We start from the raw sequence: 72089 nt of genomic DNA on the forward strand, positions 1-72089 counted from the left end.
GGCAAATGAAACTCACCATATTGTATTTCGTAGTAAAATACATATAACATCATTGAACAAGTGCAAGATTGGCCTCGGATTCACGAACCTAAATTAAGTATATATATATATATATATATATATATATATATATATATATATATATATATATATATATATATATATATATATATATGTTGGTCAATATTTGTCTTAACAAATTAGGTCAAGTCATAGTGTATCACAATCCTAATGCTCGAGACTAATATGCAAAAGTCAACAAAAGTCAATTTAACTCAAAATGATATCCAAAATTTATACATGATTATTATATAGTTTAAATATCATCGTTTTATACTTTTAAATATTTTTAAAATATTTATTAGAGTAAATAATATAATTCATTTATTAATAAATAAAATTTTATATAAAAATATACTTTTATATATCTTAAGTAATAAAATTTATAAAGTTCATTTAGTATCATAAAAAAATATTATGGTAGGTTTTAATAAGGTAATTATTGTATTACATATTTATTTGATAAAATAACATTGATAATAATAATAAGTACAAGTTGTATTATTTTGTAATAATACTTATTATTATTCTATTAATAAAAATATCAATACTTATATTTACTAAAAATGATATTATGATAAAATGATAATTCTAATTATGATAACTTTAATATTTACGATACTTTTTAATATTAACTTTAAAATAATAATTTTTATTCAAAAAGATAATAATAATGATATTTTGTAATAACAATAACATTTCATTTAAAAATGATAATTTTTGTTATAATGATAGTTTTAATACTAACGATACTTTTAATAATAGTAATGATAAAAATAATAAGAACGAAAATTTTATCTAAATCAATATCTTACAATATTTTAATTTCATCATGATACTCATACTCATTAATTCCTAATTAATTCGTTTAATAGATTTTAATCGTCTTTTATATCGCGTTCATGTTAATGATAATAATAGTAATCATAATAATTAGGTGTTACTAATATTAGTTTTTAATTATAATAATACTAATGATAATTATGATAATAATACAAATAATTATTTTAATGATAATAATAATAATAATAATACTAATTATAATTTTAACGATAATAGCGATAGTAATAATAATAAAATAACAATTTTAATAATAATACTTTTTATTGCTAATAATAATAATAATGATAATAATAATAATAATAATAATAATAATAATAATAATAATAATAATAATAATAATAATAATAATAATAATAATAATAATAATAATAATAATAATAATAATAATAATAATAATAATAATAATAATAATAATAATAATAATGATAATGATAATAATATTAATAATAATAATAATAATGATAATTATATAAAAACTAGAACGACGATAGTAACGACGATAATAATAATCATTTTTTAATAATAATACAAAAATTCAATTGACTATAACTTCTAATCCGTTCATCGAAACTATTTGATATCTAAATGAAAAGTTCTTAATTTGTCGCTAGCTTTCCAACGACATGCATATCTTATACCATTTCTCAACCGTATATGTAACTAATTCAAGATTCAGCATATCCTATCTAATGGCAATATCAAAAGTACAAGCATGCATAATCCTATATACTCGAGCACTAGTCAGGGATACACTATCAATATGTAAAAGTTCAGTTATGAGTGCTCACGTATCAATATTGAGATTCAATATTGCAGGAAAGGTTCGTAGACGCAACGAAGACGATAAACACTAGATTGACCTCATGAGCATACCCATGAACCATACCCATCACCTCCATAGCTATAACCCATAATTTCCTTGGCCCTATCCTACTCGATAACCAGTTTTGAAAACATTTGGGCAGAACCTCATCGTAGTATTTTATGTATATTTAATACTAATAATAACACTAATACTCATAATATAAATAATAATAATATATATATATATATATATATATATATATATATATATATTGAGATTGATCGATAGAAAAATGAATGAATGAATCGAAAATACGTTCAAGCTTTATAACCCCCGACCTGGACCCCTATGCTCTGCGATTGCGGATGTTTAAAAGGGTTAAGTACCGCGATTGCAGCACTGTGGTTTCCAGCTCACATTTGAGCAACTTCTTGTGCCGACAGTTTTTATTTATTATTATATATATAATATATTTAATTTATATAATTAATTATATATTATATTATATTTACGTACATAGTTAAATTGTAATTTTTGTTCCAACGATTTGTATGATGACGCTCGACTCATGTCTCACTTCCGATTTTTCGAACGACATTTCGTACACTAAGAAAACTAGCATTTTACATTTCGCGACGTGTACCTTTATATATGACAAGACTCAAATCAATGAAAAGTAATCCAACTCAATGTGTAACTTATTCATTTGCGTGTTTTGGTCGTTTTCTCCTTTAAATCAAAGTCTCGTTGTTTACTAAAATACGTTTACTAATATCGAAACGTTTTATATTTAATTTATACATTAACGCGTTGATAAAATATATATACGTATATATATATATATATATATATATATATATATTCTTACTTAAAAATATAATTTTGTATATCTTATATATAATTGAAATATCTATCTAATTATATTTCAAAGTTCAAAACGTTTAAGTAATAGAAAATATTATGTCGTATCACGTTTTACGTTTTTGAAACAATATATATATATATATATATATATATATATATATATATAATTTATGATATAAAGCTTTAATTAGTTCCTTAAAACCTATGAACAATTTATCTTATAAGACGTTTCACTAATAAAGTTCTTTAAAAATTGTTTTTGTACGTTTGAAACAATATTAAGTAAATATGAAAACTTTGTTTTCCAAAACTGAGTATATCATTTTGCTAAAAAAGGTTATATTAGTAGAAGTTGTTATATCGTAAAACATTTTAGAGAAGTAAGATTAAATATACTTTTCATAGGTTTCAAGTTTTTAACGTTTGTTGGTGCAACGTGATATAAAGTCTAAAGGTTAGGTAAACGTATAAAATCATTTTAATATAAAACGTTAATTTACTTAACTTGTCTATATCCATCTTCTAAGTTATCTATATTCTATAATCTTACTTCCACGTTAATAAATATACAAGTTTAATAGTTTATCTTATCAAAAGTCACGAGACAATTATTGTAAAGCATAAATTGAAATTCAAACGGGAATCTCCACTAACCCTTGTCTAGTTCTCGTTAATTGACACTTTGTTCTTATTTGTAAAATCACTTTACCATTTTTCGAATATGGTTAAAAAGGAAAGGTTTCCTAAATCAAAGTGGACCTCCTAATAGGGACTCGTAGCCATAATTCAATGTATCTGATAATTCAATCATTTGATATTATCTTTTAATTCTATCAATAATTATTTTAAATATATTTTAAAACAAATAGGTTCATGTAAAGTATTATACGTCTAATACTTTGTTAATGTTTTCAAGTTATAATATATATATATATATATATATATATATATATATATATATATATATATATATATATATATATATATATATATATATATATATATATATATATATATATAATCATATCTATTTATGTATTGGTTCGTGAATCGCCGAAACTTGGTCGAGGTTAATTGAATGTATGAATACCGTTTAAAATTCTTGAGATTTAACTTAACAAACTGTGCTTATCATGTTGGAATAATATAAAGATTAAAGTTTAAATTTAGTCAGAAATTTCCGAGTTGTCACAGTACCTACCCGTTAAAGAAATTTCGTCCCGAAATTTGCTTGGGATGGTCATGGCTGACAATAAGTATGTTTTCATGACACATATAAGCTGAAGATTAGGGTTTTATCATTATTAAGTAATATGGATAAAACCATTTGATTTTGTGAAGAGTACGAGTGAAGCTATTACCAAAAGAGTGAAATGAGTAGGTATAGATTCGTCATATCTTTTGACGTAGATAGGATTGATTTCCAAGTTCAAGAGATTTGGAGAAAATCTTCGTAATAGGATTTGATTCTTCGATAACCAACGGAATTAGGATCCGCTTTAAATGCGATCATCCATTTTGATTGCTCTGTCGGAGATTTTCCTATAAATCCAACTCCTTCGTTTTCTTACAACTCACACCTTCTATTCTTTCTTCCTTAACTCATATTTTAAAGTATTCGTCAATATGCTCCTTCCAGTTCTGATTCTCGATATACTTCTAACTTTCATATCGATCATTCTTCTTTTTTATCTACCGCCGGAAGAATCTATTTACTTCTACTATACTCTTGGGTTTATAGTGTTTCTAGTTCTCCTGTGTCTTTATATTGCTATATGCATCGACATATACGGTTTATAATTTATGGGTGGTTGTTGGGTTTTATATCTTCCCTTATATTTCGATGTCTCTGCTTCTGTCTTCTATAATCATTGTCATCTCTAATTAATGCTCTCTTTTATTTGCTGCAATTTATATCCCAATTTTCTATTTCGGAGCTTTGTCCTTTCGTTTCTTCTTCTTGTGATTAAGCACCGCTTGTAATGGTACAGAATTCGCAGATATGAATTTCGGAATGAACATTGTTAATTTTTTAGGAAGGAAATTGTAATGGCACGATCTTGACTTGTCAAATTATCAGAATACCTCAGAAAAGGCCGAATCATCAAGAAATATTTTCTTCATATTTTAGAGGTTAAATAGAATACAAGAGTCGTATAACATAGCACATAATGATGTTATGATCTGTGAATCATCACGTTCTATTTAGAAACTCAGCATGACTTACTGTAATATAATCACGTTGATCAAGTGTCATTATATTATACTAACTCATGTTTTAGCTCCCAATACTACTTCAAAAATATTCCTATTTTAAACTCGAATGTTTCAGAATTTAGAAACTAAAATAGTTTCTTTTATGATGCAATACAGATAGCGCAAAAAGGTAAATTATTTCAGATAAGAATGATTATGGAAATATCTTCAGAAATATGGAGGATATTTATAATGAAAGATACGATGATATCTTATAATTTCTAATATCAGAGGATGATGAAGGGTATTGTTTGCAGGGGTTTAGAGTTAGGAGCAAGGTATTTGTTAATAACTTCAGCAGGTACTGAATCATTTGGATCCTTTAAAGTCAGGTTCAGTCTTTGTGATTTGTCCACAGCCTCCTTCATACTTTGCTCAATCCGATTTCCAGTTCCAAGACTTCTCTTTTTCTGCGCTTTTCCAGCACACTTATTCATTATCATCAAACTTTTACTGTTAAAGTCGTTTATAGTTTTTGCTGCTTCATCAGCATTTTTCCATTTTCGGAGAACCAATTCGTAGTTCGGAGTGTTTTTCAGAAACTTCACATTCAAATTAAGTCCAGAAGATAGACGTTATATATACACATATAACTGTTGGCGTAGACATGCTGTGAAATTTCAAAATAGTGATTGCTAATTCCCGATGATTCGTATGATAATTCTTGTTACAAGATGCGAATGAGTAAATGATGGGATTTCGATAAATATAATGATTCTCTGGAAGGTCAAAGATCAGTGAAGTTGTGAATAAGTTTATTGCTAATGTGGTTGAACATGAAAGGTTCTCCGATAACAAAAGGGTAATCATATATATCAAGATTATGATAAGGCTACTCCAAATGAAAAATCGAAGTTGTCTTGCTGGAGCTGTGATAGAATTTGCTACTTTGAAAAGGAATTACAAGGTTATTTTTGCTAATAAATGCCAAAGGATCTGACACAGATATGTGTTGAATTATGATTTTGGTTTTGAGAGCTTTTTAAGTACATAACCGTGGGTAATATGTGGTTGGATCATCATCTCGATTGCTCATTATTTGAAGTGTCTTCAGAAATTTTGAGGGATTTGAACACAGATTGTAATTGTTAATATACATTTGATGTTCTAACACAGTTTTGAAGTCAAAGTATAACTTTGAAAGATGTAGGAATCTAAAAGTGATGATACTGATTATATCTCGAATTGAATTCTGAGGTTTCAAAATCAGAATATGTAATTGGGTTTGAATGAGTATGGTTGTTTTAATTTCTATGAAAGAATGTATATTATTGTGAAAGTAGGAAGTATAGTTGATAATTTGCTTAATCAGATTCGAAGAATGTAACATATTAATTGTGAATATATATATATATATATATATATATATATATATATATATATATATATATATATATATATATATATATATATATATATATATATATATATATATATATATATATATATCTCGGGTATTACCTACCCGTTAAAAAAATTTCACAATTAATATTTTGTACAAAAGAATTTTATTACAGTCCTAATGAAAATATATATGTATATATTCTCTTCAGATGTAACATAGATTTTAATGAGTTAATACTAAATTAAACTCATTCGATTTACGGTTGGAACTAGAATTTAATAATCCCTTGAAGGCTATAGAGATTACATAAGTATTTCTTCAATAATATTGAAATTATGAATCAATACTTCGTTATATGTTGAGGCGCGATGTTGGTTTTCGTTAAATTCTTGTGAACTTCGCAAAGTACGAATGATGTTTCGGGTACATCGATGATGAAAGTGTAAAATCAAATATATACTTGATTTATTATGAATTGGAATTTGTTGAATTGAGACAGAGATTGTAGTTAACGATGGTTGAGTTGCGGGCTAAGGACGTACATTATTGCATATTTGTAATATGAATTAACCGAGTAGTTAAGATTCACACACAATAGCTTAGCACGAAAAAATTTATTTTTATTTCAAAAAATATATATATAAAATATACATATAATTTCTTCAGAGGGAATGAGTTAATTCTTCATAACTCGTTGATACAATATATGCGTTATTGATTCGTAATGATGTCCACAGTGATTCTTGAACTGACGGAGTTTGTGATGTTATAGGTGTTGTTGATTCTGATGCTGACTGCACTGACGATGCTGGTGACACTGACGGTACTGATGATGCTGTTGGTAAAACAAGTTTAGCTTGTTAACCACACACCATTTTTGTCAGGGTTTCTACTCTTCCTTCTATCATTTTGGTTCGCTTAACTGATTTATGGTTAGGGCTAGATTAGGTAATCTCTAAGACTTTAGAGATTACATAATCGCCGCAGAATGTTTCTCCAATGAAGTTATGAGTTAATACTTCGTCAGTTATTGTTGCTGGTACTCCTTGGTATCTATGGTGCGTATGACGTTGATGCTCGTAGGACAGATTGTGAAGTTGAGGTTTACGACGCGGTTGTGGTTGGAGGTGGTAATGGTACTGTTGGCGTTGATGATGGTGGTACTGGTTATGCTGCTGGTGCTGCTGCTGGTGTTTGTAATCTCTGCACCATATTCTCCAAAGCCACTACCCGAGCGCGAAGCTCGTTGACTTCTTCTATTACACCGAGGTGATTGTTGGTTCGGACGAGTGGATAAATAAAATCTAAAATTTGATGTAGTATATAATCGTGACGAGATACTCTGGAAATGAGAGAGAAAATGGTGTTTCAGACAGGTTCGCCGGTAAGTGCTTCAGGTTCTTCGTCAAGAGGGCAATGTGGTGGATGGAAAGGATCGCCTTCTTCTTGTCTCCAATGATTGAGGAGGCTACGAACCCATCCCTAATTCATCCAGAATAGGTGATGACTGATTGGTTGATCCATTCCGGTCACACTGCTTTCGGAGCTTGAGTGAGATTCCATTTCGGAATCCGAGTGACTTGAACTAACGACGAATTCCATTTCGTACGATTGGATAAAGGATTTTTTGATATAAAATGATTTTTTAGCTATCGGGTGGTATTCTATTTAAATAGGATATCTATATATATAGATCAAAAGATTTCGTAGATTACGGAGGAATTTGCGGGATATGTCAGGCAAAGTTTACAGTAATAGATACGATAAGATATGATTTAGCAGATACGCTAAGATATGAATTTTGTCTATACACTATCGATGCAATAAATACAGTAAGACGTGTCTAGACTTTAAAGATGATAAGTAAATAATTTTCGACACAAACTGATAAGCAAAACTTTTGACATGCAGACACGGTCGAAGTCCAGACCCACTAATGCATCTAAACAACTATCAGTTAGACACATTAATGCAAGACCTGGTTCGCTAAGATCACCGCTCTGATACCAACTGAAAGGACCCGTTTATATACATTATAAACGATTCACAATAGTTGATTACATCGCGAGGTATTTGACCTCTATATGATACATTTTACAAACATTGCATTCGTTTTTAAAAGACAAATTTTCTTTACATCGAAAATTGACAGGCATGCATACCATTTCATAATATCCACTATCCAACTATAAATTGACTTAATAATAATCTTTGATGAACTCAATGACTCGAATGCAATGTTATTCGAAATATGCCATGAAAGACTCCAAGTAATATCTTGAAAATGAGCAAACGCACAGCGGAAGATTTCTTTCAATCCTGAGAATAAACATGCTTTAAACTGTAAACTGAAAGGTTGGTGAGTTCATTAGTTTATCATAATTATCCATTTCCATCATTTTAATAGACCACAAGAATTTCATTTCTAGTTCTCATAAATATACGTCCCATGCATAGAGACAAAAATCATTCATATGGTGAATACCTGGTAACCGACCTTAACAAGATGCATATAGAATATCCCCTATCATTCCGGGACTCCCTTCGGACATGATAAATTCGAAGTACTAAAGTATCCGGTACTTTGGATGGGGCTTATTGGGCCCAATAGATCTATCTTTAGGATTCGTGTCAATTAGTGTGTATGTTCCCTAATTCTTAGATTACCAGACTAAAAAGGGGCATATTCAGTTTAATAATTCAACCATAGAATGTAGTTCCACGTACTTGTGCCTATTTTGTAAAACATTTATAAAACTTGCGCATGTATTCTCCGCCCAAAAATATAAAGGGTAAAAAGGCAAATGAAACTCACCATACTGTATTTCGTAGTAAAATACATATAACATCATTGAACAAGTGCAAGATTGGCCTCGGATTCACGAACCTAAATTAAGTATATATATATATATATATATATATATATATATATATATATATATATATATATATATATATATATATATATATATATATATATATATATATATATGTTGGTCAATATTTGTCTTAACAAATTAGGTCAAGTCATAGTGTACCACAATTCTAATGCTCGAGACTAATATGCAAAAGTCAACAAAAGTCAATTTAACTCAAAATGATATCCAAAATTTATACATGATTATTATATAGTTTAAATATCGTCGTTTTATATTTTTAAATATTTTTAAAAGATTTATTAGAGTAAATAATATAATTCATTTATTAATAAATAAAATTTTATATAAAAATATACTTTTATATATCTTAAGTAATAAAATTTATAAAGTTCATTTAGTATCATAAAAAAATATTATGATAGGTTTTAATAAGGTAATTATTGTATTACATATTTATTTGATAAAATAACATTGATAATAATAATAAGTACAAGTTGTATTATTTTGTAATATTACTTATTATTATTCTATTAATAAAAATATCAATACTTATATTTACTAAAAATGATATTATGATAAAATGATAATTCTAATTATGATAACTTTAATATTTACGATACTTTTTAATATTAACTTTAAAATAATAATTTTTATTCAAAAAGATAATAATAATGATATTTTGTAATAACAATAACATTTCATTTAAAAATGATAATTTTTGTTAAAATGATAGTTTTAATACTAATGATACTTTTAATAATAGTAATGATAAAAATAATCAGAACGAAAATTTTATCTAAATCAATATCTTACAATATTTTAATTTCATCATGATACTCATACTCATTAATTCCTAATTAATTCGTTTAATAGATTTTAATCGTCTTTTATATCGCGTTAATGATAATAATAGTAATCATAATAATTAGGTGTTACTAATATTAGTTTTTAATTATAATAATACTAATGATAATTATGATAATAATACAAATAATTATTTTAATGATAATAATAATAATAATAATACTAATTATAATTTTAACGATAATAGCGATAGTAATAATAATAAAATAACAATTTTAATGATAATAATTTTTATTGATAATGATAATAATAATAATAATAATAATGATGATAATAATAATAATAATAATAATAATAATAATAATAATAATAATAATAATAATAATAATAATAATAATAATAATAATAATAATAATAATAATAATATTAATAATAATAATAATGATAATTATATAAAAACTAGAACGATGATAGTAACGACGATAATAATAATCATTTTTTAATAATAATACAAAAATTCAATTGACTATAACTTCTAATCCGTTCATCGAAACTATTCAATATCTAAATAAAAAGTTCTTAATTTTTTGCTAGCTTTCCAACGACATGCATATCTTATACCTTATCTCAACCGTATATGTAACTAATTCAAGATTCTGCATATCCTATCTAATGGCAATATCAAAAGTACAAGCATGCATAATTCTATATACTCGAGCACTAGTCAGGGATACACTATGAATATGTAAAAGTTCAGTTATGAGTGCTCACATATCAATATTGAGATTCAATATTGCACGAAAGGTACGTAGACGCAACGGAGACGATAAACACTAGATTGACCTCACGAGCATACCCATGAACCATACCCATCACCTCCATAGCTATAACCCATAATTTCCTTGGCCCTATCCTACTCGATAACCAGTTTTGAAAACATTTGGGCAGAACCTCGTCGTAGTATTTTATGTATATTTAATACTAATAATAACACTAATACTCATAATATAAATAATAATAATAATAATAATATATAATATATATATATTGAGATTGATCGATAGATAAATGAATGAATGAATCAAAAATACGTTCGAGCTTTATAACCCCCGACCTGGACCCCTATGCTCCGCGATTGCGGATGTTTAAAAGGGTTAAGTACCGCAATTGCGGCACTGTGGTTTCCAGCTCACATTTGAGCAACTTCTTGTGCCGACAGTTTTTATTCATTATTATATATTTAATATATTTAATTTATATAATTAATTATATATTATATTATATTTACGTACATAGTTAAATTGTAATTTTTGTTCCAACGATTTGTATGATGACGCTCGACTCATGTCTCACTTCCGGTTTTTCAAACGACATTTCGTACACTAAGAAAACTAGCATTTTACGTTTCGCGACGTGTACCTTTATATATGACAAGACTCAAATCAATGAAAAATAATCCAACTCAATGTGTAACTTATTCATTTGAGTGTTTTGGTCGTTTGCTCCTTTAAATCAAAGTCTCGTTGTTTACTAAAATACGTTTAATAATATCGAAACATTTTATATTTAATTTATACATTAACGCGTTTGTAATATATATATATATATATATATATATATATATATATATATATATATATATATATATATATATATATATATTCTTACTTAAGAATATAATTTTGTATATCTTATATATAATTGAAGTATCTATCTAATTATATTTCAAAGTTCAAAACGTTTAACTAATAGAAAATATTATGTGGTATCACGTTTTTCGTTTTTGAAACTATATATATATATATATATATATATATATATATATATATATATATATATATATATATATATATATATATATATATATATATATATATATATATATATATATATATATATAAAAAATTTATGATATAAACTTTAATTAGTTCCTTAAAACCTATGAACAATTTATCTTATAAGACGTTTCACTAATAAAGTTCTTTAAAAATTGTTTTTGTACGTTTGAAACAATATTAAGTAAATATGAAAACTTTGTTTTCCAAAACTAAGTATATCATTTTGCTAAAAAAAGGTTATATTAGTAGAAGTTGTTATATCGTAAAATATTTTAGAGAAGTAAGATTAAATATACTTTTCATAGGTTTCAAGTTTTTAACGTTTGTTGGTGCAACGTGATATAAAGTCTAAAGGTTAGGTAAACGTATAAAATCATTTTAATGTAAAACGTTAATTTACTTACGTTGTCTATATCCATCTTCTAAGTTATCTATATTCTATAATCCTAATAGGTAATCGTAGCCATAATTCAATCATTTGATATTATCTTTTAATTCCGTCGATAATTATTTTAAATATATTTTAAAACAAATACGTTCATGTAAAGTATTATACGTCTAATACTTTGTTAATGTTTTTAAGTTATAATATATATATATATATATATGTATATATATATATATATATATATATGTATATATATATATATGTATATATATATATATATATATATATATATATATATATATATATATATATATATATATATATATATATATATATATATATATATATATATATATATATATATATATATATCTAATCATATCCATTTATGTATTGGTTCGTGAATCGTCAAAACTTGGTCGAGGTTAATTGAATGTATGAATACAGTTTAAAATTCTTGAGATTTAACTTAACAAACTTTTTTTATCGTGTTGGAATAATATAAAGATTAAAGTTTAAATTTGGTCAGAAATTTCCGGGTTGTCACAGATATTACCTAAACCTGATGTATATCCAAGGCAACATCTAATTAGACTGATAAATTATATAAGCTAATAAACTTAATCAGATCAACTCAAGTTACTAGCTGAAAGTTAATCTTAATCAGGTTCTCATGCAATTGACAATTAAACACACATAAACAAAGGTTCTTCGATTAGGCCTAACAATAATGAATTCTATTATATAAGTGTGCTTCAAGTTCAACTAATTGTATAACTACCAATGATGTTTACCTAAGTTGCATGCAATCTAAAAATTTTATTTGATGGACTAGATCTAAACAAGTGATATGAATCGAATATAAGATCATAGAATCAATGACTAGTTAATCCTAGATTCATAATATTTAATCATTAAGCATGGAAAACAAGTTATTTAATCATGGCAGATATAAACAGTTTAAATAATCATCACAGAAACATAAATATACAGATCTGGAAAAGAACCAGATATTGTACGAACTGAAGCATGAAGCCGGCAGCTTCCTTCCCACCAAGCCGGCGGCTTGGGAGTGAGGCCGGCGGCTTCATCTGATTCCTAGATGAAGTTCAGTTTTCGTCCAAGTAACCACTATGAACATTTAGTTCATAGCTGGAGATGAACATAAACGAATACAGTAAATAAAATAAGTAAAACAATAAAATAAGGATAGGATCATACTTTAAAAAGAATGTAGATGTAAAATAACTTGAATTAAAAACTTGAATTTTGATTACAATGAATAAATCTAACCTAAGGGTTTAGAGAAAACCCTAAAAAAAATGACCTAACCAGAATTATTGAATTCTGAAAACTAATACTACATATTTAAATTGAGACCAGAGGCCTGTATTTGTAACATTCTGGGACGGTGGCCAAGCCAGCGGCTTCAGTGGGAAGCCGGCGGCTCGCCTTGAGTCGGTGACTCCTTTCGCAAGTTAAACTTAATCCGCAAACATAATCTTTTAAACCGTCATCACTAAGCCGGTGGCTAAGAGAAGGCCGACGGCTTCAGAGATCCGCCAAATCTTTTTGATTTTGTTTCCATTTTTACTTGAACTTGGTCGACAAGTTGAGAAACCGTGTTAACTAAGCCGTCGGCTTTAGGATGAAGTCGGCGGCTTCAGGATGAAGTCGGCGGCTTCAGGATGAAGCCGGCGGCTTCCTTTGCCTTTTGCTTGATCAACAAGTTCTTTCAATTTTACGAAGATTCTGGAACATTCTGACATATGTGACTCCAAGCCGGCAGCTTCATTATACCCATGTCGACGGCTTCATGTAGCCGTTCTACAATTTCCAGTGTTTTTAATCCTGTTTGATACATAACTTTGATAAAATCATTAGAAATACTTTTTTCCCATTTTTACCCATTTTAGTGTGTTTTGGGGTTAAAATGACTCTAAAATACTAAGATAACTCCTCAAAATGTTACTAAAAAACTGTATAATTTAGGAGTTATCAATGACCTACCATACCACATCTTAAAAATCTTCTCGTTGCCTCAGAGCACTGCCCACTGTGAGAAGACTTACAACCTTTACACCATTCTCTCTTTCCAAAGCCTGAACTTGAACTACTTGGATTACCCTTACCCTTTTGTCTAAACCCAAGCAATCTCTTAGACTTTAAACCTGATTGACTAGTAGCCTGACCACCCTGCGGTGCAACACTTCCAAAGTTCATACCCCCTAGGTGCTCTTACGTCACTTTGCACCATCTTTGCCATCACAAAATCTTGAGACGACGTCGGTGCTGACCTCACAAACGTCCTGTATTCCGGCAAGATCATATTAACAAAATGCTGGATTCTTGATTGTTCATCGGGCACCCATTGTTGTACAAACCTCAACTTGTCCATGTACTTCTCAATCACCTCGTCAATTGACATATGCTGCGTCATCTACATTTCAAGGAATTTCATTTTAATTCTGTTCATGTCAAACACATTGCAGTACTGCTTACATACCTTCTGGTAAAACTGCTCCTGAGTAATCATTCTAACTTGTTCTGAAGAAACACTTGCTATCACAGAATCCCACTACAACATTGCTCTATCTTTCAACACCCTGCTTGCGTAAGTCACCTTTAATTCTGGCTCACACTAACAAAGCTTAAATGCTTTTTCAACCTCCCTTAACTAATTGAGAGTCATAGCTGGGTCTAAACTTCCCGAGAACGGAGATGGTCCACAATCTCTGAATTGTTTAAAGGTGCATCTTTTTGGTGGCTGGTATTGTTGTTGGAATTGCTGTTGTGGAAATGGTTGTTGGTATATGGGTGGTTGAACCTGGTTCATCGTCATTGGATTTGAGTACTGGTAGTTGATCTGTGGTGGCATGATGTATTAAGGGAATTGATTCTGGAATGGGTATTGATATTGGTTTTGGTTTAGTTGTGGTACGGTATGCGACACTGCAGTGGTAAAACCAGGCGGTGTATCCTCATTACCCGATTGTCTAGCTAACTCAAGCTTAGCAATCTTTTCATGAGCTTCCATAAACTTACTTTCAAGCTCATGCACATAATCAGCATCGTAAACCTCTACGTCATCCTCCACATCTGGAGCACTGAACGTTCCGGGGTGGATCGGGTTTGTAGCATTCGCATCCCTATTATCTTCCATCTGTGCTACAAAACACTCGCACAAAATCTTAGTGGATAACTGTTAGTTTACTAAACACTAACATACAGAAACATCCTATATTCACTTAGGCCCCATCCCACTGACATGTTTGACTTAACTCAGGGTTTAGGAATAAATACGTGCACGTACTTGCTGCTAAACCACGCTCTGATAACAAGTTGTAAAACAACTTGGGGACGCATCCCACTCAGTGCCGTTCCCGCGCACAGGGTGACCACTGACTGTACCTCAAAGCCTGGTTTTACATCCCGCGTCTCCGCACAGCCAACCAATCCTTTACACATAAAAGGATCGCAAGGGGTAAGAGCCAATGCTTCGTCGCAGGTCGCCACTGTGAGAACCCCCTCTACGATTAACCTGCCAGTCCGGTTAAACCAGCTCTAATACGAAGTTGTAACACCCTGATTTTTTTATCACAGCAGAAGTACATTTATTTACTAAATAACCCTAGTTAATGTTTACAAGCCATAGTTAACAAATCAACTTAGTTAACGTTATTACAATATTTCAAAACGACAGTGTTACTTAAAAACATTACAAAACCAGAAAACATCAGAGTTCAGCGTAATGCCAAACATGTCTTCAACCCGTCCGTATCACCCTTCTAACCAACAGTACCTAAACCTGCAAAGGGTGAAAATGTGGGGGAATTAGCACAACTGCTAAGTGAATGGATACTATCTAACAGACCAAGCATAAGCAACTGAACATGCAAAGGTCACAGATATGTTAACATCCTGAACTAGCATAAAACAACAACTAACAATATGAGGACCGGCGGCTTGTACGAGCACACGACTTAGCTGATCAGGCTACAGTCTACCGAAAGTCTGCTTTACTGAATCCACAGCATAACTTTCCAGACGCAACACATGCATCCTTTTATGCTATATTGAACAATCAGTAACATCAAGACCCGACCAGGCTACCACGTTTGACCTCACACCAACCCTACCTTGTTGCCTCGGTGGATTCCCAACCTTGCCACCTCAGTTGGTGTCAACTAACAGTGCACACATAAGATCACATATATACAGTCATGCAATCATCCTAACTAGCATGGCAATATCTAACTACGCATGGTAATCATACTGAACATAAACATAGTAATAAAGAGTCCGAACAAGTAGCGTGTCAGCTACTTAATACTCTATCCGGAGATAGACCCACTCACTGAATACCAGCAACTAGCTCAAATAATCAATCACTGAGCGGCTTCCTTATCCTTATCACCTGAACATAAGGCAAATCAAGTTAGTTTCTGTCTGTTAACACAAAATAGCACAGTACAGTAAATCTCGGACAGCATAACGGCTAAGAAACAGCTAAATTAAACAATTCTGTAGTTCTGATCTACACCCATATGGTTGCACATGCATCCGTACGATTGCAAGTCCATTCGTATGGTTGCATCGTGCACCCGTACGGTTGCACACCCACTGCCCGGTTGCTGCATCCGTACGATTGCACATGCACTCGTACGGTTGCATCATGTACCCGTGCGGTTGCAGGCTGTAACCATACAGTTGTGTTCATCTAGCAGCAGCAGCAGAAATGACGGGTTTTCGAACCAAAATCGCTCAATCTCGTTTTCAGACATGATTTTGACCCAAAATCCACACACAACATGTTAGGAAAACATATAGGGACTTAAACCCTCTAGTTTTATGCACTAACAACACCAATTTGGCTAAATTTGACTCAAAATCCTCTTTTGACAAAACCTAACTAAAAACCACACAAATCTAACAATTTGGAACTGAAAATCACGAATTGTTACCTTGAAACAAACACAAGATCAGTAGGAACAAGCTTTGTAACACAATTTCAAATCCAAAAGACAAGATTGAGGATTAGGGTTTTCAAATGGTGAGAATTTTAGGTACGGGTAAAATAGAAGCTTCAAGAAAATGAAGGAAATGAATGGCTTCTTGCTTTTATATTTAAGCTAAATACAATACCCCATCACACACAGGTATTTACCAGTTATCTAAAATCTTTCTTACTTAATTTGACTACCCTAATGGAGTCCAAATTAAATAAACGAACCTATCTGTGACCCTAGTCACAAACTGGTCTTAACCACATAATAAAATAATATAAACTATTCAACTAAAATAAAAGCATAATTAACCACACAATTATGCCTAAGGTTAAAAAGGTCATCTTACATCTATTCCCGATCTGAGGATGTTACATATATTCTGGTAACCCGTGTACACAGCTTGCCGCTTAGGTAACCCATGTGCATGGTTGTTCTTGGTTTCGGCCTGTTGGGCCTATTAGGCCGTGATGGGTATGATAACTCAATAGGTTGGTCTTTTTGACCCTTCTCCTATTTTTTCAGTTTAATAATGGTTTATTTATATTTATAGCATAATTTAATAATGATGAAAATAAATTTATTCTTTATTTATAGAAACGACTACACAGGACGTATTCGTTTTTCAAATCCTAAAATGACGAGTAAAGAAAGATAGACATAGGCCATCATATACTATCCTGACTATGTCGGGTTCCTATCGAATCATTCAAAGTTATTTAAAAGCCTTCACTCAATTTCTTTAACTCTCAGACATTATCCATAAGGTGGATAAGATCCCTTCTCACCTTTTTGATATTTGATATTCCATCCCTTGGTCCACATCGTGATATATAAGTTCTAGTAAAGTTTAGAAACTACGTCCTGTAAGGCTTCATCTACTGTAGCATCAGGATCTCCAATAGTGAGGGTTTCGATTTTAGATATTTCATGGATGATTTCTTTTTGTGAAAAAGTGAAAGGGAATTTTGACGTAGTGAAGATTCTGACGAGTTCAAGATAGATTTCTTTTCCTTACGAAGAAAAGCTCATTTATCTCGTCTTCGATCGAATCGGGAAATACGTTTACTATTTTTCGGATAAGAAAAGATGCTGGATCAATATAGAAATAATCTTGATAATGAGGTTGTGAGATGGGGTTTGTCTCTTCGTCTTCAGTCCAGAATTTGAATTATGAGATCATTGCTGCGACATATCGGTTAATGAGGATAGAGGAGACATCCTTGTCACCAATGTGAGGTAAATCAGATGCAAATATCTTTAAGTCAGATTTCATTTCGATTTCCTCGTCATGATATTTATAGAATATCTCTTCTCCATTTTCCTTAGAGAGATTGTGTAGTGTTTAAACACTTCTTCTTAGCTCACGTTTCGAATTTAGATGATCTTTTGAAAAAGGAAAATCGGAAGATTCCAGATGTCGAACGAATGCTCTATAGTCGTCCAATCTCTTATTGGGATTAAGCAAATTTCCAGGGTAGGGAGCGTTTGGATCACTGCTTACTAATTGGTAGGAAGAATTTTCTTGAGGAATAAGCGTGCTTAACGTCAAATATTTGAAGATAGTTAGATATTCTTCCCTCGTTTCTTCTTCCATGATTAAGATTCATAAGGGTTGAACCCTCTTAGAGTATGAAAAGGGTAGAATATTGGTTCATTTATAAAGTACTTTTCTAATAGTAATGAAGTCTACCAGTAAGATGAAGTTATCATGTCTTTTGGACTGGAAAGATCATTTTGCTGATGATTTTCTTTTGGAATTGACTCTCTTGATTCGTTGCCTTTGAAAAGGAAAACTTCTCTGAATTCCGAAGTTGTGGGAGAGCTGACGTTCTCCACACCGTCATCGCGGCCGGTCAAGCTTGACAAAGAATCTACAGAGTTTAAAACCATTTTATTATTTATATATTTTTGGAATAAAGTAGGGTTTCCTAAAGGCAACTTAAAATCCTATACTGATAAACTTTCTGCTTAAAAGCATGTGTGTTCCTTTCAATTATCTTTTGAATCAAGTGGCCAGTCAGACTACGGAGAGGCAGGATCCTTTTGGTCTCAATATAATTGGTGACTGTTCGAAAAATCTAACAACCAAGTTCGTGTATATTTTCTTCCTAGACACCACTTTAAGACTCTCAGATGTCTTGACAGAATCAATTACCTGAATAAACCGAAAATTCGATTCCCCGACAGCGGTGCCAAAAAATTAGTTTTGTCTTGATATGGCTAAAATGGACGCTTTATTTTGATGCGGTATCGTTAGCCTCGCTAAAAGTCTATCTAGGATATCAAAAGGGTCTAACGGCTTTAAATTTATATGTAGCTGAGGATCTAGCTATATTTCACCTTGCTTTCTTATTCTTATAACGAGTAAGTGGAAAGTATAACTTGAGGTCGATTTTTTATGTATGCTGATAATGTAGGACCTAAGTGGGTCTAAAATTAACCCTAAAGAAAGTAGGTGGATCTTTGGATGTTCTATTGTAAAATAATAGATAAATAATAGATAAGCATACAAAGTATCACAGTGTATGCAATATTTAGAGTTGGTGGATGACCATTGATTAAGTTTTACTATCTAAGATTAACTCTAAACCTCAATCGGAATGGCTTTGAGACCTATCTGATTTGTCACTAAGAGTCTAGGATTTGAAGATTCTATCCAGAACTAATATGCTCACTCTCAACGTTAATCCTTAAAGATTGAAATGACCGTTCGGATTGAATCCTAGGCTCATGAATAAAGTAGCATACCTAAGAAAGTTTCCGGCTTTTCTTAACCATAGATGGTTCAACTTTAATCAAGATCTCCTATTAATACCTAACCATACCTCAAAGTCAATAGATGTGAAATCTTAGATTTCCTCAGGACTATTAACATGACTAGGGGTTTCTCCTTTTCAATGCAGTTACAAAACCCCAGATCATTCACAGTATCTCTGATACCTTGCTTTTGAAGCGAACCACGCTTTTTCTATGAAAGTAGTCAATGAGTTTGCTAATTCTTAAGCTAACCACAATCTTAATTTGCACAGCTCTTCTAGATATAAAGCCTACTATACAATCTACAAGTGCAACCTAATCATAGGTACTGAATCCTTATTGTGATGTTAAGCACAGATAACTACTTACCTTATATTTAGAAGTGATCCGGTCGTAATACTAGGTTGTAGCCACGTGGGTGGGTAACTGGAAAGGGTGGTCCATAAATTAGAATCCTAAGTGGAACATAGCTTCGGTATAATAATAGTACAAAGATTCAGGTAAATATTCATCATACCTAAACAAATATAATAGGCATGCGAAAACAAGTATGAGATGAAGGTAATTCAAAATAACCATAACATTAAGTTAAAGATATCGTTCACCGTGTAAGGACAAATTCTTAATTATTACAAATGTTGACATTCCCTAGATTGCTCCTGGTGTAATCTCCGATGTTCGCCTCTAAAAGTGTTTTCCGCTAGAAGTGAGAAGGTCTCGAAAGTGTCTAGCTTTCTAGTGTCAGAAATCTATAGAGAGATTGATTGTAGTGAGAGAAAGTGTGTAGTAGGAAGTGTGTTGGAATGGACAACATTTGGCTCTTTAAATAGGCTCATCAGTACATGGCAGGCCGGGTGGCTTACCCAGATAGAAGTGGCAGCCCGGGTAGAAGTGGCAGCAGGGGTGGAGTGCCTGGGAGAGACAACCGGGTGGAATGGCAAGCCGAGAGAAACAGCCGGGTGCTTGAGATCTTGGCAGCCCGGGTGGCTTGGAGTTGCAGCCCGTGTGACTCTAAAGTCGCAGCGCGGGTGGAGTGCTCGGGTGGCTTGTTTCTGGTTTGTTGACTTGGTCTCTGGGTCGTATCTTGTTTTTCACCGTTTTCGTTCTAAATTCTTCTTTTATTGTCATAATTACTTTATTGATTTAGGACTTGATATCAGGAATAAAAATATACATTTTAGCTTATATCAGCCTTTCAATTGCTAGATATGATTCTTCAGGTATATGATAACCAAATGGTCATTCTAACCCAAATGGTCAATGTACAATTGTAAATGTCGATTGGGTAAAACCAATCAACATTTTATAATGTTAACTAAAATGTCGATTTATAATGATAACTAACAAATTTAAATTAAAAAATATAACAAATTTAATAATTTGTAACTTGATCTTCTTATAAGTGTGAGTTTTGATAATATCAAAACTTTTTTTAAATACTATTAAATGATAATTGATACTTGATTATCAATTTCACATCTCGTTAAAATAATTTGATTTATATTAGTACATAAAGGATTATTAAATAATTATCCTTTATTCAAATCTTTTATTAAAAGCGTCCTTTTAAATAAAACGAGATAACATCAAAATCTACTCCTAAACATAAGCTTTTCAAAATAATCATTTTCCATTTTATGTGTATTTATCAAATATTTACCTTAAATAACTCTAATTGGTTTTCCTTTCTTTCGGGTTTCCTTTCTTTCAATATAGATATAGATATAGACACTCCATTATTCTAATAATGTATTCTAACTCAAATACATTCATACTTGCATCAATTTTACTAATGGCTTCGAATCTTTTACTCCGTGTTTGTTAGACAAAAACACCAAGAAAGGTTAACATCAATATACGAGTTAAGGTGCTCAAGATGGAGACACTAACCCGGAGAGGTTTTGATTTTGGATTGCCTTTTTTGAATCTCATAGTTTTCTAGATAAGGAGGTACCCACCATACATTACTTATGTTTTCTAGAAGAATATTAATTGGAATTCATAAATTAAGTTGAGAACCAGGGGACTAATGATAGCGCGACATGTGGCGTGAAAATTACATGTGATTGAAAAAAAAATTCAAGAAATTTTTTTCCGAATTTTTTTTTTAAATTTTCTTTTTATTTTTGATTTTTTCGAAATTTTTTTTCAAATTTGTTTTTTTACAATCACATGTGATTTACCTGTACAATCACATGTGATTGGATTTGACATGCATAATCAAATGTGATTGTGTTTACAATCACATGTGATTGACATGTAGAATCACATGCGATTGTAAAATAAAAAATTTTAAAATTTTTTTTTTTTTAAATTTTGAAAAAAAATATTTCGGGAAAACAAATTTCATTTTATTTTTTTTTTCCAATCACATATGATTTTCGTGCCACATATCGCGCTCTTATTAGTCCCTTAGATTTTAAGCAAATTAGTGGATACAAGTGAATACAACTCATGTTTTCTATATATTTGTCACCACCTCATCAATTTTGTACTTTCTATAGCATATTTAAGGGGCAAATGACTCGAAAAGGTAACGTAAGTTATCAAATTTGACAATCAAGTTAATTATCAATTTGCCTAAGCCAAAAAGGACTCACATTTAATTTTTGAGCAAGAAAAGGATTGCGTGTTCAAATATTTTAAAATTGAGGTAATCTTCGTCAAATTCACTAACAATCATTAGTCAAAAATACAAAATTAATCCCTGAAATTTCTTAAAAATTTCACCCGTAATTCTCTTCATCATCTTCATTAAAATAATAACAATTCAGGTTCATGTTCACCTTTAATAACAAGTCACGAGATATATTCAAATCACAAAACAACACTTCTAAGATTTATTCGTTATCATTTCAAAACCGAATCATAAACGGATCTCAATTATTTTTGATACTACCACATTACATATCTATTATCCATTTTATGAACATAAAATCTCATCTCTCTAATTGATGTTTATAAATTCAATTCAAGCTTAACAATGTGATTCCTATACAACATCTAATCTTCGAATTCAGATTATATCAGTTAATTAACATCAACAGCCTTGAAGGAATTTTATCCGAGATCATCAATGTTGCTGAAATCTTCTAATGACGAGGTCCTTGGTCAATGATTCATCACTTTAAAGATGTTTTGGGGATAATTCTCTCACAATTGTTCTTCATCGCTACCTATGCAAGCTATCTGAATCAAATTCGAGATTTAATTTCATCAAATTTTGATTTGGTGATTTTGTGTTCTTACAATGAAGTTGAAGCAGTTATGGGTGAATGAACTCAAGGGACTGACCGACCGAGTGACCTCAACGGATCAATTTTGTATTTTTGAAGAAGATTATGGGTGAAATTTTTAAGAAACTTCAGGGACTAATTTTGTATTTTTGACTACCGATAGTTAATAATTTAACGAACATTACCTCAAAATTAAAAATTTTTGACGAATATTACCTCAATTTTAAAAAATTTCAACAAGCAATCATTTTCTTGCGTAACACTAAAACCACATGCCACATATAGTACACAATATTAATTTTCAACAGTCTCCCCCTTAGCATGGAGTTTTCAAAACACTGTTGATTGTCAATAATTTTTCCTTTGTGTCAACCATTATGTAGTGACCCGAATTTTTCCATGTTTATATATATTAATTGAGATTGATATTTACATGATTAAATGTTTCCAACATGTTAAGCAATCAAAATTGTTAAGACTTGATTAATTGAAATATGTTTCATATAGACAATTGACCACCCAAGTTGACCGGTGATTCACGAACGTTAAAACTTGTAAAAACTATATGATGACATATATATGGATATATATATATAGTTAACATGATACTATGATAAGTAAACATATCATTAAGTATATTAACAATGAACTACATATGTAAAAACAAGACTACTAACTTAATGATTTTTAAACGAGACATATATGTAACGATTATCGTTGTAAAGACATTTAATGTATATATATCATATTAAGAGATTCGTACATGATAATATCATGATAATATAATAATTTAAAATCTCATTTGATATTATAAACATTGGGTTAACAACATTTAACAAGATCGTTAACCTAAAGGTTTCAAAACAACACTTACATGTAACGACTAACGATGACTTAACGACTCAGTTAAAATGTATATACATGTAGTGTTTTAATATGTATTTATACACTTTTGAAAGACTTCAATACACTTATCAAAATACTTCTACTTAACAAAAATGCTTACAATTACATCCTCGTTCAGTTTCATCAACAATTCTACTCGTATGCAACCGTATTCGTACTCGTACAATACACAGCTCTTAGATGTATGTACTATTGGTATATACACTCCAATGATCAGCTCTTAGCAGTCCATGTGAGTCACCTAACACATGTGGAAACCATCATTTGGCAACTAGCATGAAATATCTCATAAAATTACAAAAATATGAGTAATCATTCATGACTTATTTACATGAAAACAAAATTACATATCCTTTATATCTAATCCATACACCAACGACCAAAAACACCTACAAACACTTTCATTCTTCAATTTTCTTCATCTAATTGATCTCTCTCAAGTTCTATCTTCAAGTTCTAAGTGTTCTTCATAAATTCCAAAAGTTCTAGTTTCATAAAATCAAGAATACTTTCAAGTTTGCTAGCTCACTTCCAATCTTGTAAGGTGATCATCCAACCTCAAGAAATCTTTGTTTCTTACAGTAGGTTATCATTCTAATACAAGGTAATAATCATATTCAAACTTTGGTTCAATTTCTATAACTATAACAATCTTATTTCAAGTGATGATCTTACTTGAACTTGTTTTCGTGTCATGATTCTGCTTCAAGAACTTCGAGCCATCCAAGGATCCATTGAAGCTACATCCATTTTTTTCTTTTCCAGTAGGTTTATCCAAGGAACTTAAGGTAGTAATGATGTTCATAACATCATTCGATTCATACATATAAAGCTATCTTATTCGAAGGTTTAAACTTGTAATCACTAGAACATAGTTTAGTTAATTCTAAACTTGTTCGCAAACAAAAGTTAATCCTTCTAACTTGACTTTTAAAATTAACTAAACACATGTTCTATATCTATATGATATGCTAACTTAATGATTTAAAACCTGGAAACACGAAAAACACCGTAAAACTGGATTTACGCCGTCGTAGTAACACCGCGGGCTGTTTTGGGTTAGTTAATTAAAAACTATGATAAACTTTGATTTAAAAGTTGTTATTTTGAGAAAATGATTTTTATTATGAACATGAAACTATATCCAAAAATTATGGTTAAACTCAAAGTGGAAGTATGTTTTCTAAAATGGTCATCTAGACGTCGTTCTTTCGACTGAAATGACTACCTTTACAAAAATGACTTGTAACTTATTTTTCCGACTATAAACCTATACTTTTTCTGTTTAGATTCATAAAATAGAGTTCAATATGAAACCATAGCAATTTAATTCACTCAAAACGGATTTAAAATGAAGAAGTTATGGGTAAAACAAGATTGGATAATTTTTCTCATTTTAGCTACGTGAAAATTGGTAACAAATCTATTCCAACCATAACTTAATCAACTTGTATTGTATATTATGTAATCTTGAGATACCATAGACACGTATACAATGTTTCGACCTATCATGTCGACACATCTATATATATTTCGGAACAACCATAGACACTCTATATGTGAATGTTGGAGTTAGCTATACAGGGTTGAGGTTGATTCCAAAATATATGTAGTTTGAGTTGTGATCAATACTGAGATACGTATACACTGGGTCGTGGATTGATTCAAGATAATATTTATCAATTTATTTCTGTACATCTAACTGTGGATAACTAGTTGTAGGTTACTAACGAGGACAGCTGACTTAATAAACTTAAAACATCAAAATATATTAAAAGTGTTGTAAATATATTTTGAACATACTTTGATATATATGTATATATTGTTATAGGTTCGTGAATCAACCAGTGGCCAAGTCTTACTTCCCGACGAAGTAAAAAATCTGTGAAAGTGAGTTATAGTCCCACTTTTAAAATCTAATATTTTTGGGATGAGAATACATGCAGGTTTTATAAATGATTTACAAAATAGACACAAGTACGTGAAACTACATTCTATGGTTGAATTATCGAAATCGAATATGCCCCTTTTTATTAAGTCTGGTAATCTAAGAATTAGGGAACAGACACCCTAATTGACGCGAATCCTAAAGATAGATCTATTGGGCCTAACAAACCCCATCCAAAGTACCGGATGCTTTAGTACTTCGAAATTTATATCATATCCGAAGGGTGTCCCGGAATGATGGGGATATTCTTATATATGCATCTTGTTAATGTCGGTTACCAGGTGTTCACCATATGAATGACTTTTATCTCTATGTATGGGATGTGTGTTGAAATATGAAATCTTGTGGTCTATTATTATGATTTGATATATATATATAGGTTAAACCTATAACTCACCAACATTTTTATTGACGTTTTAAGCATGTTTATTCTCAGGTGATTATTAAGAGCTTCCGCTGTCGCATACTTAAATAAGGACGAGATTTGGAGTCCATGCTTGTATGATATTGTGTAAAAACTGCATTCAAGAAACTTATTTTGTTGTAACATATTTGTATTGTAAACCATTATGTAATGGTCGTGTGTAAACAGGATATTTTAGATTATCATTATATGATAATCTACGTAAAGCTTTTTAAACCTTTATTGATGAAATAAAGGTTATGGTTTGTTTTAAAATGAATGCAGTCTTTGAAAAACGTCTCATATAGAGGTCAAAACCTCGCAACGAAATCAATTAATATGGAACGTTTTTAATCAATAAGAACGGGACATTTCAGTTGGTATCCGAGCGTTGGTCTTAGAGAACCAGAATTTTGCATTAGTGTGTCTTATCGAGTTTTTTAGGATGCATTAGTGAGTCTGGACTTCGACCTTGTTTACTTGAAAAATGATTGCTTAACAAATTTTGTTGGAAACTATATATTTTTCACATGTGAATATTATGTGATATATTAATCTCTTAACGCGTTTGATATTATGTGATAGATGTCTACCTCTAGAACAAGTCCCATTGACTCACCTAATAATAATGAAGAGTCAAATGTAAATTGGAATGATTCGTGGACTGATTCACAAGTTCCCGAAGAGGAACCGGAAGAAGAGTCGGAACCGGAAGAAGAATCGGAACCGGAAGAAGAATCGGAACCGGATGAAGAAATAGAACCGGTGGGGGAAATAATAAAACGGTTAAGTAAAAGAAAATCCTCAACCAACCGACCAAGGTTAATTATGGTCAATGGTGTTTCCGCCAAGGAAGCAAAATATTGGGAGGATTACCAATTCTCCGATGAATCGGATTCCGACGAGAATTCCGATGATGTTATAGAAATTACCCCAACTGAATTTAAAAAGGCAAAAGAAAATAATAAGGGAAAGGGCATAAAAACAGAGAAATCTAATTCCAACCCCGATGAACTTTATATGTATCGTCAACCCCCGAAGTCCTTAAGTTGTAACAATGACCCGGGAACCTCTAAACCACCAGGTTTTTCTAAACCAATGTGGAAAATTACGGCTCGTATTAGGGGAACATCATATATCCCTAGAAACTTGGCAAAACGAACCAAAACCGAAGAAGAAGAAACAAGCGAGTCGGAATAAGATAGTTGTATTCGTGTGGTGTAATATATGTAATATAGTGTGCTTATGCTTTATGATATATGTAAAAATTGCTTGTATGAATAAGTATTTTTTTTTTATGAATCTAACTCTTTTCTATTTTACAGTATAAAAACACAAAATGGATAGACAACCCAATATTTTAAGAGACCTAACCGGAGACATGATTGATGAAATCTTGTCTAGAGTCGGTCAGCATTCTTCGGTACAACTATTTAAGGCGAGATCAGTTTGTAAGACATTCGAAGAACGTTCCAAGAATGCCTTGGTTTATAAAAGGCTTTCGTTCGAAAGATGGGGGATATCACATTGGGAAATCCATAAGTTACGATGTGTTTACTTTGACGCATATATTGCGGGGAACCCAAATGCTATTTTACGCAATGGGTTAAGAAATTATTTTGACTCAATATATCCGAATATTGGACTTCGTGATTTAGAAAAAGTGGCTAACATGCAACATAAAGAAGCATGTTATGCTTACGGATTAGTAATGTTCGCTTCTCAAAAAAGTGAGAACAAGAACATCGGGCTACAACTAGTAAACAAAATTTTCCCACAAGTGACGGAGTCGGTAATTGGGGTAAGAAATGAGGTTTTTAGATTGTTACGGGACTGTTGGACATTACGTAACCCTCGTCCCTTTGACGACGTTACAACACGCTGTCTTATCAACGACCATAACGGTTATGTTCCACAAGACCAAGGATGGGAAGTAGTCTGATAAGGCTAAAAAGGAACATATATTTCATAGCAAAATCCCCCAAGAAAGACAAGATTTTAGTTGCAATTGTTCCATTTTCAAGTAATATTCGTTTATTTTAAATAAGTGCGAAGACAAAAGGCGAAAACGACGATTTGAAGACAAAAAGGTCCAAAAAGCTAAAAAGTACAAGATACAATTAAAAAGGTTCAAATTATTGATGAAGAACGTCTAAAAATGACAAGAGTACAAGTTACAAAACGCAAAGTACAAGATATTAAATTGTACGCAAGGACGTTCGAAAATCCGGAACCGGGACATGAACCAACTCTCAACGCTCGACGCAACGGTGTAAAAATTATGAGTCAACTATGCACAAGAATAAAATATAATATTTAAATAATTCATAATAAGAATAATATTAAATAATAAAAAGTTGTTAATTGAGCATAGTTCAGGGGTCATAAGTGAAAATTCAATTTATAAATTCGCCTATAAAAGGCTATGTAAACGTAATTGAAGGATACCTATTTTTTTCGACCTTTTTTCTATCATTTTTCTATCGATCCATCTATCTATTATCAATATCAATTATCAATATCTATATATTCTATATCTCTATCATAATGTTAACTTAATAAGATATAACAATAATCTTAATTTTAATTTTAAATTATGATAATAATAAGATTTATGATAGAGATCGTTTGAGTGTGTAAGTCGAAATTCTGTCCGTGTAACGCTACGCTATTTTTAATCATTGTAAGTTATGTTCAACCTTTTTACATTAATGTCTCGTAACTAAGTTATTATTATGCTTATTTGAGCCGAAGTAATCGTGATGTTGGGCTAAAATATTAAGACGGGGTTATTGAACTTTGTATCATAATTAAGGTTTGGGCAAAAGACCGACACTTGTGGAAATTGGACTATTGACTATTAATAGATGGGGGGTATTGTCTAATTGAGTGACAACTCATTGGAGTCTGTCGAACCTATCTTCAAATTAATTAACCTAATAATTAATAATGATTATGGTTGTCCTATTTAGTGATGTTCATATGGAATCTGTTATAATCATTTAATTAATCAATTGGGTTGGGTAATTGATTATTCATTCTGATCAAGTGGATGAATTAATATTCATAAACTAATTAAAACAGGGGTGGATTACATACAGTGATAACTGGTGTAATTGTTGACAGAAGTGATAACTGCGTCACAGTTTAAATCCTTAATCAGTTGGAATATTTGACTTCGGGTATAAGGGTAATTTGACGAGGATACTCGCACTTTATATTTATGACCGATGGACTATTATGGACAAAAACCAGATAGACGTATCAAATAAACCAGGACAAAGGACAATTAACCCATGGTAATAAATTAAAATCAACACGTCAAACATCATGATTACGGAAGTTTAAATAAGCATAATTTTTTTATTGTATTTCTCATCGTATCTTTATTTACTGTCATTTTATTACTCGCAATTTTATTTACTGTCATTTTATTTATTGTCATTATTTTACGCACTTTAATTATCGTCATTTATCTTTGCGCTTAAAATATAGAATCGACAAACCGGTCATTAAACGGTAAAACCCCCCTTTTATAATAATATTACTACTTATATAATTATATATATTTTGTATAAATATAGTTTTTAAAAATATAGTAAGTATCACCAGCTCCCTGTGGAACGAACCGGACTTACTAAAAACTACACTACTCTACGATTAGTTACACTGCCTATAGTGTTGTAGCAAGGTTTAGGTATATCACATCCGTAAATTAATAAAACTTGTGTCATATTTTGTAGTATTTTGTATTAAAAATAATACTATTTCGTACCCTCACGCTACATCATCAAGTTTTTGGCGCCGCTGCCGGGGAGCACTAAAACGCTATATTTTTAATTTATATTTGCAAAAAAAAAAAAAAAAAAAAAAACGCAAAAAAAAAAAAAAAAAAAAACGTAAAAAAAAAAATTATTTTAAATTTTATTACCTTTAGATTTTTAGACTCAGTCACAACTTTTAGTATTAAGTTTAGTTTTGCCATAGTTATTTTCATTTTTAGATTTTTAGGCTTTGCCGTAAAATCCCTTAAGTGCTTATTCCTTAGACTAAGTTTTAGGTGCTTTAGAATTTTGCGACGCCATTTTTCGCGCTGTTTTCTTATTTTTATTTTTCGATGCGTTTACCTATGTATCAATTACAATTCCAATTAGTGATCTCCATTTGTAGCTTTAATTTTAAGATAGTGATCGTTATAAGGTTGGATTAACCGCGTGTTTACAAACCACTCTTCGTCTTTTTCATTTTTCGACACTTTTCGACGCGCACTCTTTTTCTCTCTTATTTCTCGCCATTCTAGTTTTTAGGACTTAGATTTTTTTCTACTTCTTCTCTAAATTTCTTAAAATTACGAAAATTTATTTTAAGTGGTTAAATTGATAGACATCAAAATTTTCTGGTTCGTAGTAATAGTTGGATTTGTACGTGGACCGGGTTATTGGAGCCAAACAGTACTCAATTATATTGAGACCAAACGAATCCTGCCCCTCTGCTGCATCTTTTGGCTATTCGAAACGTGGGCAAAATCAGAAAAGTCTATTAATTGGACAACTTATATAAGTTTTTCTTATTTTTATAACTAATAGGATATTCTGTGAATGCACCGAGCAAAACGTTCACCACCTTTCATACGTTCACCACCTGTAACTCGATCAAGACATCGTTTAACAAATATCGCCGCCGTTGATTTTTCTTTAGAATCGTCATCTAGTCGACCAAGTACTCCAATTCAAATTTCCGATAATCCAATTTTTGAACCCGACTTCACAACTAAGAACTCGGAGGATATTCAAGGACAATTCCAAGACCCTGATCCACTAATTATTCCTCCAGAACCACCAATCATTCAAACAGAGATTGTTGAGGAAGAAACCATTAAATTAGAAACCTCTAGTGATTCGGATACAACACTTCCAATCATGGAAAATCTAGAACCTCTAAGTATGGAAGACCGAATGAGGGCTAAACGCACTGGCCAAGGTCATGCAATTACTCAACCAAACGTTAATGCTCCAGATTATGAAATTAAAGGACAAATTCTACATATGGTGACTAATCAATGCCAATTCAGTGGTGCGCCGAATGAAGATCCGAATGAACACCTTCGTACGTTCAATAGAATTTGTACACTATTCAAAATCCGAGAAGTGGAAGACGAACAAATCTATCTCATGTTATTTCCCTGGACTTTAAAGGGAGAAGCCAAAGATTGGTTAGAATCGTTACCTGAAGGGGCGATTACTACATGGGATGATTTAGTTGAAAAATTTCTTAAACAATTCTTTCCGGCATCCAAAGCCGTGAGACTTCAAGGAGAAATTGTTACGTTCGCACAAAAGCCAAATGAAACATTATATGAGGCGTGGACAAGATTCGGAAGGATGTTGAGAGGATGTCCTCAACACGGTTTAGACACTTACCAAATAGTACAAATATTCTACCAAGGTGTCAACGTTGCTACACGAAAAGACATCGACATAACAGCCGGTGGTTCCATTATGAAGAAAACCGCAACTGAAGCTTACAAAATTATTGATAACACAGCCTCCCACTCTCATGAGTGGCACCAAGAAAAAGATATCTTTCGATCATCTAAAGCGGCTAGAGCTGATTCTAGCCATGACTTTGATTCCGTTTCCGCAAAAATAGATGCTTTCGAAAGACGAATGGAAAAGATGAATAAAGATATTCACGCAATACGAATTAGTTGTGAGCAATGCGGTGGACCACACTTAACGAAAGATTGTCACATTGAACCAACGATGGAACAACGAGAGAATGTTTCCTATATGAACCAAAGGCCTGGAAATAATTATCAAAATAATTATCAACCGCCAAGGCTAAACTTCAATCGAAATCAAAACATTCTTTACAATCCAAATGGACCAAACAATAACTCGTACAACCAACAAGGTCCAAATAACCAACCAACTCAAACCAACACTTTCAATCAACAAAGACATGGCTTGTATAAACCACCACAACAAATCGAAGAGAAAAAGCCAAATCTAGAAGAAATGATGGCAAAGCTAATGGAATCTCAAACACAATTTATTACATCTCAAACCCAAACGAATGAGAGGTTTGATCAGTCATTAAGAACTCAACAAGCTTCCATTTTGAATCTAGAAAAACACGTAGGTACTCTTGCTAGCATGATGAGTGAAAGGAAACAAGGAAAGCTACCGAGTAATACTGAAGTAAATCCTCGGAATGAAAATGTTAATATGGTTTCAACAAATTCTGAAAAACCAGCATCAGAAGATGGGAAGGTTTTAGATGTAAGTAACATTGAAGAAGTTACACCACCACCACCACCCGAGTATGTAAAGCCAGTGGTGGCACCATACAGACCACCCATCCCGTTTCCAAGAAAAGGAGTTGAGTATGAGCAAGTAATAGGTAATAAAGTTTGTGATACCTCTGGAAAGAAGAAGAAAAAGAATAAGAAAGTACAAGAAACAAAAGCCGTAGAAGTAAACCCGGTGAAGACAGTTCCACCAAAACCTCCTCCTAGGATAGGTGATCCGGGTGAATTTATTGTTCCTTGTCTACTTAGTGATTGTGTCATGTATGATGCACTAGCAGATTTAGGTGCAAGTGTAAGTGTTATGCCTCTTTCATTATATAAGAGATTAGGAGTAGGTAAGTTAAGTCCAACGGATATGAGTGTTCGACTCTTTGATCAAACCATTAAACACCCAGTTGGAATTGTTGACAACCTACCCGTTCAAGTAGGCAATTTAACCTTTCTAGTTGAATTCATTGTCATTAACATAGAAGAGGACCCAAACATTCCTCTAATTTTAGGTCGACCATTCTTAGCGTCCACCAAGGCGTTATTAGATGTAGGAAATGGTAGAATGACACTTAGTAGTGGTGACAAATCGATCACCTTTATGATTCGAAAGACTAAATCTCCACCAACCAAAACCGTTGAACCAGCAAAAACGATTGGTAAGAACCATGTTGTTTTACCAACTCCAACGGTAATACTTAGCAATAATGAAACACCTAAGTGTGGGGAAAATGAAGTAACACCTAATGATGGCATGATAACAAAGAACCCCGTTGTTGATACGAAATTAAATAATCCCGTTATTAATAGTTCAATGAAGAAACTTATTAAATGAATTCGCGATGCTAAAACCAAGGGGAACTTTAAGTTATGTAACCGGTTAGTATCCAATCTATCAACTAAAGAAAAGGAGAAACTAGTTGAAATTGTGGATATTACACAAGAATCCGACCAATGGCTTAAAGAAAAAGTCACGGATATGCAAGTTGATTATGGACCAAGAGAAATTAACGATGAAGTTAATCACAATTTTGACACCACGGCTACCTAAGTGTGAGGAGATTCAAATATTCTAAAAAGAAAATGCTGTTTGGAGTTAGTTGTTCTGTTCTCGTGTAGTTCCGAGAATGGAATCCGATTGGTCTTTTCCGCTAGCAGACACTAAAGAACTAGTTTTCTCCCTCCATTCTGAATTTTTGTTTTGTAGGTTTTTTTTTTTATGAAATTAATATGCATTTTAATTTAAGTTTTTAAAAAACAAAATTTACTTTAATTCATTAAGTTGAAAAAATGATTTCTAAAATTCGTCGTGAGTTGAAGACTAGGTCATTAAGCTGAAATTACTTTACCCGAGGGCGGGGCGACAAATTTTGTTATCATTATTTTTAATTTTATTGATTTAAAGTATGCCAAAAATATTATACTTTATAAATTTTTGAAAAGTGGGGTTATAAACCAAACTTCAAAAATATATATATATATATATATATATATATATATATATATATATATATATATATATATATATATATATATATATATATATATATATATATATATATATATATATATATATATATGTTTGTATTTTATCTTATGTACAAAACAGGGTAAAACAATGCACTTTCAAAGACTGTCATTAAAGTTCAGCAAAAGGTATTAATTTTGACGACAAGACGCAAAACAACAAATATGATATAACAAATGAAGGAATGAACGATGAGGCGCCATCTATCATTCGACGAGCTTTGTAATTACAAACTCGGTATTTTTAATCACTTTTCTACGCTAATCACCCTCATGAATTTAAATTATAGTCTGATTTCATGCAAATGAGGGCATTGCATGATCTTAAGTGTGGGGAAGGGTTATAAATTCTCTCAGGTTTATACTTGGTTTATTTGCCAAATTTTGTAAAAATTTGAAAAATTTTCATTTAAATGAAGTCAAAATCATGTTTATACATATTTATGAACGGTGAAAACTAGGTGATAATACCGAAATTATCGTTACCTCGGAAAGGACATAAATTGAGAAACAGCCTAAAATGCTTGAATTCATTTAAAAAGGAATAAAGGAGAATAAAAAGGCAAAGAAAGAAACTAAGTGTGGGGAGAATGTACCAAGTTATTCAATTAAAAACTATCTATCACATATCTTTGTACAAGATTATTGCAGGTACTTTTGTTTTGGATGATACTAATCAGTTTTACCCCGTTTACTGTAATATATTTGAAAGAAAGATGGATCTACACGATGAATCAATTCCATCATTAAAAGGAAGTAAAGTCTTCCGAAAAAGAAACGCGCTTCTTGATTTAGGTCATGAAGTTGTCGTCCAGACCAGCTGTAGGTTGACGAAAAATCTAGAAAAGTCATCTCTAAAATCAGCAGGAAATCCACGAACCTCAGCATCAAACAGGGTCGCCAAGTGATCAGATTTATCCTAACCATGAGAAGGATTTATCTCGTACAATGGGGAGGCACCGTGCAAATTAGCTTGATAAGACTAATGAATCAGATCCCCAGAAAGGATAATCTCCTTAAAGATTAAAAATCAGCTTTTAAGATTGATATTACTCAATCCTTGAGATTGACCTTAAAGATTGAGAATTCAAACTCATGGAATTCAATGATATCTAAACTCGAGCTTGAACGAGAAAATATTTTGATCAAAAATACAAACCGATTTGTTTTCTGAAAATCCATTTTCAATGCGTTCATTACCATTGAACGTAAAATCCTAGGAATTCACCTGAAATTCATTAGGTCACCTGAACAAAATCGGGTGTCAACCGTAAGAACGGTGGTTGCATAGCATGGTCGGAGACAGGACCTTGTGCCAGACCGAAAAAATCATAGGATGATCTTTACTATTGCTCCTACCAAGGATAGTTCTAGCATCCGACACGTTAAAAGACCATAATCATCTGCATGTCACGGGACATTGCCTTAACAGTTTCTTGTTCATCGCTTTCCTTTACAACCGGACGGTAGTTTGCCGAAAGGTAATATACGGAACAAGTAAACTGATGTGTGCTTTCCGATACCGGGATAGCAGTGGATTACACGAACCTAAATGTTTTTAGCCAAAATATTGATCCACAAATATATTTTGCAACACCAATGGTGGATCAAATCAGAAAACTTATCTAGGGTAAAAGCTAGATTGAATTTTCAAAAGATCAAATGTTTTCATAAAGATCCTATTTCCTAAAGGATCTAAATTTTTATAGTCATGTGGGACTGTAAACCACCTTTCAAATGTGCACTTTGCTTTGGAAACCGAAAGTAAATCGGCTATTTGATTGAAAGTGTCGTTGACCTAAACCCAAGGCAACTGTGGATGACACACCCACCTTTAACCATGGTTCTATTGTTAATATCATTGTTTATACCGCTCTATCAAAATCACTGATGTACAAAGTGTGAAGAATAAAGAAGTGATTCGTGTGATGTATTATATTATTTCAAGACTGTATTGCTTGAGGACAAGCAACGCTCAAGTGTGGGGATATTGATAAGGCTAAAAAGGAACATATATTTCATAGCAAAATCCCCCAAGAAAGACAAGATTTTAGTTGCAATTGTTCCATTTTCAAGTAATATTCGTTTATTCTAAATAAGTGCGAAGACAAAAGGCGAAAACGACGATTTGAAGACAAAAAGGTCCAAAAAGCTAAAAAGTACAAGATACAATTAAAAAGGTTCAAATTATTGATGAAGAACGTCTAAAAATGACAAGAGTACAAGTTACAAAACGCAAAGTACAAGATATTAAATTGTACGCAAGGACGTTCGAAAATCCGGAACCGGGACATGAACCAACTCTCAACGCTCGACGCAACGGTGTAAAAATTATGAGTCAACTATGCACAAGAATAAAATATAATATTTAAATAATTCATAATAAGAATAATATTAAATAATAAAAAGTTGTTAATTGAGCATAGTTCAGGGGTCATAAGTGAAAATTCAATTTATAAATTCGCCTATAAAAGGCTATGTAAACGTAATTGAAGGATACCTATTTTTTTCGACCTTTTTTCTATCATTTTTCTATCGATCCATCTATCTATTATCAATATCAATTATCAATATCTATATATTCTATATCTCTATCATAATGTTAACTTAATAAGATATAACAATAATCTTAATTTTAATTTTAAATTATGATAATAATAAGATTTATGATAGAGATCGTTTGAGTGTGTAAGTCAAAATTCTGTCCGTGTAACGCTACGCTATTTTTAATCCTTGTAAGTTATGTTCAACCTTTTTACATTAATGTCTCGTAACTAAGTTATTATTATGCTTATTTGAGCCGAAGTAATCGTGATGTTGGGCTAAAATATTAAGACGGGGTTATTGAACTTTGTACCATAATTAAGGTTTGGGCAAAAGACCGACACTTGTGGAAATTGGACTATTGACTATTAATAGATGGGGGGTATTGTCTAATTGAGTGACAACTCATTGGAGTCTGTCGAACCTATCTTCAAATTAATTAACCTAATAATTAATAATGATTATGGTTGTCCTATTTAGTGATGTTCATATGGAATCTGTTATAATCATTTAATTAATCAATTGGGTTGGGTAATTGATTATTCATTCTGATCAAGTGGATGAATTAATATTCATAAACTAATTAAAACAGGGGTGGATTACATACAGTGATAACTGGTGTAATTGTTGACAGAAGTGATAACTGCGTCACAGTTTAAATCCTTAATCAGTTGGAATATTTGACTTCGGGTATAAGGGTAATTTGACGAGGATACTCACACTTTATATTTATGACCGATGGACTATTATGGACAAAAACCAGATAGACGTATCAAATAAACCAGGACAAAGGACAATTAACCCATGGTAATAAATTAAAATCAACACGTCAAACATCATGATTACGGAAGTTTAAATAAGCATAATTCTTTTATTGTATTTCTCATCGTATCTTTATTTACTGTCATTTTATTACTCGCAATTTTATTTACTGTCATTTTATTTATTGTCATTATTTTACGCACTTTAATTATCGTCATTTATCTTTGTGCTTAAAATATAGAATCGACAAACCGGTCATTAAACGGTAAAACCCCCCTTTTATAATAATATTACTACTTATATAATTATATATATTTTGTATAAATATAGTTTTTAAAAATATAGTAAGTATCACCAGCTCCCTGTGGAACGAACCGGACTTACTAAAAACTACACTACTCTACGATTAGGTACACTGCCTATAGTGTTGTAGCAAGGTTTAGGTATATCACATCCGTAAATTAATAAAACTTGTGTCATATTTTGTAGTATTTTGTATTAAAAATAATACTATTTCGTACCCTCACGCTACATCATCATAGTCCTAGTAAAACCAGAATGCATGACTTGTTTCTGGACGTATGAATTACGTGTCTTTATTGCCTTTGCTGAACGACTTGTGTACTAGCTAGAATTATCTTCACAACTATCTTGTATCAAAGTTATTGTGTGCTATATTTCATGCTTTATGTAAAATAAGCGGTATTGTAAGTTTGTAAAATATTGTATAAAAGTTTGAACGCGAAATATTATTATAAACAGTTTTTCATATAAGAATTGTAGTAGTTGAATTGTATATTAGCTACTAAGTATGAACTTAACGGGTAGGTACTACCCGAATTTAAACTTATAAAACGCTAATATGAAGAAAAAGCTTTTATAAATGAGTTCATATTATGCTACGAAATACTATTAACTACTCTTAATATTCTATATGATTAACTTGTTCCATTTGACTATTTTGAAGGAAATGGCACCGACTACTCGACAAACCGTGAATATGAATGAAGAGGAATTCCGTACTTTTCTAGCTTCAAACATAGCCGCAGTACAGGCTGCGCTACATACCAACAATAACCTTGGATCTAGCAGTACAGGAAATCATGTAGGATGCACCTACAAAGAATTCACTGCCTGCAAACCTTTGGAATTTAATGGAACCGAAGGACCGATCGGATTGAAACGGTGGACCGAGAAGGTCGAATCGGTGTTTGTCATAAGTAAGTGTACTGAAGAGGACAAAGTAAAGTACGCTATGCATACCTTCACAGGTTCTGCGTTAACATGGTGGAATACCTATCTAGAGCAAGTGGGACAAGACGATGCGTACGCACTACCGTGGTCAGCATTCAAGCACTTGATGAACGAGAAGTACCGTCCCAGAACCGAGGTCAATAAGCTCAAGACAGAACTTAGAGGGTTACGAACCCAAGGATTTGATATTACCACGTACGAAAGACGATTCACAGAATTGTGCCTATTGTGTCCGGGAGCATTCGAAGATGAGGAAGAGAAGATCGACGCGTTTGTGAAAGGATTACCGGAAAGAATCCAAGAAGATATAAGTTCACACGAGCCCGCCTCCATACAACAGGCATGTAGAATGGCTCACAAACTAGTGAACCAGATTGAAGAAAGAATTAAAGAACAGACTGCTGAAGAGGCCAATGTGAAGCAAGTCAAAAGAAAGTGGGAGGAAAACGGTGATAAGAATCACCAATACAACAACAGCAGCAATTACAACAATAATCGCAACAATTATCCCAGCAATCGCAACATCAATCGCAACTACAACAAACGGCCCAACAACAACAACAACAACAACAACAGCAGCAACTACAACAATCATCCCAACAACAATAATAACCGCAACAACAACAACAATCAGAAGCAGCTATGCCAAAGGTGTGAAAAGTATCACTCGGGGTTCTGCACCAAATTTTGCAACAAGTGTAAAAGAAATGGTCATAGCGCGGCGAAGTGTGAGGTCTACGGACCAGGGGTTAATAGAACGAAAGGAACAAATGGTGTCGGAACGAGTAATGGTGGAGCAAGTAGTGTCGGAGCAAGTTATGCCAATGTAGTTTATTATAAATGTGGAAAACCGGGCCACATTATTAGAAATTGCCCGAACCAGGAGAACACGAATGGACAAGGCCGCGGAAGAGTTTTCAATATTAATGCGGCAGAGGCACAGGAAGACCCGGAGCTTGTTACGGGTACGTTTCTTATTGACAATAAATCTGCTTACGTTTTATTTGATTCGGGTGCGGATAGAAGCTATATGAGTAGAGATTTTTGTGCTAAATTAAGTTGTCCATTGACGCCTTTGGATAGTAAATTTTTACTCGAATTAGCAAATGGTAAATTAATTTCAGCAGATAATATATGTCGAAATCGAGAAATTAAACTGGTTAGCGAAACATTTAAGATTGATTTGATACCAGTAGAGTTAGGGAGTTTTGATGTGATAATCGGTATGGACTGGTTGAAAGAAGTGAAAGCAGAGATCGTTTGTTACAAAAATGCAATTCGCATTATACGAGAAAAAGGAAAACCCTTAATGGTGTACGGAGAAAAGGGCAACACGAAGCTACATCTTGTTAGAAATTTGAAGGCACAAAAACTAATAAGAAAAGGTTGCTATGCTGTTCTAGCACACATCGAGAAAGTACAAACTGAAGAAAAGAGCATCAATGATGTTCCCATTGCAAAAGAATTTCCCGATGTATTTCCGAAAGAATTACCGGGATTACCCCCACATCGATCCGTTGAATTTCAAATAGATCTTGTACCAGGAGCTGCACCAATAGCTCGTGCTCCTTACAGACTCGCACCCAGCGAGATGAAAGAACTGCAAAGCCAATTACAAGAACTTTTAGAGCGTGGTTTCATTCGACCAAGCACATCACCGTGGGGAGCTCCTGTTTTGTTTGTCAAGAAGAAAGATGGTACATTCAGGTTGTGTATCGACTACCGAGAGTTGAACAAACTTACCATCAAGAACCGCTACCCACTACCGAGAATCGACGACTTATTTGATCAACTACAAGGCTCGTCTGTTTATTCAAAGATTGACTTACGTTCCGGGTATCATCAAATGCGGGTGAAAGAAGATGATATTCCAAAGACTGCTTTCAGAACACGTTACGGTCATTACGAGTTTATGGTCATGCCGTTTGGTTTAACTAATGCACCAGCTGTGTTCATGGACCTTATGAACCGAGTGTGTGGACCATACCTTGACAAGTTTACCATTGTTTTCATTGATGACATACTTATTTACTCAAAGAATGACCAAGAACACGGTGAACATTTGAGAAAGGTGTTAGAAGTATTGAGGAAGGAAGAATTGTACGCTAAGTTTTCAAAGTGTACATTTTGGTTGGAAGAAGTTCAATTCCTCGGTCACATAGTGAACAAAGAAGATATTAAGGTGGATCCGGCAAAGATAGAAACTGTTGAAAAGTGGGAAACCCCGAAAACTCCGAAACACATACGCCAGTTTTTAGGACTAGCTGGTTAATACAGAAGGTTCATCCAAGACTTTTCCAGAATAGCAAAACCCTTAACTGCATTAACGCATAAAGGGAAGAAATTTGAATGGAATGAAGAACAAGAGAAAGCGTTTCAGTTATTGAAGAAAAAGCTAACTACGGCACCTATATTGTCATTGCCTGAAGGGAATGATGATTTTGTGATTTATTGTGACGCATCAAAGCAAGGTCTCGGTTGTGTATTAATGCAACGAACGAAGGTGATTGCTTATGCGTCTAGACAATTGAAGATTCACGAACAAAATTATACGACGCATGATTTGGAATTAGGAGCAGTTGTTTTTGCATTAAAGACTTGGAGGCACTACTTATATGGGGTCAAAAGTATTATATATACCGACCACAAAAGTCTTCAACACATATTTAATCAGAAACAACTGAATATGAGGCAGCGTAGGTGGATTGAATTATTGAATGATTACGACTTTGAGATTCGTTACCACCCGGGGAAGGCAAATGTGGTAGCCGATGCCTTGAGCAGGAAGGACAGAGAACCCATTCGAGTAAAATCTATGAATATAATGATTCATAATAACCTTACTACTCAAATAAAGGAGGCGCAACAAGGAGTTTTAAAAGAGGGAAATTTAAAGGATGAAATACCCAAAGGATCGGAGAAGCATCTTAATATTCGGGAAGACGGAACCCGGTATAGGGCTGAAAGGATTTGGGTACCAAAATTTGGAGATATGAGAGAAATGGTACTTAGAGAAGCTCATAAAACCAGATACTCAATACATCCTGGAACGGGGAAGATGTACAAGGATCTCAAGAAACATTTTTGGTGGCCGGGTATGAAAGCCGATGTTGCTAAATACGTAGGAGAATGTTTGACGTGTTCTAAGGTCAAAGCTGAGCATCAGAAACCATCAGGTCTACTTCAACAACCCGAAATCCCGGAATGGAAATGGGAAAACATTACCATGGATTTCATCACTAAATTGCCAAGGACTGCAAGTGGTTTTGATACTATTTGGGTAATAGTTGATCGTCTCACCAAATCAGCACACTTCCTGCCAATAAGAGAAGATGACAAGATGGAGAAGTTAGCACGACTGTATTTGAAGGAAGTCGTCTCCAGACATGGAATACCAATCTCTATTATCTCTGATAGGGATGGCAGATTTATTTCAAGATTCTGGCAGACATTATAGCAAGCATTAGGAACTTGTCTAGACATGAGTACTACCTATCATCCACAAACTGATGGGCAGAGCGAAAGGACGATACAAAAGCTTGAAGACATGCTACGAGCATGTGTTATTGATTTCGGAAATAGTTGGGATCGACATCTACCGTTAGCAGAATTTTCCTACAACAACAGCTACCATTCAAGCATTGAGATGGCGCCGTTTGAAGCACTTTATGGTAGAAAGTGCAGGTCTCCAATTTGTTGGAGTGAAGTGGGGGATAGACAGATTACGGGTCCGGAGATTATACAAGAAACTACCGAGAAGATCATCCAAATTCAACAACGGTTGAAAACCGCCCAAAGTCGATAAAAGAGCTACGCTGACATTAAAAGAAAAGATATAGAATTTGAAATTGGAGAGATGGTTATGCTTAAAGTTGCACCTTGGAAAGGCGTTGTTCGATTTGGTAAACGAGGAAAATTAAATCCAAGGTATATTGGACCATTCAAGATTATTGATCGTGTCGGACCAGTAGCTTACCGACTTGAGTTACCTCAACAACTCGCGGCTGTACATAACACTTTCCACGTTTCGAATTTGAAGAAATGTTTTGCTAAAGAAGATCTCACTATTCCATTAGATGAAATCCAAATCAACGAAAAACTTCAATTCATCGAAGAACCCGTCGAAATAATGGATCGTGAGGTTAAAAGACTTAAGCAAAATAAGATACCAATTGTTAAGGTTCGATGGAATTCTTGTAGAGGACCCGAGTTCACCTGGTAGCGTGAAGATCAGATGAAGAAGAAATACCCGCATCTATTTCCAGAAGATTCGTCAACACCTTCAACAGCTTAAAATTTCGGGATGAAATTTATTTAACGGGTAGGTACTGTAGTGACCCGAACTTTTCCATGTTTATATATATTAATTGAGATTGATATTTACATGATTAAATGTTTCCAACATGTTAAGCAATCAAAATTGTTAAGACTTGATTAATTGAAATATGTTTCATATAGACAATTGACCACCCAAGTTGACCGGTGATTCACGAACGTTAAAACTTGTAAAAACTATATGATGACATATATATGGATATATATATAGTTAACATGATAATATGATAAGTAAACATATCATTAAGTATATTAACAATGAACTACATATGTAAAAACAAGACTACTAACTTAATGATTTTTAAACGAGACATATATGTAACGATTATCGTTGTAAAGACATTTAATGTATATATATCATATTAAGAGATATTCATACATGATAATATCATGATAATATAATAATTTAAAATCTCATTTGATATTATAAACATTGGGTTAACAACATTTAACAAGATCGTTAACCTAAAGGTTTCAAAACAACACTTACATGTAACGACTAACGATGACTTAACGACTCAGTTAAAATGTATATACATGTAGTGTTTTAATATGTATTTATACACTTTTGAAAGACTTCAATACACTTATCAAAATACTTCTACTTAACAAAAATGCTTACAATTACATCCTCGTTCAGTTTCATCAACAATTCTACTCGTATGCAACCGTATTCGTACTCGTACAATACACAGCTCTTAGATGTATGTACTATTGGTATATACACTCCAATGATCAGCTCTTAGCAGCCCATGTGAGTCACCTAACACATGTGGGAACCATCATTTGGCAACTAGCATGAAATATCTCATAAAATTACAAAAATATGAGTAATCATTCATGACTTATTTACATGAAAACAAAATTACATATCCTTTATATCTAATCCATACACCAACGACCAAAAACACCTACAAACACTTTCATTCTTCAATTTTCTTCATCTAATTGATCTCTCTCAAGTTCTATCTTCAAGTTCTAAGTGTTCTTCATAAATTCCAAAAGTTCTAGTTTCATAAAATCAAGAATACTTTCAAGTTTACTAGCTCACTTCCAATCTTGTAAGGTGATCATCCAACCTCAAGAAATCTTTGTTTCTTACAGTAGGTTATCATTCTAATACAAGGTAATAATCATATTCAAACTTTGGTTCAATTTCTATAACTATAACAATCTTATTTCAAGTGATGATCTTACTTGAACTTGTTTTCGTGTCATGATTCTGCTTCAAGAACTTCGAGCCATCCAAGGATCCATTGAAGCTAGATCCATTTTTCTCTTTTCCAGTAGGTTTATCCAAGGAACTTAAGGTAGTAATGATGTTCATAACATCATTCGATTCATACATATAAAGCTATCTTATTCGAAGGTTTAAACTTGTAATCACTAGAACATAGTTTAGTTAATTCTAAACTTGTTCGCAAACAAAAGTTAATCCTTCTAACTTGACTTTTAAAATCAACTAAACACATGTTCTATATCTATATGATATGCTAACTTAATGATTTAAAACCTGGAAACACGAAAAACACCGTAAAACTGGATTTACGCCGTCGTAGTAACACCGCGGGCTGTTTTGAGTTAGTTAATTAAAAACTATGATAAACTTTGATTTAAAAGTTGTTATTCTGAGAAAATGATTTTTATTATGAACATGAAACTATATCCAAAAATTATGGTTAAACTCAAAGTGGAAGTATGTTTTCTAAAATGGTCATCTAGACGTCGTTCTTTCGACTGAAATGACTACCTTTACAAAAACGACTTGTAACTTATTTTTCCGACTATAAACCTATAATTTTTCTGTTTAGATTCATAAAATAGAGTTCAATATGAAACCATAGCAATTTGATTCACTCAAAACGGATTTAAAATGAAGAAGTTATGGGTAAAACAAGATTGGATAATTTTTCTCATTTTAGCTACGTGAAAATTGGTAACAAATCTATTCCAACCATAACTTAATTAACTTGTATTGTATATTATGTAATCTTGAGATACCATAGACACGTATACAATGTTTCGACCTATCATGTCGACACATCTATATATATTTCGGAACAACCATAGACACTCTATATGTGAATGTTGGAGTTAGCTATACAGGGTTGAGGTTGATTCCAAAATATATGTAGTTTGAGTTGTGATCAATACTGAGATACGTATACACTGGGTCGTGGATTGATTCAAGATAATATTTATCAATTTATTTCTGTACATCTAACTGTGGACAACTAGTTGTAGGTTACTAACGAGGACAGCTGACTTAATAAACTTAAAACATCAAAATATATTAAAAGTGTTGTAAATATATTTTGAACATACTTTGATATATATGTATATATTGTTATAGGTTCGTGAATCAACCAGTGGCCAAGTCTTACTTCTCGACGAAGTAAAAATCTGTGAAAGTGAGTTATAGTCCCACTTTTAAAATCTAATATTTTTGGGATGAGAATACATGCAGGTTTTATAAATGATTTACAAAATAGACACAAGTACGTGAAACTACATTCTATGGTTGAATTATCGAAATCGAATATGCCCCTTTTTATTAAGTCTGGTAATCTAAGAATTAGGGAACAGACACCCTAATTGACGCGAATCCTAAAGATAGATCTATTGGGCCTAACAAACCCCATCCAAAGTACCGGATGCTTTAGTACTTCAAAATTTATATCATATCCGAAGGGTGTCCCGGAATGATGGGGATATTCTTATATATGCATCTTGTTAATGTCGGTTACCAGGTGTTCACCATATGAATGACTTTTATCTCTATGTATGGGATGTGTGTTGAAATATGAAATCTTGTGGTCTATTATTATGATTTGATATATATATAGGTTAAACCTATAACTCACCAACATTTTTGTTGACGTTTTAAGCATGTTTATTCTCAGGTGATTATTAAGAGCTTCCGCTGTCGCATACTTAAATAAGGACGAGATTTGGAGTCCATGCTTGTATGATATTGTGTAAAAACTGCATTCAAGAAACTTATTTTGTTGTAACATATTTGTATTGTAAACCATTATGTAATGGTCGTGTGTAAACAGGATATTTTAGATTATCATTATTTGATAATCTACGTAAAGCTTTTTAAACCTTTATTGATGAAATAAAGGTTATGGTTTGTTTTAAAATGAATGCAGTCTTTGAAAAACGCCTCATATAGAGGTCAAAACCTCGCAACGAAATCAATTAATATGGAACGTTTTTAATCAATAAGAACGGGACATTTCACATTAGTCCTTCTCATGGGATTTTCAATAGATGTAACCCTCCCTTGATCATTCTCTTGCAGTTTCTTGTGTAGCCTTCTTCTGGGCTTTTAATTTCGGTTTGAAGCTATGAAGCTTTTGATGCTATCAGTCTTTGAATACGAACTTTTGCACATAGGAGGAACTGATATGGGAGTGTTATGATTGATTTGTTTTATCTTCATCTTTAGTTCGGGCGATGAGGTCTTGATCTTTGATTTTCGACCATCTTTATGAAGTGTTGAGAAGGTCTTGAAAGTAGCTTGATATGATCTTGTGTATACCTCCTTTGCTCCCCATAAAATGTTGAGTCATCTTTTTCGTGATCGTGATTGGTTTGTTTTTGACTCGTGTGTCATTCTCTCCGCATGATGAATATGGTGTACCGTGTTCAGCATGTGTAGCACGAATATGGCATCCCGTGTTCATAACAAAATAGCAGAGAGAGAATATATGTTTACCGCCAAAGCGGAAACATGTACCTGCTAAAAAGAGACAAAGAGGTTGAGGTAAAAGTTTGATCTTTAGAGAAAATAGGATCTTCAGAAACCGTTTTTAGTTTTGTAAAAATCAAGCTAGATGTTACACTAGACAGGTTTAAATCAGGCATGCTAATTGTTACACTAGACAAGTTTTCTAAAACCAAAACTGTTTCCGAATTTGGGGACTTTACCGGTATTGGTAGGTCCATGTTTAACCTCGGTGGATGTAGAGGATGACTGGTCACCGAAGTTCCTGTCGGCGTTAGCAAGCTATCCACCTCCATGATTAAAGTATCATGGTTCTTTTGTGCGACTATGCCGCTCTTGGTTATACCAAGCATTCCAACTGTATCTAACACCACATTAGTGTCGGTCGAAATCGATGTAATGTAGGAAGATCTTAAACGCGTCCTGAAGTCATTGATATGTCATGAGGTGACACATCTCTTTCAGTTGTTGCACTCTCTAAGGAGTGTGTGTAGTCAGGCTTATATGCTGACTAATTGTTAAGGTGATCATCCTTCCGGATGATTGATAAATCTACCAAGGTAAGCTTAAGCATTGTCATATTGCCTCTCCGTTGAACTGGACAGATCTCCCTCATCAAGATAAGTCTGACTTCTGGACCCTGTTTGAGGTCCCATCTTCTAAATTAAGGTGTTGATAGAGGATTTCCGGCCGATACGCAGGGTTCCTATTTGATATCGGCTAAAAAGTCACGTTTTTACCCCCGATAGTAGCCCCATTTATGATAAAGTAATTGACTTTATCATCTAAATAAGCATTTATTTGCGTCATTTGGAAGATTATGTCATTACGAAGGCTATGTTTCAAGAATCACTAAAAACAGATGAAAAACGAGGAAAAACGAGCAAAACCGGCTAAGACGATTAGCTCGCGTTTAAATAACTTATTTTATAATTTTTGGAAGAGTTTATTTACTTAATCTCATGTTGTAGGATATATAATTACGAACGCGTGGGTGCAAGAATCGTCAAAAATGGAGCTAAAATGAAGACTCTAGCAAACGGCTTGCCATACGGTCTGCCATAAGGGAAAACGGCCTACCAGCATACGAGCATCATAAACGGCTTGCCATGGCAAAAGGCCTTGAAAAACGGTCTGCCGTAACGGCTTGCCAGTATGAAAAACGGCCTACCAGCCATTTGCCAGCCATTTTTAAGCAAAAAATCCTACCTGCCATCCTACCTGACATTATTCGGTAATATCTATCATTTCTTTTATTAATTTATTATAATATTCTTGTTCGATGTTTATGATTTATTAATATTAGAAATTCTTGTTGCCATGACGTGTGAGTAATTGATTGATTGTTTTCCATGATTTAATAATGTTAGTTAGGGATGATTATCGTTTCATACTTGGTTTCTGTCTATGATATTAAACCTCGTTATTATCGTCCTTCCACCAATAAACGTGATTAAAACCTTTTATAAAGTCGAAAAATATAACGTAATTAATTATCCGTGTTTATACATTGGTCAAGTTATGAACCCATCGGAAATACTATAAAGTACATGGGAAATTATCATAGGACCAGATCAAGACATTAGTCAAGAGTATAAGACTCGAGGAAATACTGTTGCAACAGTAGAGTACATTGTTGATGTACTATAGGACCACTTAAGCATGGTCAAGGTTAGAAGTTATGAAACCACTATAAGTCTAGTACATGGTAGATAACTAAGGGATTTATTGGGTAGATTTAATAAAGGGCTGGTTTAAATCATAAATGGGAGTTTAACGCACTACAATACAAACTAAGCTTATAAATCTTTAAGTGTGACAACCCGGAAATTTCCAACCAAATTTAAACTTTATCTTTATATTATTCTGACACGATAAGCAAAGTTTGTTAAGTTAAATCTCAAGAATTTTAAATTGTGTTCATACATTCATTATAACCTCGACCAAATTCCAGCGATTCACGAATCATTATGTGAACAGACATGATTGTATATATGTGTATATGTATATATATTATGACTTGAAAACATTAACAAAGTATTAGACGTAGAATACTTTACATGAATGTATGTGTTTCAAAATATATTTCGACGGAATTAGAAGATAATATTAAATGATTGATTTACCAGATACATTGAATTAAGATTATGAGTCTCTGTTACGAGGCCCACATTGATTTGAGAAATCGTTTCCTTTTAATAATATTCGGAATAAATGGTAAAGTGATCTTCGAGTAAGGACAAAGTGTCAAGTAACGGGAGCTAGACGGATTAGTGGAGACTCCTGTTTGATGTTTATTACATGCCTTACAATAATTTTTCTCGTGACTATTGATAGGTTAACTACTAGGCTTTAATGATATCTTATCATGAAGAGTAAATAATTGAGTTAATGATCGTCGGCAATATAAAACCATTTGTCATGTAAAGATGATTTCATACAACATTTATCCATTTGACCTAACCCTACAACTCATGAATAAACTGTAAGTTAATGACTTGAAACCTGTTATGATTTATATATTATTTTACTTTCTTACGTAAAAACGTCTTTCAACATAATAGAACTAGATTATTAATGTATATGTTTAAACAACGTAAGTTGAAATGTTAGCTGTTAGATGTATGTATAACTTGCAACGTACATTAAAACGTGTTCATTAAATATATATGTTTTTTTTTAATTAGTCTAGTACACGATAGTAACATTCGCTTAGGAATGCGATTGATATTTAAAAAGTTAATACATAAATGAATTGTATTTATTTAAGTTTTCAAATGAAAACGTTACGAGTTATAATATTTTTCTAAACGATTTTAAAAATGAACTTTGAAATATATATTTAGTTTGAAAGTCTAAATATTATATCACTAGGTAAATATTTCAAACATACATATTATGTATAAAGTTACAACTCTAAATATATATATATATATATATATATATATATATATATATATATATATATATATATATATATATATATTTAACTTAGTCATAAACCATCCTGATTTAAAATAATATATTTTGACAAACAACGAGTCCCTGATTTATAGAAGGAAATGACCACAACGCTCAATTTTATAAGTTACATTTTTCATTAAGTAAATTTTTGATAAATAAGTCAAATTATTATTAAAGGTACACGTCGCGTAATGTAAAAGGCTAGTTTTCTAAACGTACGAAAGTGCGCTCGAAAAACCGAAAGTGGTACATAAGTCGAGTGACAACGTACGAGTCATTTGAACAAAAATTACATTTTTACTACGCACGTAAATATAATATAATATTTAATTAATTCTAAAGATTAAATATATTATATATTATATATATATATGTAATTTTTTTTAAAAACGTGTACATATAGTTAAACTTATGTTAGCCGCTAAATCTTTGATTGAACATGCACTATGAACTCCAATTCAATCACACTAGCATCGCTGGAATTAAACGTTACATCAAGTTGGAAATTACAAAATTACCCCTTGGCCTAGAGTGGTTTAGAAGCTTTTCAATGTACTCCTTACATATTTTTAATATATAATAATAAATAATAAATAAGTACATAAAGCAATTACATTGAATGTGTCGTTGATTGAAAGAAGAGTACACGTGCCCATTAAACAATTGGCTTAAAATAATGACTAATGGTCTACAAATGACAACTGTCAGTGGGTAAAAACCAAAACGACATGAATTCGAGAAAAGTGAAATACAAAACGAAAATCTGAACCTTTTAATCAGTTGCCTTATTTTATTATTTTTTTCGCTGTGCTCCCTTGATTTCTTGTCAAACTAAAGTTAATATGGGATGCTTGGTTTTGTGAGATGTATAAAACGCACGAGTGATTCATTCTATCTATCCATCTCGACTTCATTACACACACATACATATATTATATATAATAATTATTATTATTAAGATTATTATTATTATTAATCTTAATAATATTATTAGTAATATTAGTGTTAGTATTAATATTATTTACACATAAAATATTACGACGAGGTTCTGCTCGCGTGTTTTCAAAACGAGTTTTATGAGCGGGATAGAGCTAAGGAAATTATGGGTTATAGCTATGAAGGTTATGGGTAATGACTGGGGGTATGCTCATGAGGTCAATCTAGTGTTTATCATCTTCGTTGCGTTTGCGTACCTTTCCTGCAATATTGAATCTCAATATTGATACGTTCGTGAATCCAAGGCCAACCTTACACTTGTTCAATGATGTTATATGTATTTTTACTACAAAATACAGTATGGTGAGTTTCATTTGCTCTCTTTTTAATTGCTTTTGCAATATATATTTTTGGGCTGAGAATAAATGCGCTGTTTTATAAATGTTTTACGAAATAGGCACAAGTACTAAAACAAATTCTACGTGGGTTTAAACCAGAAATATACCCTTAGCTTGGTAACATTAAACTACTTGTCTATGTACGGTAGGCGCGAATCCTAAAGATAGATCTATTGGGCCTGACAAACCCCATCCTGACTATGGGATGCTTTAGTACTTCGAGGTTATTTTAAACACACCTGATCTGGTGTACTTCAGAGGGTAAAACATGAACGTTAAAGCTTGTTACCGGGTGCCTACAATTTATAGAATACTTTTATACACTTGCGAGTGTACATATATTTTAAATGGAAATCTTGTGGTCTATTAAAATAATGGAAATGATTGTTTATGATAAACTAATGAACTCACCAACCTTTTGGTTGACACTTTAAAGCATGTTTATTCTCAGGTATTAAAGAAATCTTCCGCTGTGCATTTGCTCATTTTAAAGATATTACTTGGAGTCTTTCATGGCATATTTTGAAGAACGTTGCATTCGAGTCATTGAGTTCATCAAAGATTATTATTAATTCAATTTATAGTTGTATAGTGGATATTATGAAATGGTAAGCATGCCTGTAAATTTTCGATGTAAAGAAAGTTTGTCTTTTAAAAACGAATGCAATGTTTGTAAAATGTATCATATAGAGGTCAAATACCTCGCGATGTAATCAACTATTGTGAATCATTTATAATGTATATGGACGGGTCCTTTCAGTTGGTATCAGAGCGGTGGTCTTAGCGAATCAGGTCTGCATTAGTGTGTCTAACTGATAGTCGTTAGGATGCATTTTTGAGTCTGGACTTCGACCGCGTCTGCATTGTCAAAAGTTTTGTAGCGACCCGACAAAATCGTCATTGACGGCGCCGTCTACTTAGGTCCCGTTACGTGGTCATAAGTCTTTAAAACAGCGTTTGACCAAAAGATATGTCGCATTCATTTCAAATGTAAAGATTGTTCAAAGTTTACGAGAATAGTTCCACCACAAGTTACGTTACAAAGTTATAAGTACAAATGAAACTTATGTGACACAATTTAAAAGTAGCCAAAAGATGCTCCGTGTATGCATATATACTCGACATCCAATGCAAGTATCAAAATAATGAGCGGAAGCATGTATCATGTATCGTTCAAGGACCTGAGAAAAACATAGAAATCTGTCAACGAAAACGTTGGTGGAATCATAGGTGTTTTAGTAAACGTTGCATTTGAACCACAAGATTTAACATAATATGATTATCTAAATCATTTGCATTCCAAAAGTTTGTTCGCGAGCACCCAATTATCAAGACTTAACGTTTCCTTCCATAGAACCCCATCACAATAGTGTTAGAACATACACTGTTTCTCGAAAATATATTTCATCCGTAGACGGTAGCGAACCGTCCGAAATGAGGGTTTGTCAAACCCGTATGGCCACACAATATAAGTTCTCGCTTACACCCTGCAAGTGTAACTAATGATAATCGAATTGAGGATTTTTGTTCTAAACTCGCTGTAGAATGTTTGTTTCCTCGTACTTGTGTTCAAAGTATAAAAGTAAGTAGTACAAAATGTAACAAAGTATATGTTTCTCAGCCCACAATTTAAAAGTATAAAAAGTTGTTGAAAAGGTGGGACTATGATCTCACCTTGAGTGCACGTATGAAAAGTACTTCACAAAGTAACGTGTGCGAAGGATAGTGCTAGTCTTGACCTAAACCAATAGGTCGTATCAATAACGGTAAACACGATAGGTCAAAGATGTTTAATTAGTCCTATGGCTCGTTACGACTCGATTATGTAGCATGTGAATCAAATTGTCAAGTTTCATGCAAGATACAAGTATAAAAGCATGTTAGAACGATTGCACAACCATTTGGTTAAGTTTGATTAAAAGTCAACTTGGTCGGGTCAAAGTCAACGAAAAAGTCAACATGTTCGGGTCGCGTCCCGAACTATTTTTCTGAGGTTTTTAATCATATATGAGCATGTTAGAACAAGTTTCATGTGAATCGGAGGTCCGTAGTATGCCAAACATTTTTCGTATTTTGGACATGGAGGTCAGAACCTGACCACGGCTTATGTCGCGCCACGACATAAGCTGGCCGCGCCGCGGCATTGGCCGTGCGCTGGTACCTGGTCAGTCTCAATTGTTCAAGTCCCAAATCAAAACTCTTTCAAGCATAAATTACAAACCGCTAACTCTTAGAACTCGCACCTTATATCGTTGGAAAGGTAATTTGACAAAGAACACAACTAAATATATTTCACCAACCAAAAAAACATTATTTGTAACAATCGGCTTTCCAAAATAAATGATCGATTAATGCACACATTTAATACTCGAATTTGATAAGTGCACATTTATGATTCGGGCATTTAATGCATCCATAAAACACGCCGTTTTGTAGGTAATCGAGCATACAATACAACTAACTACTTACTAACAATAATTCATGGCATTCAATGTATCATCTATTCATTTCAAGCTTATCAAACCCTAACCCAAATTCACCAAAAATCACTAATCAAGTTTATGGAGTTTTCTCAAGCAAACTACACATCAAATTGAAGCTAGTGATACTAGGAACACAATTAGAACATGAACTTTTAACATCTAACAACATATGATCATCCAAAATTCAAGAACAACACACCAAAATTCAAGTTCATGCTAGTTATACTAAAACAACGAGATCGAGCATACAAATTACATACACGACATCACAATGAGCCATAGACACTAACTAACACCATTTCAAGTCAAAAACACGAATTTAGAGAAATCTAGAGTTTTAGAAATGTTATCCAAACGAGATGAAGTTGGTACCAAAATGAAGAGGATGAAGAGAGGATCACGAATATGTAATTTATTTTGTTGTAAGCCTCCTAGGTCGAATTTAGATGATGATTGAATGAATTTGGTAAATGTGTGTGTTCTTGCTAGAGAGAAAGAGAGAGAGAGGGAGATGGTTGAATGGTGGTGATTGGGGTGGACTAGTTGACCTAGTCAACTAGTTTGCCCCGTGTCAATTTTAGTCCCTCGAGTTTGTAGTCGGGTGCGGAAAATACCTAAACGGAATATTTTAAAACGCGTATTAACGGGAGATGTTATAAACATATAACGGAGTTTAAATTAGTATAACGGAAAAGTAAATGGAAAAAGGCGGGATGTTACATTACCTACTCCTTAAAAGAAATTTCGTCCCGAAATTTAAGTAGGCGTAGTAGTCGTTGTTTCTTCCTCGAGATCTTGCGTTTCTGAATTCACGAATAGATGAGGATACTTCCTTTGCATTTGATCTTGTCTTTCCCAAGTAAACTCGGGTCCCCTTTTGGCGTTCCAATGGACTTTAACAATCGGGATTCGGCTTTGTTTCAATGTCTTGACGGAGGTATCCACAATTTCAACCGGTTCCTCCACAAAATGAAGTTTGTCATCAATAGTAAGTTCCTCGAGAGGGATGACGATATCGGGTTTGGCAAGACACTTTTTCAAGTTAGATACATGGAAGGTAGGATGAACGGAACTTAGTTGAGGCGGAAGATCTAAACGATAAGCAACGGTTCCAATACGCTCCAAGATTTCGAAAGGACCAATATACCGCGGATGTAGCTTCCCGCGTTTCCCAAAATGGATTACACTCTTCCAAGGTGCGACTTTTAACATTACTCGGTCACCGACTTGAAATTCAAGATCGTTGCATCGTTTGTCGGTATAGCTCTTTTGACGACTTCGGGCCGTCCTAAGCCTATCTCGGATTTGAACGATTTTCTCGGTGGTTTCGTGAATGAGTTCGGGTCCGGTGATTTGCACGTCGCCTACCTCGGCCCAACAAAGAGGTGAACGACATTTGCGGCCATATAGCGCTTCAAAAGGTGCGGCTTTAATACTCGCGTGATAACTATTGTTGTAAGAGAACTCGGCGAGAGGTAAGTGCTTGTCCCAAGCTTTTCCGAAATCAACCACGCAAGCTCGTAACATGTCTTCCAAGGTTTGAATTGTACGTTCGCTTTGTCCATCGGTTTGAGGATGATATGCGGTGCTCATGTCTAAACGCGTTCCCAACGCTTCTTGCAATGTACGCCAAAATCTAGAAACGAAACGGCCATCTCGGTCGGAGATAATCGATAAAGGTACACCGTGTCGGGCTACGATCTCCTTAATGTAAAGTTGTGCAAGTTTCTCCATTTTGTCCGTTTCTTTCATGGCAAGGAAGTGTGCGGATTTGGTGAGACGGTCAACAATAACCCAAATGGTATCATAACCGCCCGTCGTTTTTGGTAGTTTGGTGATAAAATCCATCGTTATTCTTTCCCACTTCCATTGCGGGATCTCGGATTGTTGAAGTAGTCCAGACGGTCTTTGGTGTTCGGCTTTGACTTTGGAACATGTCAAACACTTGGAAACATAAGTAGCTACGTCCCTTTTGATGTTCGGCCACCAATATAGTTGTTTAAGGTCGTGGTACATCTTATTGGCACCGGGGTGAATCGAGTATCGTGACTTATGGGCTTCATCTAAAATAAGGCTTCGTAGGTCCCCATAACTAGGCACCCAAATCCTTCCAGCGTAATATCGGAGTCCGGTCTCCCTAATTTCGAATCGAGAGACGAGAATGTTCAAGAGCTCGTGTGAAAGGTTTTCATCCTTGAGGGCCTCATCTTGGGCTACACGAATTTGACTATTGAGGTTGCTGTGAATGGTGATGTTTAAAGCTCGGACACGAAGAGGCATCGCTCTTTCTTTTCGACTTAAGGCATCGGCTACTACGTTTGCCTTCCCGGGATGGTAACGAAGCTCGCAATCGTAATCGTTCAAAGTTTCAATCCACCGTCGTTGTCTCATGTTTAGTTGCTTTTGATCGAAAATGTGTTGGAGACTTTTGTGGTCGGTAAAGATAGTACTCTTGGTTCCATAAAGATAGTGTCTCCACATTTTAAGTGCAAAGACAACGGATCCGAGTTCGAGATCATGCATCGTGTAGTTTCGTTCATGAATTTTGAGTTGTCGGGAGGCATAAGCAATGACTTTCTTTCGTTGCATCAATACACACCCAAAACCATGTTTCGAGGCATCGCAATATACAACAAAATCATCATTGCCTTCGGGAAGTGACAAGATAGGAGCGGTGGTTAGCTTTGTCTTCAAGATTTGGAACGCGGATTCTTGCTCGGTCGCCCAAATGAATTTCTTTCCCTTGTGAGTTAATGCGGTTAGAGGACGTGCAACCAAAGAGAAGTTTTCGATGAATCTACGATAGTACCCGGCGAGACCCAAGAATTGACGAATGTGAGTAGGAGTAGTAGGAGTCTCCCATTTACTAATGGCTTCGATCTTCGTGGGATCGACTTTAATACCTTGATCACTTACAACATGACCAAGAAATTGAACTTCCTTCAACCAAAATTCACACTTGGAGAATTTGGCATAAAGTCGTTCTTGTCTCAAGAGTTCAAGCAAAAGTCGGAGATGTTGTTCGTGCTCTTCTTCATTTTTAGAATAGATCAATATATCATCGATGAACACAATAACGAATTTATCGAGATACGGTTTGCACACGCGGTTCATAAGATCCATGAACACCGCCGGTGCGTTAGTGAGACCAAATGGCATGACGAGGAATTCATAACTAACATAACGAGTCCGGAAAGCGGTTTTGGAGACATCTTCCCCCTTAACCCTTAATTGATGATAACCCGAGCGGAGATCGATTTTCGAATATACACAAGACCCTTGTAGTTGATCAAAGAGGTCATCGATGCGAGGAAGAGGATATCGGTTCTTAACCGTCAATTTATTTAGTTCACGATAATCAATGCACATTCGTAGGGATCCGTCTTTCTTTTTAACAAACAAAATCGGAGCGCCCCAAGGTGAATGGCTAGGTTGGATAAAACCACGGTCAAGTAGTTCTTGGATTTGACTTTGCAATTCTTGCATTTCGGATAGAGCAAGTCTATACGGTGCACGTGCTACGGGTGCGGCTCCCGGAATAAGATCGATTTGGAATTCAACCGGTCGATGAGGTGGAAGACCCGGCAATTCGTCGGGAAATACATCGAAAAAGTCACTAACAATTTGCACATCATCGATATGCTTCTCATCGGACTCGACTTTCTTAATGTGGGCAAGGATAGCAAAACAACCCTTACGGAGTAGTTTTCTAACTTTAAGGCACGAAACGAGGTTGAGTCTGGTGCAACTCTTATCGCCATAAACAATCAAAGGTTCACCATTCTCGATAGGAATTCGGATTGCGTTAAGATCACAAAGGATGTGAGATTTCGTTTTGACTAACCAATTCATACCGATTATTACATCAAAGCTTCCTAGTTCCATGGGTATCAAGTCAATTTCAAATTCCTTACCCAAAATGTTTAACGTACACCCCCGGTAATATGTGTCGGCACTTAATAGTTTCCCGTTAGCCACTTCAATGGTATAAGTGGTATCTAATGGAAGAGGTGGAGTGCTAAAAGAATGAGTCAAAGTCTTGGATACAAAGCATTTATCGGCCCCCGAATCGAATAAGCAAGAGACATAAGAATTGTTGAGAAGAAACGTACCCGTGACTAGTTCAGTGTCATCCCGGGCTTCCTCGGTGTTGATGTTGAAAGGTCGGCCGCGCGTATTGGGGTTATCTTTCCTCTTCGGGCATGCATTTCTATAATGGCCCGTTTGGCCACATTCATAACAAGTGCCCGTCTTTGGTGCATTGGGCCTCTTTCGAGCGACGGGAGTGGCACTTTTACAATCGTTGGCCTTATGACCAATTCCTTGGCACCGATGGCAAATTAGCTTACTACATTCGCGAAAGTGATGTTTGTTGCATTTGTTGCAAAGAGGTAGAATTCCGGTATAACCCTTCTTGCCATCGGAGGTGAAAGATTTCTTGGCAAAGTTGTTGTTGCTTGATTGGGGAGCTTCCCATTTTCTTTTGTTGTTACCCGACTTGTCCTCGGCTTTAGGTGCCGGTTCTACGATTTCATCCACTGTCTCTATCAATTTGCGGGCCATGTTCAAAGCTTCTTGATGATTAGGGGGTTTGGATGACATTACTCCGTGTTTGATGCTCTTTGGAAGACCATCCATGTAAAGTTCAACCCTTAAAGCTTCGGGGTTCACAAGATTTGGGCACATCAAGGCTAGTTCGGAAAATCGTTGATTATAAGCCTTGAGATCATTTCCGATCGCCTTTAAAGTTCTTAGCTCTTGTTCGAGCCTTCGGGTTTCTTCACGAGGGAAATATTCGACAATCATCTTTTCCCTCAAGTCGGCCCAAGAGAGGGCGTGAGCTTCATCGGTACCCACCGATTGTACATAAGTATTCCACCATGTAAGAGCGACACCGGCGAAGGTGTGAGTGGAGTATTTGACCTTGTCTTGGTCCCGACAACCGCTTATGCTAAAGACGGCTTCCGTTTGCTCAAACCATCGGGTGAGCACGACCGGTCCCCCGGTTCCATCAAAAGTGTGAGGTTTGCACCCCATGAAAGCTTTATAGGAGCATCCTTCGTTTGAGTTACCGGCTCCATTGTTGTTGTTGTTGTTGTGGTTGTTATTATTATTGTTGTTGGATGAGTGACCGGCCATGGCCGCATCTACGGCGGTAGCTATCATCCGTTCGAGAGCTTGTTCGGGAGTTTCATTACGGCGTACACGACGAGGAGCCATTGTTCCTTCAAGACACAAGAATATCATTGATTAGTATTCTCAATAATACTAACCGTGATATAGAATAAAGATAAAGAGAATTTTTTCCTCGACTTGCCTTAAATTCTTTATGCCATAATGTCGGAACGTTCATATGAGTCACCGTAATATAATCCCGGAAATTATATTACCCTGATTCACATGTGCATTCGACATTATTCTATAAAGTCAAGGTGGCGTGTCAATCAAATTAAACAACGTGAGATTAAGATGAACTAAGAGTAGATATGAGTAGAAGCGTTCGAGTATAAATGCACAAGTAGTCAAGTAATTCCTACTTCAAGTCTATATGCCGGTTATAGTCTAGACTCACCAATGTACCCTATGACTCGAGGTTGACACCAATGAACTCTAAATCCCTACAACCAACGCTCTGATACCATCTGTAGCGACCCGACAAAATCGTCATTGACGGCGCCGTCTACTTAGGTCCCGTTACGTGGTCATAAGTCTTTAAAACAGCGTTTGACCAAAAGATATGTCGCATTCATTTCAAATGTAAAGATTGTTCAAAGTTTACGAGAATAGTTCCACCACAAGTTACGTTACAAAGTTATAAGTACAAATGAAACTTATGCGACACAATTTAAAAGTAGCCAAAAGACGCTCCGTGTATGCATATATACTCGACATCCAATGCAAGTATCAAAATAATGAGCGGAAGCATGTATCATGTATCGTTCAAGGACCTGAGAAAAACATAGAAAACTGTCAACGAAAATGTTGGTGGAATCATAGGTGTTTTAGTAAACGTTGCATTTGAACCACAAGATTTAACATAATATGATTATCTAAATCATTTGCATTCCAAAACTTTGTTCGCGAGCACCCAATTATCAAGACTTAACGTTTCCTTCCATAGAACCTCATCACAATAGTGTTAGAACATACACTGTTTCTCGAAAATATATTTCATCCGTAGACGGTAGCGAACCGTCCGAAATGAGGGTTTGTCAAACCCGTATGGCCACACAATATAAGTTCTCGCTTACACCCTGCAAGTGTAACTAATGATAATCGAATTGAGGATTTTTGTTCTAAACTCACTGTAGAATGTTTGTTTCCTCGTACTTGTGTTCAAAGTATAAAAGTAAGTAGTACAAAATGTAACAAAGTATATGTTTCTCAGCCCACAATTTAAAAGTATAAAAAGTTGTTGAAAAGGTGGGACTATGATCTCACCTTGAGTGCACGTATGAAAAGTACTTCACAAAGTAACGTGTGCAAAGGATAGTGCTAGTCTTGACCTAAACCAATAGGTCGTATCAATAACGGTAAACACGATAGGTCAAAGATGTTTAATTAGTCCTATGGCTCGTTACGACTCGATTATGTAGCATGTGAATCAAATTGTCAAGTTTCATGCAAGATACAAGTATAAAAGCATGTTAGAACGATTGCACAACCATTTGGTTAAGTTTGATTAAAAGTCAACTTGGTCGGGTTAAAGTCAACGAAAAAGTCAACATGTTTGGGTCGGGTCCCGAACTATTTTTCTGAGGTTTTTAATCATATATGAGCATGTTAGAACAAGTTTCATGTGAATCGGAGGTCCGTAGTATGCCAAACATTTTTCGTATTTTGGACATGGAGGTCAGAACCTGACCACGGCTTATGTCGCGCCGCGACATAAGCTGGCCGCGCCGCGGCATTGGCCGTACGCTGGTACCTGGTCAGTCTCAATTGTTCAAGTCCCAAATCAAAACTCTTTCAAGCATAAATTACAAACCGCTAACTCTTAGAACTCGCACCTTATATCGTTGGAAAGGTAATTTGACAAAGAACACAACTAAATATATTTCACCAACCAAAAACATTATTTGTAACAATCGGCTTTCCAAAATAAATGATCGATTAATGCACACATTTAATACTCGAATTTGATAAGTGCACATTTATGATTCGGGCATTTAATGCGTACATACAACACGCCGTTTTGTAGGTAATCGAGCATACAATACAACTAACTACTTACTAACAATAATTCATGGCATTCAATGTATCATCTATTCATTTCAAGCTTATCAAACCCTAACCCAAATTCACCAAAAATCACTAATCAAGTTTATGAAGTTTTCTCAAGCAACCTACACATCAAATTGAAGCTAGTGATACTAGGAACACAATTAGAACATGAACTTTTAACATCTAACAACATATGATCATCCAAAATTCAAGAACAACACACCAAAATTCAAGTTCATGCTAGTTATACTAAAACAACGAGATCGAGCATACAAATTACATACACGACATCACAATGAGCCATAGACACTAACTAACACCATTTCAAGTCAAAAACACGAATTTAGAGAAATCTAGAGTTTTAGAAATGTTACCCAAACGAGATGAAGTTGGTACCAAAATGAAGAGGATGAAGAGAGGATTACGAATATGTAATTTATTTTGTTGTAAGCCTCCTAGGTCGAATTTAGATGATGATTGAATGAATTTGGTAAATGTGTGTGTGTTCTTGCTAGAGAGAAAGAGAGAGAGAGGGAGATGGTTGAATGGTGGTGATTGGGGTGGACTAGTTGACCTAGTCAACTAGTTTGCCCCGTGTCAATTTTAGTCCCTCGAGTTTGTAGTCGGGTGCGGAAAATACCTAAACGGAATATTTTAAAACGCGTATTAACGGGAGATGTTATAAACATATAACGGAGTTTAAATTAGTATAACGGAAAAGTAAATGGAAAAAGGCGTGATGTTACAAGTTTTGCTTATCATTTTTGTCGAAAATTGTCTGCTTATCATTCTTAGTCTAGACACGTCTTACTACATTGATTGCATGAATAGTGTATAGACAAAATTCATATCCTAGCGTATCTGTTACGGTAAACTTTGCCTTACATATCCCGTAAATTCCTCTGTAATCTACGAAATCTTTTGCGCTATATTTATAGATATTCTATGTAATTAGAATACCACCCGATAGCCGGAAAATCATTTCATATCGAAAAATCTTTTATTCAATCGAACGAAATGGATTCGTCATTAGTTCAAGTCCCTCGAATTCCGATATGGAATCCCATTCAAGCTCCGAAAGCAGTGTGACCGGAATGGACCAACCAATCAGCCATCATCTATTCTGGATGAATTGGGGATGGGTTCGTAGCCTCCTTAATCATTGGAGACAAGAAGAAGGCGATCCTTTCCATCCACCACATTGCCCTATTGGTGATGAACCCGAAGCACTTACCGGCGAACCTGTCCGAAACACCATTTTCTCTCTTATTTCCAGAGTATCTCATCACGATTATATACTACGTCAAATTCTAGATTTTATTTATCCACTCGTCCGAACCGACAATCACCCCGGTGTAATAGAAGAAGTCAACGAGCTTCGCGCTCGGGTAGTGGCTTTGGAGAATATGGTGCAAAGGTTACAAACACCAGCAGCAGCACCAGCAGCATAATCAGTACCACCAACATCAACGTCAACAGTACCATTACCACCCCCAACCACAACCGCGTCGTAAACCTCAACTTCACAATCTGTCCCACGAGCATCAACGTCATACGTCCTATAGATAACAAGGAAGACCAATAACAACAAACGATGAAGTATTAATTCATAACTTCATCGGAGAAATATTTTACGGTGATTATGTAATCTCTAAAATTTTAGAGATTACTTATTCTAGATCTAACCATAAATCAGTTGAGTGGACCGAAATGATAAAAGAAACCCTGACCAGAATGGTGCACGATTTACAAGCTAGACTTGTTTTACCAACAGCATCAACAGTACCGCCAGCATCACCAGCATCGTCAGTGTAGTCAGCATCAGCATTAACAGCACCTATAACATCACAAGCTCCATCAGTTCAAGAATCACCGCGGACATCATTACAAATCAACAACAAGTATATTGTATCAACGAGTTATGAAGAATTAACTCATTTCCACTGAAGGATTTATATGTATATCTTATATATATAAATCTTTAAACCATAATAAATCTTTCCGTACTAAGCTATTATGTGTGAATCTTAACTACTCGGTTAATTCATATTACTAATATGCAATAATGCACGTCCTTCGTCCGCAACTTAACTATCGTTAACTACAACCTCTCTCTCAATTCAATAGATTCCAATTCATAATAAATCAAGTGTATTATTCAAATATATGCTGATTTTACACTTTCGTCATCGATGTACTCAAAACTTTTCAGACAACATCACTCGTACTTTGCGAAGTTCACAAGAATTTAATGAAAACTAACATCATGCCTCAACGAATAACGAAGTATTGATTCATAATTTCAACATTATTGAAGAAATACTTATGTAATCTCTAAAGACTTTAAGGGATTATTTAATTATAGTTTCAACCGTAAATTAAATGAGTTTAATTTAATATTAACTCATTAAATCAATGTTACATTTGAAGAAAATATATATATATATATATATATATATATATATATATATATATATATATATATATATATATTTTCAAAAAGACTGTAATAAAAATTCTTTTGTACAAAATATTAATTGTGAAATATTTTTTTAACGGCTAGGTAATACCCGAGAGATATATAAATTCACAATTAATATGTTACATTCTTCGAATTTGATTCAGCAATCATCAACTATACTCACTATTTTCTCAAACAATATATATTCTTTTATAGAAATCAAAACAACCATCCTCATCCAAATTTCATTACGTATTCTGATTTTGACAAATCAAAATCTAAGTCAAGATATAACTGGTACCATCACTTTTAGATTCCTACATCTTTCAAAGCTATACTTTAACTTCAAAACTTTGCTAGAAGATCATATGTATATCAACGATTACAACTTGTATTCAAACCCTCCGAAATTCCCGAAGACACTTCAAACAATGAACAATCGAGCTGATGATCTAACCATATGTTAATCACAGTTATACACCTGAAAAACTTTCGAAACCAAAGTCATAGTTTAACACGTATCCATGTCAGACCCATTGGCATTTATTAGCTAAAATGACTTTTCAATTTCTTTTCAAAGTAGCCAGTTTTGTCACAGCTCCAGCAAGTCAACCTCGACTTTTCAGTCGGACTAGTCTTATTATAACTTCGATAGATACGTTGCCCTTTCGCCATTGTTACTGGGGAACCTTTCATATCTCACCACATTAGCAGTAAACTTATCAGCAACCGTAATGATCTAGGATTTTTTGAAAAATCATTATATTTATCAAAACCCCATCACTTACTCATATGCCTCTTGTAAAGAGAATTGCCATACGAATCATTGGGATTTAGCAATCAGTATTTTGAAATCTCGCAGCATGTCGACGCCAACAATTATACATATAACGTCTATCTCCTGAACTTAGATACGGCGAATGTGAAGTTTCTGAAAAACACCCTAAACTGCGAACTAGTTCTCCGAAGTCTGAAAAATGCTGATGAAGCAGCAAAAACTGTAAACGACCTTAACAGTCAAAAGTTTGATAATAAAGGATAGTGTGTTGGAAAATCTTAGAAAAAGAGAAGGTTTGGAACTGGAAAACGGATTAATCAAACCATGAAGGAGGCTGTGGACAAATCACAAAGATTAAACCTGCCTTCAAAGAATCCAAATGATTCAGTGTCTGCTAAAATTATTATCAAATACCTTACTCCTGACTCTAAACCCTTGTGAATAATATTCTTCATCATCCTCTGATCTTAGATATTCTAAGATATCATCATATCTTTCATTATAAATATATTTAATGTTTCTGAAGATATCTTCATAACTATTGTTATTCGAAATCATTTATCTCTTTGCGCTATCCGTGTTACATCATAAAAGAAACTATTTTAGTTTCTAAATTCTGAAAAATTCGAATTTAAAATATGTATACTATTGAAGTAGTGTTGGAAACTAAAGCATGAGTTAGTATAATATAATGACACTTGATCAACGTGATTATATTACAGTAAGTCATGCTGAGTTTTTAAATGGAACGTGATGATTCACAGATCATAACATCATCATGTGCCCTGTTACACGACTCTTGTATTCTATTTAACCTCTAAAATATTAAGAAAATATTTCTTGATGATTCGGTCTTTTCCAGGGTATTCTGGTAATTTAACAAATAAAGACCGTGCCATTACCATTTCCTTCATAGAACATTAACAATGTTCATTCTAAAATTTATATCTACGAATTTTGGACCATTACAAGCGATGCTTAATTCCAAGAAGAAGAAACGAAAGGACAAAGCTCCAAAATAGGAATTGGAGTATAAATCGCAGCAAATAGAAGGGAGTATTAACTGTAGATGACAATGATTATAGAAGACAAAAGCAGAGACTTTGAAGTATAAGGGAAGATATAAAACCCAACAATAACCCAGAAATTACAAACCATATATATCGATGCATATAGCAATATAAAGACACAGGAGAACTAAAAACACTATAAAACCAAGAGTATAGTAGAAGTAAATTGATTCATCCGGCGGCAGATGAAAAAGAAGAATAAAAGATATGAAAGTTAGGAGTATATCAAGAATCAGAACTGGATGGAGCATATTAGCGAATGCTATAAAGTATGAATTGAGGGAGAAAGAATAAAATGTGTGAGTTGTGAAAATAAGGAAACGAAGGGGGTGGATATATAGTAAAATATCCGACAGAGAAATCAAAACAGATTATCGCATTTAATCAAAGCAGATCCTAACTTCCTTAATTACCGAAGAACCAAATCTTATTACGAAGATTTTCTCTAAATTCCTTGAATTCCGCAAATCAACCGTGACTATGTCATTGGTTAAAAAGAACGTGCATTTACTTATTTCATTCTTTTGTGATAACTTCACTCGTACTCTTCACAAAAATCAAATTGCTTTATCTATATTACTTGATGCTAATAAAACTCTAATTTCCAACTCGTATACATCATGAAAACATACTTAATGTCAGTCATGACCATCCCATTCAAATTTCGGGATGAAATTTCTTTAACGGGTAGGTACTGTGACAACCCGGGAATTTCCAACCAAATTTAAACTTTATCTTTATATTATTCTGACACGATAAGCAAAGTTTGTTAAGTTAAATCTCAAGAATTTTAAATTGTGTTCATACATTCATTATAACCTCGACCAAATTCCAACGATTCACGAACCATTATGTGAACAGACATGATTGTATATATGTGTATATGTATATATATTATGACTTGAAAACATTAACAAAGTATTAGACGTATAATACTTTACATGAATGTATGTGTTTCAAAATATATTTCAACGGAATTAGAAGATAATATTAAATGATTGATTTACCAGATACATTGAATTAAGATTATGAGTCTCTGTTACGAGGCCCACTTTGATTTAAGAAATCGTTTCCTTTTAACAATATTCGGAATAAATGGTAAAGTGATCTTCGAGTAAGGACAAAGTGTCAAGTAGCGGGAGCTAGACGGATTAGTGGAGACTCCTGTTTGATGTTTATTACATGCCTTACAATAATTTTTCTCGTGACTATTGATAGGTTAACTACTAGGCTTTAATGATATCTTATCATGAAGAGTAAATAATTGAGTTAATGATCGTCGACAATATAAAACCATTTGTCATGTAAAGATGATTTCATACAACATTTATCCATTTGACCTAACCCTACAACTCATGAATAAACTGTAAGTTAATGACTTGAAACCTGTTATGATTTATATATTATTTTACTTTCTTACGTAAAAACGTCTTTCAACATAATAGAACTAGATTATTAATGTATATGTTTAAACAACGTAAGTTGAAATGTTAGCTGTTAGATGTATGTATAACTTGCAACGTACATTAAAACGTGTTCATTAAATATATATGTTTTTTTTAAATTAGTCTAGTACACGATAGTAACATTCGCTTAGGAATGCGATTGATATTTAAAAAGTTAATACATAAATGAATTGTATTTATTTAAGTTTTCAAATGAAAACGTTACGAGTTATAATATTTTACTAAACGATTTTAAAAATGAACTTTGAAATATATATTTAGTTTGAAAGTCTAAATATTATATCACTAGGTAAATATTTCAAACATACATATTATGTATAAAGTTACAACTCTAAATAAATAAATATATATATATATATATATATATATATATATATATATATATATATATATATATATATATATATATATATATATATATATATAACTTAGTCATAAACCGTCCTGATTTAAAATAATATATTTTGACAAACAACGAGTCCCTGATTTATAGAAGAAAATGACCACAACGCTCAATTTTATAAGTTACATTTTTCATTAAGTAAAATTTTGATAAATAAGTGAAATTATTATTAAAGGTACACATCGCGTAATGTAAAAGGCTAGTTTTCTAAACGTACGAAAGTGCGCTCGAAAAACCGAAAGTGGTACATAAGTCGAGTGACAACGTACGAGTCATTTGAACAAAAATTACATTTTTACTACGCACGTAAATATAATATAATATTTAATTAATTATAAAGATTAAATATATTATATATTATATATATATATATATATATATATATATATATATATATATATATATATATATATATATATATATATATATATATATGTAATTTTTTTTTTTAAAAAACGTGTACATATAGTTAAACTTATGTTAGCCGCTAAATCTTCGATTGAACATGCACTATGAACTCCAATTTAATCACACTAGCATCGCTGGAATTAAACGTTACATCAAGTTGGAAATTACAAAATTACCCCTTGGCCTAGAGTGGTTTAGAAGCTTTTCAATGTACTCCTTACATATTTTTAATATATAATAATAAATAATAAATAAGTACATAAAGCAATTACTTTGAATGTGTCGTTGATTGAAAGAAGATTACACGTGCCCATTAAACAATTGGCTTAAAATAATGACTAATGGTCTACAAATGACAACTGTCAGTGGGTAAAAACCAAAACGACATGAATTCGAGAAAAGTGAAATACAAAACGAAAATCTGAACCTTTTAATCAGTTGCCTTATTTTATTATTTTTTTTCGCTGTGCTCCCGTGATTTCTTGTCAAACTAAAGTTAATATGGGATGCTTGGTTTTGTGAGATGTATAAAACGCACGAGTGATTCATTCTATCTATCCATCTCGACTTCATTACACACACATACATATATTATATATAATAATTATTATTATTAAGATTATTATTATTATTAATCTTAATAATATTATTAGTAATATTAGTGTTAGTATTAATATTATTTACACATAAAATATTACGACGAGGTTCTGCTAGCGTGTTTTCAAAACGAGTTTTATGAGCGGGATAGAGCTAAGGAAATTATGGGTTATAGCTATGAAGGTTATGGGTAATGATTGGGGGTATGCTCATGAGGTCAATCTAGTGTTTATCATCTTCGTTGCGTTTGCGTACCTTTCCTGCAATATTGAATCTCAATATTGATACGTTCGTGAATCCAAGGCCAACCTTACACTTGTTCAATGATGTTATATGTATTTTTACTACAAAATACAGTATGGTGAGTTTCATTTGCTCCCTTTTTAATTGCTTTTGCAATATATATTTTTGGGTTGAGAATAAATGCGCTGTTTTATAAATGTTTTACGAAATAGGCACAAGTACAAAAACAAATTCTACGTGGGTTTAAACCAGAAATATACCCTTAGCTTGGTAACATTAAACTACTTGTCTATGTACGGTAGGCGCGAATCCTAAAGATAGATCTATTGGGCCTGACAAACCCCATCCTGACTATGGGATGCTTTAGTACTTCGAGGTTATTTTAAACACACCTGATCTGGTGTACTTCAGAGGGTAAAACATGAACGTTAAAGCTTGTTACCGGGTGCCTACAACTTATAGAATACTTTTATACACTTGCGAGTGTACATATATTTTAAACGGAAATCTTGTGGTCTATTAAAATAATGGAAATGATTGTTTATGATAAACTAATGAACTCACCAACCTTTTGGTTGACACTTTAAAGCATGTTTATTCTCAGGTATTAAAGAAATCTTCCGCTGTGCGTTTGCTCATTTTAAAGATATTACTTGGAGTCTTTCATGGCATATTTTGAAGAACGTTGCATTCGAGTCATTGAGTTCATCAAAGATTATTATTAAGTCAATTTATAGTTGAATAGTGGATATTATGAAATGGTAAGCATGCCTGTAAATTTTCGATGTAAAGAAAGTTTGTCTTTTAAAAACGAATGCAATGTTTGTAAAATGTATCATATAGAGGTCAAATACCTCGCGATGTAATCAACTATTGTGAATCGTTTATAATGTATATGAACGGGTCCTTTCAGTTGGTATCAGAGCGGTGGTCTTAGCGAATCAGGTCTGCATTAGTGTGTCTAACTGATAGTCATTAGGATGCATTTTTGAGTCTGGACTTCGACCGCGTCTGCATTGTCAAAAGTTTTGCTTATCATTTTTGTCAAAAATTGTCTGCTTATCATTCTTAGTCTAGACACGTCTTACTACATTGATTGCATGAATAGTGTATAGACAAAATTCATATCCTAGCGTATCTGTTACGGTAAACTTTGCCTTACATATCCCGTAAATTCCTCTGTAATCTACGAAATCTTTTGCGCTATATTTATAGATATTCTATGTAATTAGAATACCACCCGATAGCTGGAAAATCATTTCATATCGAAAAATCTTTTATTCAATCGAACGAAATGGATTCGTCATTAGTTCAAGTCCCTCGAATTCCGATATGGAATCCCATTCAAGCTCCGAAAGCAGTGTGACCGGAATGGACCAACCAATCAGCCATCATCTATTCTGGATGAATTGGGGATGGGTTCGTAGCCTCCTTAATCATTGGAGACAAGAAGAAGGCGATCCTTTCCATCCACCACATTGCCCTATTGGTGATGAACCCGAAGCACTTACCGGCGAACCTGTCCGAAACACCATTTTCTCTCTTATTTCCAGAGTATCTCATCACGATTATATACTACGTCAAATTCTAGATTTTATTTATCCACTCGTCCGAACCGACAATCACCCCGGTGTAATAGAAGAAGTCAACGAGCTTCGCGCTCGGGTAGTGGCTTTGGAGAATATGGTGCAAAGGTTACAAACACCAGCAGCAGCACCAGCAGCATAATCAGTACCACCAACATCAACGTCAACAGTACCATTACCACCCCCAACCACAACCGCGTCGTAAACCTCAACTTCACAATCTGTCCCACGAGCATCAACGTCATACGTCCTATAGATAACAAGGAAGACCAATAACAACAAACGATGAAGTATTAATTCATAACTTCATCGGAGAAATATTTTACGGTGATTATGTAATCTCTAAAATTTTAGAGATTACTTATTCTAGATCTAACCATAAATCAGATGAGTGGACCGAAATGATAAAAGAAACCCTGACCAGAATGGTGCACGATTTACAAGCTAGACTTGTTTTACCAACAGCATCAACAGTACCGCCAGCATCACCAGCATCGTCAGTGTAGTCAGCATCAGCATTAACATCACCTATAACATCACAAGCTCCATCAGTTCAAGAATCACCGCGGACATCATTACAAATCAACAACAAGTATATTGTATCAACGAGTTATGAAGAATTAACTCATTTCCACTGAAGGATTTATATGTATATCTTATATATATAAATCTTTAAACCATAATAAATCTTTCCGTACTAAGCTATTATGTGTGAATCTTAACTACTCGGTTAATTCATATTACTAATATGCAATAATGCACGTCCTTCGTCCGCAACTTAACTATCGTTAACTACAACCTCTGTCTCAATTCAATAGATTCCAATTCATAATAAATCAAGTGTATTATTCAAATATATGTTGATTTTACACTTTCGTCATCGATGTACTCAAAACTTTTCAGACAACATCACTCGTACTTTGCGAAGTTCACAAGAATTTAATGAAAACCAACATCATGCCTCAACGAATAACGAAGTATTGATTCATAATTTCAATATTATTGAAGAAATACTTATGTAATCTCTAAAGACTTTAAGGCATTATTCAATTATAGTTTCAACCATAAATTAAATGAGTTTAATTTAATATTAACTCATTAAATCAATGTTACATTTGAAGAAAATATATATATATATATATATATATATATATATATATATATATATGTATATATATTTTCAAAAAGACTGTAATAAAAATTCTTTTGCACAAAATATTAATTGTGAAATATTTTTTTAACGGCTAGGTAATACCCGAGAGATATATAAATTCACAATTAATATGTTACATTCTTCGAATTTGATTCAGCAATCATCAACTATACTCACTATTTTCTCAAACAATATATATTCTTTTATAGAAATCAAAACAACCATCCTCATCCAAATTTCATTACGTATTCTGATTTTGACAAATCAAAATCTAAGTCAAGATATAACTGGTACCATCACTTTTAGATTCCTACATCTTTCAAAGCTATACTTTAACTTCAAAACTATGCTAGAAGATCATATGTATATCAACGATTACAACTTGTATTCAAACCCTCTGAAATTCCCGAAGACACTTCAAACAATGAACAATCGAGCTGATGATCTAACCAAATGTTAATCACAGTTATACACCTGAAAAACTTTCGAAACCAAAGTCATAGTTTAACACGTATCCATGTCAGACCCATTGGCATTTATTAGCTAAAATGACTTTTCAATTTCTTTTCAAAGTAGCCAGTTTTGTCACAGCTCCAGCAAGTCAACCTCGACTTTTCAGTCGGACTAGTCTTATTATAACCTCGATAGATACGTTGCCCTTTCGCCATTGTTACTGGGGAACCTTTCATATCTCACCACATTAGCAGTAAACTTATCAGCAACCGTAATGATCTAGGATTTTTTGAAAAATCATTATATTTATCAAAACCCCATCACTTACTCATATGCCTCTTGTAAAGAGAATTGCCATACGAATCATTGGGATTTAGCAATCAGTATTTTGAAATCTCGCAGCATGTCGACGCCAACAATTATACATATAACGTCTATCTCCTGAACTTATATACGATGAATGTGAAGTTTCTGAAAAACACCCTAAACTGCGAACTAGTTCTCCGAAGTCTGAAAAATGCTGATGAAGCAGCAAAAACTGTAAACGACCTTAACAGTCAAAAGTTTGATAATAAAGGATAGTGTGTTGGAAAAGCTTAGAAAAAGAGAAGGTTTGGAACTGGAAAACGGATTAATCAAACCATGAAGGAGGCTGTGGACAAATCACAAAGA

This window comes from Rutidosis leptorrhynchoides, chromosome 3, assembly GCF_046630445.1.
Source record: "Rutidosis leptorrhynchoides isolate AG116_Rl617_1_P2 chromosome 3, CSIRO_AGI_Rlap_v1, whole genome shotgun sequence".
NCBI classification, from domain to species: domain Eukaryota; kingdom Viridiplantae; phylum Streptophyta; class Magnoliopsida; order Asterales; family Asteraceae; genus Rutidosis; species Rutidosis leptorrhynchoides.